Below are 72089 nucleotides of genomic sequence, written 5' to 3' on the forward strand. Positions count from 1 at the left end.
ATGAACATACTCTATGCTCGCTTTTTGATTACACCTACTAAGCTTAATCATATTTTTACCACCCAATCGAGTACAGGATCTATATAGATCCCTTTCATTATTATTATTTCCATTCCAGATGCAAACAACATTTCTCATTACGTCACATCTTCAATTGAGTTCTTCCAAAAAATAGATAAAGTTGAAAAGGCTGCCCCTACATTATACCCACTAGTTGAGAGGTAAGCATTTAGGGTGATCTTCCAGGCACAATAGTATTAAGATCTAGAATTAGTTATACAATTCTCTAAAACTCAGTATGTGTTTTTACTAATATGTGTGGATACACTTAAGAAATTTTAGGAACTGAATCCTTACCGATCCAAAGAGAATTCATCCTGAGGATCTTGTCAAGCCATGAATCAGCCAGGTGAAAGAAAATAGAATACCATATGAGATTATTATTTAGTATCAGTCCCCTTTGATATATAGATGATACTGACTGTATCCTTCACTTATCTTTTAGATTACTCCAAAACTGTGAAGAACATTTCACAGCAATGTGCTCTTGATGAATGGATTGATCCAAAACATGTTTAGCTCTTTTTATTTAAATTGATTAAAACATGAATGTGTACAGATACTCTACAATTCCAATTCATAATGATTTCTATTTAATGATTGATATACACTTATTGTTTCATACATTTTTGCCTCATTTTGATCTCTAACAATGGTGTGCAGGGGACAGGAGTGTTGAAGACACGCCCCTGAATGCTCACGCCAGAGAGAATGCAACCCACTAGGGAGGAAAGCCCCAAGTCGATCTTGTAAGGATAACACGTTTTAATCTCACACAAAAATTAGGGCAACAGCAAAGAACTCTGCTGCCAAGAAAGTTCTGCTGGAAAGGTGTACAAGCAGAGGTTTAAGAGGATACACATTGTCATCATGATGCAATACTATACAGTAAAAACCTGTGCAGCTGATTGGTCTATGCCTATACAGGATCCGCCTGCTCCATAAGGGATTCCAGGTCATTAGTTCCAGCCCAGACCGTTCGTCTTCCATCACGTGGGTGCTGCGGTGATCATCTTCTTCTCTTTGATGAAGGTCAAAGAACAAATTAACTAAACTCCTAACACAATTCTATTTCATCATTATACGGTGCACCTGACAGGCTTTAAGACTGGCACAAAGGAGGTTCTGGGGCACTCTGACCTCCACACACACATTTCACTCACTCCCCTTCATGACATTCAGCTCCAAGGTCTCCACCCTCATTTTGAACTATAACTTATCCCTCCCAGCATGTCGCAATACAAATCACATGATTGTAACTCACAAATGTACAATGTCCTTTCTCTTTGAACATTCAGGACTTGTTCCTTTAGGGTTGACGGGCGAAGGTCACCTGGTGCCATAGAATTCAGGAATGTTGGGGCTTAGTCAGTTATATGGGCTACAACTCATGGTCGTCTGGGGGTGGGCCAGGTCAGACTTTGGCCAGTGCGAGATAACATGCACACCAGGTGCCGGTTCATGATTGCGGCCTTGCAGGGCACTTTCATTTTGGGTAGAAAAACATATTTGCAACACTGTTAGAACAATGAATGAGCTTTATAGCAGTTGGAGGTGTTGGTTGTCCTCATGGGAGCTCAGGTATGGCTGCAAAGTTTTGTTGTCTCACAATTAGGGCCTAGTGCAAAAAATGCTGCATTTGCAGCGCAGGCCTTGTCTCCTAACTATGATTACTAGCATCTTCGCAAAATGCACTAACATCTACACAAAATGGCAGTCTTGTTCATGTCTTGGTCTACACTATGTGGGTTGATTATATTGGGGTGGGGTTCTACCAACGACCCCTCTCGCCCCACTGGGCCATCATAGTGCTTCGAATGCAGCTCGGCTTACACTAAAGTGATTAGGGTGGTCGGACGGGGTCGCCCCTTCCCAACAGTGTCCCCTACTTAAGGAAACTATACTATTTTTTGAGATGGCATCCGCCCGCAGACCTGTAATATGTGTGTCCGGAAACAACGGTGCCGGTAAGCACTGTTGTTTCCGCACCGGCAGGCTCAGAATGAGCCCTATGGTCTTAAACTGTCTATGTGAATACCACAAATCAATTCAATAAGGAAAAGGTGTGCACGCCATATTACTCTTTTTTTCACACCCTGAACTGATACAGAGGGACGACATCAGCAGGGAATGTATAGAGTGAGTAGTTAACGTAGAGGGCTCTATGAAACCTAGGTTGGAAGCCTATTGTGACCTCAAAACTGCTTATATCTTTGGCTAGGATCGTGATGACACAAGTTGCACTAAAATGAGTTCTCTTTATTGAAAGTTTGGTTTGGAATAATTTCGGTCTAGTCCGAACCTGCAACATTTTGAAAGTTTGTGTCCAAGTAATTGTTCTAACCAGAAGTCTCTGGCATATTTATATATTTTTTTGACTTAGATATTCGGTGTAATATGAGAACATGTCTTAATTCCATGTTGTTAGAGGCACAGTGAAGGTATGTGCATGAGGCCCTAATTCCTGTGCACAGTATGGATTGTTCTGTGATTGTTGAAATGTGAGAGGCAGTGTGCTTGTATGGTGGTTCCGTAATACTTTAGTACCTGAATGGTATTTGGTATTGTAGTGTCTTGTAAGCTTCTTTTCCTGTCGAGAAATAGTTTAGCTATATTAGGTTTGTTTCATGTGGCATCATTAGTGTAAGTGTGCCGCCTATAGGTATGCATATTTTTACATGAGATTTTTGGATATTGTCTGTATGATTACATTTTATTGGGTCGTAAGAAAATTATGAAATGTTGAGAGATTTCTTAAAAATGTTAAGAATATTTTAAAAAACTGTATTTGGCAACCATTGACACAGGGAGTATAACTATACTGACACGACTGGTCTTCTGAATAATAACTTTCGTATTGCTTACCATTCTGATTCATATTGATAAAGTTACTCTGAGAAAAATTAGATCAATGATTAATCAATTTCCTCAAAGAATATAAGGATATCACTTAAAAAGCAAGGCCCCATCTGGATCTGCCATTGTATAAATAGGCTATTCTCTAAAAAAGTTGTTGCATGTTAGTAATAGGGAGCTAGAAGAAAAATATGGATGTGCTGACACGTTGTGGGTCCCCAGACGGTAATCATAGATTTACTTCAAAATGTCCGTAGTTCAAGTTCTTTAAAAATGTTATGGCCTTTTTGGACCGTGCTTTAGGTTAGGCAAAATGTTGGACTGCCTTATTGTTCTCATTCTATTGGAGTCTACAAGCACCTCACAGCACCTGATTTACAATGTGATTTTCAATGGAATATTCCTATTGAAAAACAATATAAATCGTATCCATTGTGTCTTCAGGAGAGACTAATTAGAGCCCGATTTACAAAATAATTATTTAATGGAAAACCCCCATTGCAAAACGCTTGGAAAATCATGTACTAAGTATAATTTTGAAGGTATCTGAATTTGAGCTTTAAGCAGCCTTAACAAGCGTCCAAGGATTGGTTTATGTACAGAACCAAGAGTTACAAAAATTCAAATGATTTTTACTGTCTGACCGGTTTAGGTACAGGATTAAAAATATTGCAAACAACTTGTCAGCAATGTATTGATCCAAATGCATTTCTCAGTGAAACCTCTTTGTGATACCTGAAGTTATTACTGCTTCACAGTGAGAAATTCCACCTAGCCTGGAAGCCAATGATTAGAGACTTGACATCACTCATTGATGCAGAGAGCATCTGTTACTTCTGCAGGTGTTACTCAAGTGTGCTGTAGTAAGAACAAATGTATGCTGTACGAGCCAAGGGTTGCACCAATCATTATCTCATTTCTTTGAATTCAATAAGATTGAAAAACTGAGATGCTCAAAAGGCCTTTTGTGCATTTTTAAAGACAGGGCTATTTATATGTTATGTTTGTCCAAGGATAAAACAATTGTGTAATGTGGTATCTTAATTTCCTTTATGATGTCTCTGAAGACTGACGTCAGCATGTTTTTCATAATGTTTTACATATTAGATAATAGACAAAGGTAAGCATTACATTTTTTGAGACTCAATATTTTCATAATATACATACCGATTATTGAAAAACATCAGCAAAGAAAATAGTTAATGCTTAGCTTTCAAACTAACTTCATTTTCTTGGCAGCTGGTTTCTAAGGCCCTAGAAGCTTGTAAGTGCATAAACAAATATTTTGATTTAAGAAAATTAGGTTTAGCATTCCCTTTTTAATTGACCATAAAGAGGGCGGGGGCGCAGGTCAATGGAAGCCGCAGTGCTTAGCAGTATTTTCATAATTCTAAACCTATCATTACAAAAACGTGTTAAGGCATTAAGGCTGTCTCGCAGAGCGCTCCACTATGAGGATGCAAAGGTTTCAAAGACCCTCTAGTGAATAGGAATCCTTTGGCTTTGCTCTATAGGGTGGTTGGTCGGGGAAAACAAGCATTAAGAGGTTAACAACTAAGAAAACAGTAGCAAATGTAGAAAAAGAAATAGTTCTCCCCTCAGACCAATTGATTTGAAGGGCAGGGTCACTGAATGTAGCATTATTTCTGCTGGTCATGTTTCTTTCCTAGCCGAGCTCCAAAGTAAGCTGCCTGTGTAAGCAGGATTGAAATACACAACCCCCTTGTGACTGGAAGCAGTAAAGCATTCTCCACTTGTGGTTTGCTTCAAATGAGCCTGCATGGAATATGTGTTTGAAAACAGTGAAACTCTTTATTAATCAAGTGCTTCACTTGCAATGCCAGCATAACGTTTCATTTATGTCAGAACCCCCTTAAAAATGCCCTGGAGTCTTTTCCTGTACAGTGCCTGTGACATAAGGCACTAGGTTTTTAACACTGAAAATTGAATAATTGGGTATAAAAATGAGCACAACCTACATCATGTATGTAATAATTTAAGCCATTTGCAGTGGAGGGCATTTTACTATGCCAGCGCCTCCCTTTAAAATGTAAGATTATTTGCCCTTTATATATGGCTAAAATCACACCTTACCATGCGTTATAAGGATAATGCAAGCCGCCACGGAGTTCTGTGTACAAAGCAAGAAGAGGCTGATAAGGGAATTCCATTATAAGGTCCTGGAAGTGAAAGGTGACTTCCAATTTCCTTCTTTCCGCATGGCAGCGGAAATTCTATTTATTTTAATACATGGTGCAGATGCATGTTACTTTCCAACTTTTAATAGGCCTCTGCTAAAGTATGAACAACGAGGCAGAAACACAGGTTGGTAATGTGTTGCAAAATAAATCATGAAGCTGGATTTGTAATTTTAAACAAATGATAACTTGAAATTGAGTTATTGCTCTCCTACAAGTAATGTATTGCTCTCCTGCACCACAATTCTGCCCTACATACATATTGTGGGTATTGAGTGATAAAGTCGCCTGGGAAAATGTCCCCAGGGGGCGCCATTTCCCCAAATGTGCACTCCCACGAAAATCATGCACTTTCCACATATATTCTAGGACTGGAGTTAGAACAGTAAATAATACCCATCCTAAAATGTGTGGGGAAATGCTTTTAGGGAAGCAGGGAAAAAAATTGCCTGGCTGGCGACTTTTTCCAGAGGACATTTTCACATAGAACCATATAATGCCACGTATGTCTATTTATCATCTCATGGCAGTGAAGAGTCACAGGTAGTTTAGAAGAAAGGCATCTGAAGAGCTCATCATGCCTTTAATTATATGGTCTGGTGCTAGCTGGAATTCTTTGCATGCTCTGGCAGGGGCAATGTGATGTCACTTCTCAGGCATATATAATTAAGGGAGAATCTGTTTTGATTAAAAAAAATACACTAATATGCAGCTTTATAATATGTTCTAGACAAAGAGGTTAACAAGTTTAACAAAATTCTTTTTAAAAAAAGTGTGGTTTGAAGTAAGTGTTAACATGAAGATAGACTCTCGTTCTCTAGTTTCAATTGATAGTGCACAAAATAAACATGCTTCCATAAACAGTATCTTATCAACGAATGCATGTAAGGTCCTGGGGAGTTCAGGGGGTAGATGGGATGGGAGAGTTTGCCATAATGTCCCAGCATCCATGTCTGCGTGCACACATGGGAGACAAGACAAAGGCAATGGGAATGAGAGATCACATACCTCTAATGCACTCCAGTGTATACAATTGTAAAATTGGGGAATACCACCATGTGATGAGAGCAGCACAGCACCCCACTCCCGCCATTTGTCAACCGTAAGCATATGGAATAGCATGGAATGAATGCCCAGGCCATGGACAACTGTCAGAGACATTAATTAGATTAGATACAGGAATCCAATACATATATCCACTCATGCAGCATATGGACATACAAACTTGATGTTGCACATGGGCAATTTGCACCGTTTGACATGCCCATTACTCTGCATACACATTACTCCATCACATGACCACTTAGGGGCTACTTTTCAACAGGGAACACTGTGAGAAGCATGCATAAAAGACGTGTGTATTGTTTGTATGCATTTTTCTTACATCTTACTTAACACCCCAGTTCCTTGCAATTGTATGGACAAGAGGAGGAGAGAAACAAAATATTTGTTTCCACTGCCTTCTTCCTCTCTGCCATACAAAGACTCCAGCATTTGGACACACCTGTTATGTTATGTTAAGATTTCTTATATAGCGCACGGTCGTCTGAAAGCATAATGGGGCTGGAAAGGAATAACAGCAGAAACCGGGGAACGTAACCATCAACCATCAGCCACTTAAGTTAGAAGAGATGGGTTTTAAGGGCCTTCCTAAAGGCCAATTGGTTGGATTTTTTTTCAATGACATGGGCAGCTTGTTCCATAGCTGCGCCGCAGCAATAGAAAAGGCACGACCACTAACACGGGAGTGGCGAAAAGATGGCACAGAGAGCAGGCCAGCCAACTCAGACCTCAAAGAGCGCTTCAGGAGATAGCGTGAAAATGTAACACAGAGATATTTCACCCCCTGATCATGAAGAGCACGATGCACAATACAAATGCCTTGAACTCGATACATTGGGCAACTGGCAGCCAATGCAAACAGCGCAAAACCGGAGAAATATGGGCACCATGAGGTGACCCTGTCACCACCCGCACTGTAAAATTCTGAAGGCGTGTAGTCGGAGGACCAGGCCCTTAGGCTGTGCAAGATTAAGAAAATTGTAATAGTCCAACCAACTAGATACCATCGGAGCCACAACCAGTGGGCGCAGGGGAGGTGGTATCATATGGAGTAGTTTTTTCATGATTTTCAGGTGGAAGAACCCAGTCTGACAGACAGATGATATCTGAGCATCCATGGACAGGGTGGCAGTCATGATTACTCCTAGATTCTTAACCTTCATTGTGGGGACAGGACAAGAACCCAAAGAAGAAGGCCAAAAAGACGCAATCCAAAGTGAAGGATCAGGAAGAGAACACACCTCTGTTTTATCCCAATTCAACTTCAGCCAATTGAGGCCCATCAACTCCCCGACGGCAGTCAGACACTGATGAAGGCTCAGCGACACCCTGTCCTGATCAAGATTTAACCGGATCAGGATCTGGGTGTCGTCAGCATACGAATAGCTTCTGACGCTAAGGAGTTGAAGAGAATAGGAGACAAAGCGGAGCCTTGAGGGACACCGCAACTAAGGTGACAAGAATTAGAAGAAAAAGGAGAAAGCAGAAGAGATTGAGATCTATCAACCAGAAAAGAGGAGAACCATGCTAGTACTTGACCAGCGCAAATGCTGGTGATCCCTAAGAAGTCTGCCGGTATTTTGCACCAGCAAAAAGCAGGCAGATTGCATAGGGATCCATTATAAATGCTGACTGCCAAGCATATATCGCAGTCAGCGTTTCAGGAAATTTTAGGCATTAGACAAAAGGGTAGGACAAATGGGGCCTGCTTACATTTAAGGCTACACGTGACGGGTACCTGCTGCAGAAATATACAGGGATTTGAACATGGGCCCCTCTGTAGCAAACACATTTGCTGTATGTGTGTATGGTGCCCATATTGCGACTTGTGCCTGTAACACGAAAATTGCCTTTTCATTCATGGGGGTGGAGGAGGATGGGGTAGAGGAGGAGGAGGATGGTAATGACACAAGGGTGTGGGCAAGCCAACCTGGCCAACATGATCTCAAGGAGAGTGAAGCACCACAGGACACACTGCCACCACTAACTGACACAATTGAGCTCAGGCACTCAACCATTCGAACAGCGCTCATGCATGACCACAGTGACCAGGACACTTTCATCACTGTCACCACCATGATATGATATGATATATGACATGATATGGCATTTATAACGCGCCTATACACAAGTGTTTCAAGGCGTGACAAGGCAAGGGAGGGGGAACAGTGGGAAGACAAACAGCAATCCTACTAGGCCAGATGTCATTCAGATCACGTAAGTGCATGGGAGGGGAGGGGGAATGTGCAAGGAAGAGGGGGAGGGGAGAGTGCAGTACACGGGATAATAGACTAATAACATAGTAAGTATGGCCAGCTGGTGGCAAGTGCAAGGGTAAGTGCAGACATCCGGTCTGGTAGAGGGACTGAAGGGATAAGCGACAATCCAGAGTGTGGGGTTGCCGAGAAGGCAGTGCAGGAGTGTGACTGGCGGTGGAGGGGACCTGGGCCCGAGATCAGTTGGTGGCCAGGTAACCAGTGCAGTTTCAGCCAGGGTTTCTGCAGGGGATAGTAGGAGAAAAAGCGGAAGCAAAGAGAAAGTTTTTGAGGTGCTTGTGGGACCTGAGATGGTTCTCCTCAAGTTTCCGTAAGGCAGGGAGGCTGTTCCAGAGGGCAGCCTCACCCGAACAGAGAGACCTACCGCCAACTCATTGCTTGGAGAAGCAACTGACCCTGAGGGAGTTGGAGGCAGATGAGTGAAGAGCTCGAGAAGGAAGATATTTATGAAGAGAGAGTTGAAGGTATTGAGGACCCAGGCCCCAGAATGCCATGTGGACAATGCAGAGGGTTTTGAACTTAATCCTCGCAGCCACTGGGAGCCAGTGCAGGGATTTCAGTCTTGGAGAGATACAATCCCTGGGCTTGAGGCCAAGAACAAGTCTCACAGTCCTGTTCTGAATATGTTGCAGAGGGCGGAGAGTAGAGGCAGGCAGATTTAGAAAAAGGCTGTTGCAGTAGTCCAGCCTAGAGAGAACCAGAGCTCTGGAGACAGTGAGATTCTGGGGGAAGGAGAGGAAAGGAAGAATACCTCTGAGGAGGTGTAGCTGGTAGTGTGACTTCTTAGAGATGTCAGAGATGTGAGGAGAGAAGGAGAGTGTGGAGTCGTAGATAACCCATAGGTTTTTGGCTTCACAGGTGGGCGCAGGAAGAGGGCCCAGAGAGGCCAGCCAGAGAGAGACAGGAAAGGTGGGGGTGGATGTGCCGATGAGGAGAATCTCAGTCTTACTGGCATTAAGGCAGAGATCATTGGCAGCGCACCACTCCTGGATGGCGGACAGACAGTCAGAGATGAGAGAGGAAGAAGAGGTGGCTGAGGGTAGCCTGTAAATGAGCTGAGTCTCATCCGCATAGCACTGGAAGTGGACACTGTGACTGTAGCCCCATGTGACATCCCACTACTGAGGCCTGGGGACACCGTGGTGGTGGGGGAGGACATTGTCGCCCCCTCCTATGAAGCCATCTCTCTCAAGTGCGGGTAATGAGACTGCTACACATCTTCCAGGGGACTTCAGGTAACCTTACAACTGCAGTTCATGCATCCAGCATTTCGGGCTCACATCATGTTCCCATGGCACTTGTCTTTGTGTTTGCCAGTATCTTGGGAGACATCATCCAAAGACTGACATCCATGGAGAAAGCCCAGACATAGGTAAATGCCAGTGGGAAGGAAATGCTGGAGGCCCGTCTCTCATCCAACAGTCCCTGGAAGATGTGCACCATGAGCTGGTGGCTGCCAACAGGCCGAGGGAAGACCGGCTGGCGTAGGCACTGACAGAAAGGAGAAAGACCAAGGAGGATGCTCAGCTTGCCAGGAAGCAGGATGCTACGCTAGCATCAGAGGGCTACACTGGGGCCAGGGAGGTTGCTCAACTTGCCACGGAGAAGGCAGCTGCACTTTCAATTGCGGTATACACTGGGACCAGGGAGGATACTCATCTTTCTAGGGATTAGGACAATGCACTGACATCAGAGGGCTATGCTGGAGCCACAGAGAGTTCTCACATTGCCAGAGAGCAGTCAGCTGCACTGGCATCATGGGGCTATGCTGGGGCCAGTGAGGATGCTTGGCTTTCCAGGGAGCAGGCAGCTGCGCTGGCATCAGGGGGCTATGCTGGGGCCAGGGAGTATGCTTGGCTTGCGAGGGAGCAGGCAGCTCTGCTGGCAATTGCGGGCTACACTGGTGCCAGGGAGGATACTGATCTTGCTAGGGAGCAGGCCTGTACACTGGCATCAGAGGGCTATGCTGGGTACAAGGAGAGTGCTCAGGTTGATAGAGAGCCGGCAGCTGTGCTGATATTGGGGGGCTATGCTGGGGCCAGGGAGGATGCTCGGCTTGCCAGGGAGCAGGCAGCTACACTGGCAATTGGGGGCTATGCTGGCCTCATAATCAGGCACCATCCTGACCTTATGAGGCACTGACTGGACCCTCGGGATCAAGTCAGTGCCTCATAAGCAGCAGTGTGCCATTTGGCCCGCTGAATGGGTTTCCTCTGCCACCGGAAGATGGAGGCTAGCCTGCAGCATGCAGAGTCCCATACTGCCATTATGGACTTGCTAGCCCGCTAGGATCTCTCACTTGCCCTGATGCACGAGTATGTGGGCAGGGATTCAATCACCCCTTCATCCCACCCACGGCACAGCAGTTGCCTACAAGGCCCAACCCTACTCAATGCCTGCTTCATTGGCAGGTTCCCCCGCCATCTACTCCTACCAGACAGGGCCCACAGGCAAAGCAGACATGCCAAGGTTAGTGCCCTACACCCACGTTTGTTGCCCTCCCCTACATTCCCTTCCAAATTGTAACTGTATTTGTGTTGTTTATGATGCCTTTCTTTAGTTTCCTGTTGTATCCTGTCCCCCTTCCTGCATGGATGGTGTTAGGTCATGAGAGAATGTTCTGTGAGTGCATGGCATGTTTGTGCTTGAGTGAGTGTTCCACTCCAGGCAGTTGGAGTTATGCAGCCTCAGTGGTGGGAGCCAGTGAGCTTCCCTGAATTTCTGTTCTGCGCCTAAAGACGTAATGTCATGATGATACCTGATTGTCCTGTAACTGAACCTGCATTTTTTCATTTCCCGTGTTCCATTTTTCATTACTGCACACCTCATCCCTGGACCTTTCCTGGGAATCTGTTATTCTGGACTTTGTACTCATTTTTTAAGTGCCTTGGACTTTATGTTCAGGTTTCTTTTACAACGTGACAGAGGGTGCCTCTTGTACGCTCAATTGATGCATTGTAGCTCTGACAGCATTACAGAACATACCATTGCATTCCTTGCATGCCATGCACCTCACAGAGAGGACTCAGCACATTATTCTTCATGTAGCACATTTCCCCATGTCTGAACACGCACACACAGCACACTGCATGGAACCATACTTACCACAGCTTTACTGCATGACATTATTGCCAAAAATATATCGTTCATGGCATCACATTCTTGCCTTCATCATACTTCATAGAAAACACGAGGCACATCATGTAGTACACCTGCTCACAATCAAGCTCGTGGCACCACATTCTCGAGTTACATGGCAACTGGATGGCAAGTGCACAGCACATACAATAACACTTTCACCATCTGGCACAACACACACACATCCCATCACGTTATAGTTTCTTTCATGGCAAACATGTGCAACTTTTTTTTTTGTGGATGTTTTTAGAACACCTAATGTGGAACACACGGCACTGCATTATTGTGTCCTGTGCCTTTAGGGATATTAGGTATTATGAGCAAGAGCTTCCCCATTTTTTGAATAGGCCTCAGTTTCGTCTCCCGGGTGGTGCAGGCATTTGGCGGAGGTCCAGTGTTGAGGGAGCTGGATGACAGACAAACATGTGAAAGCACCCTTGCAAGGTGCAGCACGGTACTTGATCCTGTTGATTCTTTCCTTGTTTTGTTTTATTATAGAGTACTGTAATTAGTGCAGGGACCTGCCCGTAGCAGGGGAAAGGATGCGTTGTGTAGTAGTGCATGCGGATAGGAAAAGGAATTTCTCCAAGGGTGGAGATAGATGGCGCAGTGTTGTATGAGGATTTGGTGAAGAGATCTTCTCCGTTGGTAAAAAAGATGACATCATAAGTAGTGCAGTATTGTAGTGTAGTATTACATATGGATTATGGAAGGGGATCACTTCCGTTGAGAGGAAAGATGCTGTCATAAGTAAAGTAGCTGTGACATATTGATGTGAAGTAATTTTGTGATAATAGTTACCACACTGCGCTGAAGGAATTTTGTAAATGATAAGAAGTTATTGTGGTATTGAGAAGTGTATAATTTTGAGGTATATTATTGTGGATAGGGGTGTGATTTAAATTTTGTAGTAATTAAAGGAGTGGTATTTTGGTTGTGTTGAAGGTTTTATTGGGTGAGGTATTTGGCTTTGGTTGAATTGGTTGAGCTTTTGGGTGTATGTTTAGTTGGTGAAGTATGGGTGTTAGCGAGAATTCTCTGTTTAGGCTGAATTTCCTAACCTAGTGAGTCAGCCAGCAACTTTGCTGGATTTCTGGAGTTTGTTTTTTTCCATCCTGCCAAGAGTCAGACTCTTTTCCTCCCACTCTTGGACATGAATGTGTGTAATTCCTTTAAATGTCAATGGCCCTCATTACGACCCTGGCGGAAATCGAAAAACGATGGCGGAAATGCAATACCGCCATCGAATAGCGCTCGGTGCGATTATGACCCGTCACCGCAAAGTACGATGCCATTAGCGACACCGTAGTGAACGCCAACGCTAACTGCACCAAGTACGCGCGCGCGCCATGCCAAACCGTAAATACCACCATGGCGCAACGGTACGCGAATTCTGACCCTAGCGGACATGCACCTAACGCCATCAAGCACGGCGGAAAGTACCATTCCGCCATGGTGAGAAGTACGGCATCGCGAATCAACCGTAAACGGCCCCACTGAGTGCCTGTACACCGCTCCCTGGCCACATTGTACAACTCCCCGTAGGTGCAATGAAGTCACAATGCAACCAGTGAAATGTACAAGTCACCCATGCATGCCAACGAACAAAAGAATCTCAAGAGGGGCCAATGGGAGCTGCAGGGCACAGATGGCACGAATACAGAAGCTATTCCAATGGACATGACCTCAGTCTCCCACCAAGAAACGCACGCAAACACAGGCACCTGTGACCAGCAATATTCCGAAAATCACATCATTCCACCAATCCACCTGGCTGACCGGCATCTGTTACACAAAACCTAATCCCCCGCCCCTGAGCATGACATCATTCAAACAGTCATATTGGCAGCCCTTATCCCTGACCTCACTGGGCTTCGTAGGCAAACGCGCCCAGCACAGTACCACGCAACTATACTCCGAAGCTGGAACCCAATGCAGATCTCCTCACAATACATCGCTCCCCAAATAGGAATATGCCACATCACTTGCAAAGAAGAACGCTACACGGCCCATATCAGAATAGAAATTTAATGCACAACAAATTCACCAAGCCCATACAGCCATTAGGCCATGAACTCCAAAACACATTTCACCATTGTGGGCTGCATCCGCAATAAATGACCAGCTACTTCTTGTGTGACGCCCTGTTCCTTCATGGTACACAGGGCCACATTCTCGTACGAAAAGGCAACATGGAAGCGCCCAGAACCGCAGGGCCGACCCAATGGGGAGGCACTAGTCCAGCTGAAAGGCCGAAATGTTGCTCCGAGCCACTAGTACTGCGTAAGGGCATGTGGCCCATTGGCGATCGTCCCATAAGATTGTAATGCTGCTCCACTGATTAACACGAAGCAGCAGGTGTCGGGAGTAAAATCCATCTGCAGGAGTGGCATACAGATGGCAGTGGCAAAAGGGGAGGAGATACCTGTCAACCAAATGAAAAGAAAAAGAATAGAATGGCCATCAGAACTACATTTGAATTACTCACTTCAATGATCACACCAAATCCACAGCCATATGCATGCTAGCCCACTCCAAAGGATCATCACCACCCAAAAACCACTTGCGACTCATAACTATCTATATCGAGGTGAAAACACCATCACAAACGAGTGTACCTGTGCATGCGTCTGTTAAAACAGAATCCATCAGATGGGATTGGTAACGTGCATGGACACAAGTGTCTGAAGGCGCGTCGAGACAGGGAGGGCTCAACAAGGCCAGATAGACGATGGTCCCACTATGGCAGCCCTGCATCACATAGCGCAGGGGAGGCGGACAGATCCCAAGAAGCCCTGTACATGGCAAACTCTGTATCAAATCATCTGTCCATGCATCCATTCATCATTCCCTCATCCCGTAATGATAACGCCTGTTTCCATACTCACATAACATGTGAAAATTCCATTGAGTCTGTGTGTTATGCAGCCTGCATAATCCACTGTGCCCCAGCCCGTAATTCCAGTGTTGTGAAGTAACATGTATTTGGGAACGTCCGGCCTCATCGTCCACTTCGCTATTGCGCATCCCAAACTATTCATATCAATCATTGCATCCTCGCCATGGCCCCTGTCCCAAGGACATTGAACAATAGAACGTTATATTTGCAGTCAGACCTGTGGGCATCTCCTCGCCGCTAGCTGAAAACCGAAAGCGCCGCCCTTCGAATTCCTCATTTGCAACATCACGTCGAAAAGGCATCTGTGGCCGCTTGAAATCACAAATTAATCCATCTAGTGCGGCTGTGTGTGTAAATGGCAACTGCCTTCACTCACAAATGGGACGCCCCGCCCGTCGTTGAAACTCGGTACAGTGATGCATGAGGGTCCACCGTTACTCGAGTACTACGTTCCACTGACCCTTCACAAGTCTGTTCGCGACTGCTAAGATAGTATGTGAAACAATGGGACCATAGCCGAATGAACATATCAACCAATGTTACACTGCCATCGGGTACAAATACATGATTGTAATAGCAAGATGCCATTCCTCGAATTGCAGCGTTGTGTGCGGGACGTGCTCGCCCTGTAAGAGGATTCAATTCAACACTACAGCTAAGTCAACGCCTAGTCTATAATACTGAATGAAAACCCTTATTGATATATCTTTATGTCCAGTTCATGCGTTCTGGATGACTACCCCTATATAACACCCCTCTCTTGGAATCCCCCTGACCCCACTGAGCCAAGAAGTAGTTCTGTTTTGCAAGTTTAAAAGGTTTATTTGATAATTTAAACAAGAGATGTATATATCACACCTTATAATAAATTAATAATTGAATAGCACACTTAATCTGATATGATAAAGATCAACAACGGAGAATCTGGCACTAGCACACTTCTTATAATCACTAATGAGTTGACATGAAATGGATAAGGTAGCACACTGGTAAATAGGAAAAAAAGTATAATGTGGTAGAGGATGCTTTATGAAAGCTCAGGTGGATGCAATATTCAATGAATGCAGTACAGAAAATACTCAATATGATTTCAACCAAACAATGTAATCACTTTTCTCTGGCAATCCCCTCCCCCCCTTGATGCAAGGCAAGGAAATGGAAGGAAAACACACAGTTCTCAGAAATGCAATCAATGTAAATCAGTTCACCCCAGCAAGCTTACACTACAGAAAACAGATAGGAGTTTTGAAAACACAGGCAAAATGCTTTGATATGTGCTAGCAATGGATGAGAAATATGCTGGAAATGCTTTTAATTCCCTTTCAGAGGTTCAGGGTGAGTGGTATCTAGTTAATATTAGCTCAGGTTCACACTAGCAATGATGCAGGGATAGTTAGCAGGTTAAACGAATTTCTGGCAAATGGAAGGCAAGCAGCAGCAGTTTTTACATGTGAAGAAATTTGCAAATCGCGGCAATATTCGCGGATGCGCTGAGCGCTATTACAGAGGAACCACAAGGACTATCTCTATCGTTTTGGGGTCCTAGGAAAGCCTAGGATCTCATCTTCCAAATGAAAGTTACTGCAAGTCTCTAGCACAAACGGTTGCGGAGATATGAGCGATTTAGTGAAGGTCGTTTTTCAGATTTGAAATTTTAAAGTTCAAAAAGACAAGTGCAGCTTGCAACTAGAAAATGACAAGTGACAGCTATGCAAATGACAGGTGACAGTTTTGGATCTATCAGGCAGTTCTACTTAGGTTAAATAGATTGAATTATATTATTTTAACTAGGAGATTGGTTCTGCACAGTTTTCTAGGTACTCACACTATATTCTTGAGTGAAATGGGCCACGCCACGGATCTGGTCAGATTTTAGACTCTGGTCTGGTCTGGTCTGGCCTCTGCACTTCACAGTGATCTGGGTCAGCTCTCTCTGCTGGTCTGGGTCTCTCTGGGTACAGCACTGCTTTCTCTCTGGTCTGGTCTCTAGTTTGGCTTTCTGGAGGTTGATGAATTTGAAGTCTGGATCTCTGGATGTTGTATGGTCCGGCAGAGTGCGTTGCAGCAAATGGAATTGAAGGGGGCTATCTGTCCTGTCTGTCTGCTTTTATGTGTTTAGAATGTGGGTGTGTTCTAGCATCACTGACCCTACCTCTCTCTCAGCTTCTAATTGGTCAAACTTCCATTTATCATTTGATTGGGGAATGAACTGTGAGTCAGAGGGATGTCATTTTATGGCTTGCATATAGGACACTCCTCTGTCAGATTGCACACATTCTATATTTGATAATAAAAGACATATTTCACAGTTACACAGTTGCTTGAAATTACATATACATGGTGTGGCTGAATTTAGCCATGTCTCTGTCCAAATCTGCTGTTTCTAAGAGCTTGCATTCAGAAATGGCACATAATTGACTTTTTAACTGATTTTTCAATTTCTGACATTGACCCAACTTTACATACATGTGCGCAGGGAGTATGGACATTAACTGATGAAGTTTCAGATTTTTAACATGCATACATTTAGAGTAATATCCACTTTTCCGCTGACACCCCCCTGAACATGCCACCGGGTCGAAAAACCTCTTAAAATGTGGGCAGAAAAATCACAAGAATTATGGTGTCATTTATAAAATTTTCACATGTCCGCTCTATGAGTTATTCATCTTTTTAAAGTTATGTTCTGGCTCCAAAGGGGTGTGGTTTCCTCTCAGCACAAGGTAGAAATACTGGTTTATCCAGTTCTGCCAAGCCAGCTTGCTCTCACAGGCAGTGCTCCTCCCCTTTCCTCAGGAGGAAGCCACTTTTTACGACCATTTACGACTCCTGCCAATAAAACCTTTGCCTGAGCCAGGACAGGGCTTTGTTCACTTTCCTGCAGAGCACAGGTAATTCAATTATCAGATAGATGGCATATCCTTAGTGTGAGCAGCAAAAGGGCAGCTAGGCCTGGGAACACAGCTGTGACTCAAGTTTCACTCCTGATGGGGGTAGTTGCCAGGCAGAATTGGAATCTCTTTAAGCCAGTTTCAGATAAAATGTCACTTTTTGTTCCCCAGTTCCTGCATTCAAATAAAACTAAACATTTTTACATATGCAGCTAGAATGCTGATTCTAAGTGCAAAGCTATGACATTTCAACAGTTACAAAGGCATGTGACACCAAACATAGGTCACTCATTTAATCTAAACATTTTCGATTTTAGTGTCTTTAAATCCAGTGCAACTTAAACTGCTGACTCCATAGCAGTTTTGTTATAAGCACTGTTTTGGGCTCTTCATTTCCCAGATTTTGTAAGCACACAAAACCTCATTCTGCCAAATGTCTGCTGGTGTTCAGTGAATATTTTGCACATGTTGCAATGTTTAAAATAGACACTTTGGCTTGCCTTCAGAGGAACACAGGGTGGTTTTAAAACGCCGGCTTTTGGATAGTGGTGAGTACTGGTACTGCACCCATTTTTGGGATTGAAGAATGAATTCCCCACAATTCTAGGTTGCATTTGGCAATCAGCATTGCCATTCCCAATGGTTTCAGACTACTGTGCGGGTAGTCCAATGGTGGTTTTAGGCAGTGTCCTTCTGTGCCCATAACATCGGCGAAAATGGGTGGCAGCCTATTCTTCCTGCATTTCCCTGTGCATTTTCTGGGAAGCTCTGGCCATCATGATGTTTTCATGTCAGTACTGCAAGTTTTGAGGTAGGGCTCGGATGCATGGGTAAATACATCCCACAAGCCCCCCTCTTGCGATGGCCATTCTATTTCACGAATGGGACTCGCAAGATCTGGGATGTTTCCTCATCTTCTTCCAATAGATGGCACAGTTCAGCATCTTTTCCTCCATCCGGTCGGATCGATCGGTTCTCCTCGCCGGTCCTGATGGGAATATTGGGCGGTACCCCGAGCCCGTTGCGTCTCAGCTCCCGGTCTCCGGATCGTCCTCCTTGGCCCGTCTCAAGGTTTTCTTTCTCCTAGGACGACAAAGGAAGAGCGGCAATACCTATTCATAGACGTTTTTCCACCACCGTTGAGATAGTGGGGCAGCATATGCATTTCATCATCACGAAACATTACATTCTTATTTTGAAAAAAAAAAAACAGTATAACTAAGAGACAGTTTCATGCAAATCACAATGTTTTAGAGACTAGATGTGGTATGTTTTATGATCGGAACAGAATTAGTCTGAGACAGTACCCGCTAGGATTCCAGAGGATTCCTCCAGTTGTTGCAGAGTGTGCCTGGGATGGCAACATTTCAACTGGTTTATGTGGACCCACTTGTCTTCCCCCTCTGCCGAACCGCCTTTGGGGATGCGGATCTTGTAGGCCACAGGGGAGATCTTATCGACGATCTCAAAGGGTTTGCGCTGCTTGGCCTGGTTCCTTTGGAAGTTGTATAGATAGACCCGGTCTCCCACCTGATATTCCTTCCTGGAAGTTTTCAGGTCATAGTGGGTCTTCATGCTATCAGCTGATCTTTCTAGATTCCGCTGAGCATAAGCAAAAGCATGTTGGAGGTGTTTCCTTAAATTCTCCACATACTCATGAGTAGTGGAGGCATTTATCAGTGTCTGCTCTTGGGTCCTGTAGAGCAAATGCTGAGGAAGCACCATCTTGCGCCCAGTCATCAACTCAAATGGTGACATTTTGGTTGCAGATGAAGGGGTAGATCTGATAGCCATTAGGACCAGAGGTAATCGGATATCCCAACTTGGCCCAGAATCTGCCACAAACTTCTTTAATATGCTCACAATTGTCCGGTTATATCTCTCTACTGCCCCAGAAGAAGCTGGTCTATAAGCAATATGCAGCTTTCTCTTGACCCCCAGTATCTCCCACATCTTTGTCATTACTTCACTGGTGAAGTGGCTACCTCTGTCTGACTCAATCCTTTGAGGTAGACCAAAACGGGAAAAGATGTGGTTAATCATCAAGGCAGCTGCAGTTTCTGCCTTGCAATTTGGGGCTGGGAGACATTCCACCCACTTGGTAAACAAGCATGTCACAGTCAACATGTACTTATTCCCCCTAGCCGAGCGAATCACAGGGCCTACAAAGTCGATTTGTAAATCTGACCATGGGAGTGTCATTCCCCTCTTTTGTAAAGGTGCCCGGTGCGTGAGGGATGATGGCTGAAATTGTGCACACACAAGACACCCCTTCAAGTATTGGTCGAGGTCCTGCCCCATGTGTGGCCAGTATGCAACCTCTCTTAAGATTTCCAATGTTGTGTGAAACCCCCTATGACCGGCGGTGGCCGCATCATGGGCGTGACTTAACATCAGGCTTCGGAATGAGGTAGGAACCACCCACTGATCGTGGCCAGCTTTGGATTTCCTTACCAGCAAACCTTCTTGAATCCGGAACATTTTTGGACATTTCATCAACACTCTTAGGTCCTCTTTCCCAATGTAATCGGTATCCGTCAGGGGAAAGTTCTCAGGGTCCTCAAGGTGCTGGTAAAATTTACCAATAATTGGATCCCCCTTCTGAGCAGTAATCAAATCATCATCAGGGGTCTCCTTACTCCATTGTGCAATTGAAAGGTCGTTGTGAGCATTTGTCTGGGACCTAGTGATAGCAGTGACCTGGATTTCCCCCAACAGGGACTCAATCTCAATTAGATCCCCTTGGATGGCCCCGGTTTTGGCCAGCTGATCAGCTAAGTCATTTCCAGTTTTGTCTGGTCCCTCTACTTTGGAATGACCCTTGATCTTTTTCCAGTAGATGGTCATCCCATTCGATGTGACCAGATCATCAATGTTTTGGATCAACTTCCCATGTTTCAAGGGTTTGTTGTTAGCACATAACATGCCTCTGGTTTTCCAATTAACCAGGTGCTCCACGAACCCGTTCCGTACATAATCCGAATCTGTGATTATGACCAGTTCGTGGAGTTGATGCTGGACAGCAGTGAGGATGGCCTGATGCACAGCCATCAATTCTGCCACCTGACTACTTCGGGGACCAATTTTGTATCCAGCGGAGGGTTCTGGGGACTCATTCACCCATGCATTCCCTACGCCGGCCACCAGTTCTTTCTCCCCGTTGTTGTCAACATGGTAAGAGCATCCATCCACATACACAGTGGGCATTCCCTCACACTTGTCTTCTTCAAAGACTTTGTGTGGGGAATTAAGGTATGCCTCCATGTTGTCCTTGATTTTCAGACTTTCATCCTCGAGACAGTTTTCTCTGGCACAATCATGCAAGTCAGCCAGACCTTGCGCGAGGGGACTCTTCTTGTTTTGGCCATATCTGACCTCCACAGGAAAGCCTTGCATTGACAGAATCCAGGAAGTAATTCGGAAATTACTCACATTTCCGGCCCGGATTCTGTCACTTTGGAGATTATGCAGAGGCTGGTGTGGAGTCTCCACTATGATGTGTTCCCCATGGATAAACGGGCGGTAATTCTTCAATGCCCACACCGTTGCCAGCAGTGCCTTCTCACAATCGTTGAATTTTTCCTCCACAGAGGATAAAGTTTTGCTCGCATAGGAGATTACTTTATTGACCTTGTCATGCTTTTGGTATAATACTGCCGTCAAGCACGTATCAGAGAACCCCGTCTCCAGGAAGAACTCCTTGTTTCTGACAGGGTAAGCTAGGCAAGGCGCTTGTGAGAGGCTTCTTTTGAGTTGTTTTACCGCCTCGGCTTGTTCTGGACCCCATTCCCACTTGACCCCCCCCTTCAGGAGATGAATCAGGGGTCTGGTGATCTCTGCGTAGCCCTCAATGAACTTTCTGCTGTAATTAGTCAGTCCAAGGAGGCTCCTTAGTTCCCGCAGAGTTGTGGGGTCTTTCAGTTTCTGAAGTGCTTCCACTTTCTTTTCCTGGGGACAGAGACCCTGAGGAGTAATCTCATGCCCCAAGAAATTAACACGGGTTCTACACCACTGTGCTTTCTGAAAGGAAAGTTTTGCTCCGGCAGCCCTCAACTGTGTCAGAACATAACGGATCTCCGCTATGTGTTCCTCCACAGATGAACTTTTGATGAGGACATCATCTACATAAGCCAGGTTACCCCTTGCACCCAAGTGAGGCATGGCCTTGTGTAGAAAAATGTTGAATTCATTGCCGGAGTTGAGGTATCCGAAGGGAGTCCGGGTCCAGGTGTACTGCTGGCCCCCAAAGGTAAAAGCCAGCTTGTATTGGTCCTCCCTACTGACAGGCACAGTCCAGTATCCATTGGTCAGGTCTATTGCAGTGAATACCTGTGACCCCTGGATCTGGGCCAGCCCTTGGTCAATGTAGGGCAGAGGCCATCGGGAAGTATGGACCCGTTTGTTGAGTTCCCTGAGGTCGGCACAGAGTCTCCACTGGCCGTTTGGCTTCAATATTCCCAGCACCGGATTATTGAAGGTGCTGTGGACTGGACGGATTATTCCCCGGGACTCAAGGTTCTTAATTATTTCAGTAAGGGACTCCATTGATGCGAGAGGCAAGCGATATTGCTTCACAAACACAGGAGTCATGCCAGGGTCCGTGGGGATTGTTGTTGTGTGGATGTCAGTGCGACCACAGTCATATGAGTCTACCGCAAAGAGATCTTGGAAATCCAAGAAAACTTGTTTCAACTTTTGCTTTTGTTCCAGAGTCACACAGGCATCAGCTAGGTTGACTCTCTCTTCCACCATCTGCCTGAAGCCTGGAAAGACTTCTGGTTTGGCTATTTCAGCGGCCTCCTCCAGCTGGGTGGAGAAGTCCCTGGTCAGAGTGCTGATTTGGACCGGAGGCTTCAGGTGGGAAAGGCAGCCCTCATGTACCTGGAAAATCACCTCACCCCTCCTGAAGTCACACGTCACATCTTCCTTACCATAAGGGCAGGAAGTGTACACCAGGAAGTTCCCCCCATGCCGGGTAAAAATCCTGTCTGGTGTTGTATTGTCCTCACTGTTACTGTCAAAACAGTCCTTGGGGATTGGTCCTAACAGTTCAATTACTAGGTCGATGGAAAAATGTCGGTCATCAACCGCCATTCCAATAATGGTGCCTGCGGCTAGAGTAATACTCTTTAAGTCGCTGTTATCCACCTCTATTGGAATGGTGTCATGTTCTATGTTGACTAATGGTGTTGGGTTTACCCCCAACCCTTGCTGTTGGAGAGAAGCATTTAGATGTATGTAAGCATCAGGGTTTTTCAACTCTTGTCCCCTTTTAACTTTCACTTCCAGGGAGAATTGTCGGGTCCTTTCTGGGATGGTGACTTCCTCTTTAACCTGAATTTCAACTGCATAAGGTAGCAATTGAGCTGACCTAAATGCTTTTTCTGGATCATCAAAGCCCATGGGATTATCCGCTAATCGGGACCAAGCTTTGAAGTTTATTAGGTCCAAACTAATGGCAAAGCGATTGAGAATGTCACTGCCTAAGTAAAAGGCGGCAGTGACGTCTCGCACGACCCAACAATTATGGACTATGCTCTTGTTGCCAATGGAGATTTTGAGCATACACCTGCTTGGCAGGAGATGTTTTGAATTGGGTGCTTCCAGGTCCATTTCCCATTTGTCTATCAGTTTGAAGGTGGGAATGGCTGGATCTTTTGGAAGTTGGCGAAACATGGCTTCGCTGATGAAGCTCTTACCGTTGTTCACACACACTCGAGCGAGAACAGAGTCCTTCCCATCATTTAACTGAACAGGGATGAACAACTGCTCTCCAATTTGCTGAATATCAGCCAGGCTTTGAGCTGATTTCACATCTTTCTGGACTATAGGAGTGGGAGTTTCAGATTGTGGATTGGTATAGAATTTCAGAGTGTTTCCTTCCAGCGTGGAATACCACTTTAGACTGGAAGGAGGGTTGATTTTCAGAAACAGAGAGGACCCCCCATCACCAGTCTGTTGTCCTACTGCTATTACTGTCACATCTGGAATTTGGCTATTCTGGAAGTGAAATTCTACTTGGTCAGATTTTTGTTCAACCATGTGGCATGTGCCGTTTAAACTAACATGGTTGACACTCTGTTTTAATTTTATTGGTCGGCTAGTCTGGGTCCAGAGGACCTTGTTTACACAATCTATTAGGGGTGACAACCTTCTCAGGAGGTCATTCCCTAGTAAACAAGGGGTGCCCTCTGGGGTCACAACTATGACCGGGTGTTTCAACTTATGTCGCCCAATTTTAATGTCCAAGTCTGCAGTCCCCTCAACGGGAATTTCCTTCCCGTCAAAGTTCTGTAGTTGTCCCGGAAGAGAGGTGAGAGGAATTTGGTAATTCTCTCCCCTTCCTGCATTCAGTTCGTCAAAGGCCCTTCTGGACAGAAGGGTAGCTTGAGATCTAGTGTCCACCAGTGCCGAGATTGTACCCTGCCCCTGTACTTGTACCGGGGCATAATATCTTCCCTCCTTCTCCTCAAGGGGGCACAGATAATGTACATTTTTGGACAACTGGTGGGCTAACTTTCTGGTTTTGGACATCGCGAGAGAAGAATTTTGGGCAGAATTCTGTGGAGAGCCTTGGGAATCTGAAAGAAAAAGTTGGCAACTGGAGATCAGAGCCATTGTGGGTTCCCCTGATTCCGGTTCTGGGCTGCCCCCCCCTTTTTGGAGGCAGTCCCCAGGATGGGTTTGAACCAGGGGATTTTCTTGCTGTTGGTTCTGGGATGAGATGGTGGGTGGCGGTAGCTCAGTCTCCACATCTCCCCAGTCTGGATTTGCATCCCTAGGGACCCATTTTTCTTTGGGAGGAGTTCCCCCCTCTCTGAAGGAGAAGATCCTTTTCTCAGGATCCTCTGAGGATCCCTCTCCCTCAAATTGGAAGATCTGTACCTCCTCCTCAAACTGAGTCTGTTTGGGTCTTTTGTTTCTCCTACCCCCCCTCTGCTCCTTAGGAGGCAGACTTTCAGGGGCAAGAGATTTTGTTTCCGGTTCCTGGGTTTCCAGGGACTGTTTACAAGTGAGGAAGGAAGCTTCCTCCAAGGCTTTACATCCCCCTTCCCTTTGTGCCTCCTCCCTGGGAACCGGTGAGTTATCGGGGTGCTGCCCCCGTCATTGTTCTGGAGCACCAGGTCCAGAGTTGGGTGCGTTCTGCGCCGGCATGCTGATCTGAGGGTTCTGCTGCGCCCTCAGTATATGACCCATATCCCGCGCCATGTTTTGAACCTGGCGCTCTAACTGGGAAACCCGCTCAGGCTGATACGGGGCCCTGTTTTCTCCCCTGGGCTGATCCCGGGAAGGGTAGCTATCCCTCCTCTGGTAATACCCCGGGTTGGGAAGATTTGGGTACCCCTCCACCCTTGGCCTCCCCTCTCCCGGATTCAGTGGTCTGGGCTCAGGGAATTGGGGAAAGAAGGATGGATGGTTTTGGGGCTGAAAGTTGGGTGGATACCTGGGGAAAAAGTTCTGCCCAGGATTTGGAGAGTTTCTGCCCTCCGGTGGGAAGTTAGGAGGGAAGTTCCCTGGGTTAGGTGCTTGGCTGGATCCCCCCCCTTGGGCTGGAGGAGTCCACACATAACCCAGGATGGGTCTGTTTCCCTTGTAACGGGGACTTACATAATCAGGAGAGCGAGGGACCCCATTTGTGGGGCTGCCTCCCTGGCTCCCTGTCTGTGACTGGCCCGAGGACCTTCTGGGCCTAGCATTATTAGGTGCAGGTAGGTTTTTAGGCCCCCCCATCTCCAAATCTAAAACGGGGGTGACCTTTACCTCTGCCACCTTGGCAGCAGCAGGGGTGGTGTTGGCTTTGGGGTTTTTCTGGGCATTACTTTTGCTATCTATCGGTTTCTGCACCTCATAGATCCGGGTAGCCTGTTCAATGACCCAATCTAGGGATCTTTTCTCGTGAAAATCCCTCACGAGCTGGGTCATGATGTATTTGGGCAAGGCATGGAAAAACGTATTTATGAACTCTCTACTATCTGTGCGCACCCTTCTTGTGGTCTGTGCAAAAGCACGCTTTAACTCCTGCACAAATTCTTGTGGGGCCTGATCCTCCCCACATTGCAAATTGTAGGCTGCCTTGCGAGCCTCTTGAGGATTTCTGTGAACAGAAAAGTGTTTCAGGATGGCCGCCTTATATGTGGACCATCTTAAATGATTTTGATCCTCCAGCCCCGCAAAGAAACTGGAGTATTCCGGGGAGAATGTCCACTTTACATATTGAATACAGCTTTGGCTGTCCTTCAAATGGAAAGTCTCCATCATTTGTTCAAACAACTCTAAGTGCTCCCAAACAGAATACTTAGCGTTCTTATGGTAAGGCGTGATGACGCTCCTGATCGCCTTAATCTGCTTTAAGGGGTCCTTAAGCAAGGCCCTTTTTGCCTTATTGGCCTTTTTGGTTCGGGTAACCCTTGTCCATTCATCCTCGGACTCAGAGGCACTGCTCCCAGAGGTTCCCGTCTGATCTTCCAGGTTTTCCCGGATTCTGCGAGCCTGGGAATGGCTGGCAGAATGTGGCGACCTGGTCTCCTGTGTCCTGCGCAGTTCAGAGGAGTCTTCAGATTCCTCCTTGCTGCCAGGATTTGATGGGTACCCCCTCCACTGACCTAACTGGGCAGAGGTTTTCAGGATGCCCTTAATGGGCCTACTCTCCTGGGGTTCCCCATCGAACTGTACTGTACTTGGGTGCCCATACCCGGATGCCCACCCCTCCATTCCTGAGTGGTACTGGCCTATGAGCCCCATACTCTTAGCTGGATAGTAATCTGCCATCCCTGCAGCCCTGTGCTCATGTGCGCCAGGGGACATGGGGGTGGTAGAGTCCAGGGACTGGGGGAGATGAAGGCCCCTGGTGTTAGGGCTCCTGCGGTTATGGTCAGGAGTCTCTCTTTCCCAGCGGACCTCATCTCTATCCGCCCCTGCTCCCTGTTGCAATGCAAGAGCCTGCATTTGTGCTTTCAGTTCCTCTGTTAAGGCCTTACTCGACTCTATCAGTTTCTCCTGCATCGCTACCTGTTGCTGGAGCCTCTCATTGTGCTGGCAGAGAGCCTCATTTTCCCTCTGTGCTTCCTGGTTGGTCCTGGAGAACTGGGCCAGTCTTTGCTGCAGGAGGGTTACCTCCTGAGCTGTGTCCCTATTGGCCTGCTCCTTTCTTGCTAGAGCATCCTCCACCCTCCTGGTGTGCTCTAACAAGTTCTGGTGTTCTTTTTGGAGGTCACCCAGTCCCTGGTGGGCCAGGTGATTTTCTTCCATTTTCCTTTTTAAACGGCAGACTTCCTGGCCTAAGGCGTCTCTTTCCTGACTAAGAGCCTGCATTTGTGCTGCCAGGTCGTCCCTCTGCCTTTGAAAGGCACCAGCTTTCTGGCGTTCTTCATCAAACTCTGCCTGGGTATCCAGGTCTTTCAAGATCAGCTTGTTGCTCTCTACCTTCACTCTATCTAGATGACTTTGCAGGGTGGCTACCTGCTCCGTGCATGCCCTGTTAAAGTCTAATTGTTGCTCCAGCTTTTTCTGGCTCTGCAGTAAGGAGTCCAAACTGTCTTGGTGCTCCTTCTGCAGGGCCAGAAATCTAGTATCCTGTTCTACCTTTTCCTGTTGCAGCACATCCATATCCTTCTTTATTTTAATGATGTGCTGCCTACTATCATCTTCTGACTCCTGGCTCCTCTGCAGCCTCTGCTCAGAAGAGACCAGGTCAGATTGGGCCTTCTCTAACACCATCTGTTGCCTATTTGCCAGATTTTGGCTTTCAGCACATCTATCCTGCATGTCTCCCATATATAGGTACAGGTATGCTGCTATCCTGGCAATCTTATTGTGTTCCTCTTTGGCTTTAGGAGCCATATATAGTTCACTCAGGGCCACATGTAATGGACCCTGATCTCTCCATAAGTCTGACCCTGTTTCAGTGACCTGTCGCGTGATGGCCTGCAACCAGGCATCCTGGCCCTGTTCGGTCCATTCACCTCTCACAAATAGCTTATGCAAGAGGTGCTCTCTGGCTATTTTCATGTCTACTAAGGTCGTCATTCTAGAGATTGGTCTCTGTCCTGACTTACAGAAGTTAGTATTTTATTTTTGCAGAACAGAACTTTTCTTGGAGTGTCCCTTTTGAGGAATGCTTTACAGCGTAATGCAGCGTGGTGATCCGACTGGATGTATGTATCCCGTCAGTTAGCACACTGTATTAAGCTGCACAAGTGGTATTCTAACCCAAAAGTCCGGCTCAAGCCCCCAATTTGTAAGAGGATTCAATTCAACACTACAGCTAAGTCAACGCCTAGTCTATAATACTGAATGAAAACCCTTATTGATATATCTTTATGTCCAGTTCATGCGTTCTGGATGACTACCCCTATATAACACCCCTCTCTTGGAATCCCCCTGACCCCACTGAGCCAAGAAGTAGTTCTGTTTTGCAAGTTTAAAAGGTTTATTTGATAATTTAAACAAGAGATGTATATATCACACCTTATAATAAATTAATAATTGAATAGCACACTTAATCTGATATGATAAAGATCAACAACGGAGAATCTGGCACTAGCACACTTCTTATAATCACTAATGAGTTGACATGAAATGGATAAGGTAGCACACTGGTAAATAGGAACAAAAGTATAATGTGGTAGAGGATGCTTTATGAAAGCTCAGGTGGATGCAATATTCAATGAATGCAGTACAGAAAACACTCAATATGATTTCAACCAAACAATGTAATCACTTTTCTCTGGCAATCCCCTCCCCCCCTTGATGCAAGGCAAGGAAATGGAAGGAAAACACACAGTTCTCAGAAATGCAATCAATGTAAATCAGTTCACCCCAGCAAGCTTACACTACAGAAAACAGATAGGAGTTTTGAAAACACAGGCAAAATGCTTTGATATGTGCTAGCAATGGATGAGAAATATGCTGGAAATGCTTTTAATTCCCTTTCAGAGGTTCAGGGTGAGTGGTATCTAGTTAATATTAGCTCAGGTTCACACTAGCAATGATGCAGGGATAGTTAGCAGGTTAAACGAATTTCTGGCAAATGGAAGGCAAGCAGCAGCAGTTTTTACATGTGAAGAAATTTGCAAATCGCGGCAAAATTCGCGGATGCGCCGAGCGCTATTACAGAGGAACCACAAGGACTATCTCTATCGTTTTGGGGTCCTAGGAAAGCCTAGGATCTCATCTTCCAAATGAAAGTTACTGCAAGTCTCTAGCACAAACGGTTGCGGAGATATGAGCGATTTAGTGAAGGTCATTTTTCAGATTTGAAATTTTAAAGTTCAAAAAGACAAGTGCAGCTTGCAACTAGAAAATGACAAGTGACAGCTATGCAAATGACAGGTGACAGTTTTGGATCTATCAGGCAGTTCTACTTAGGTTAAATAGATTGAATTATATTATTTTAACTAGGAGATTGGTTCTGCACAGTTTTCTAGGTACTCACACTATATTCTTGAGTGAAATGGGCCACGCCACGGATCTGGTCAGATTTTAGACTCTGGTCTGGTCTGGTCTGGCCTCTGCACTTCACAGTGATCTGGGTCAGCTCTCTCTGCTGGTCTGGGTCTCTCTGGGTACAGCACTGCTTTCTCTCTGGTCTGGTCTCTAGTTTGGCTTTCTGGAGGTTGATGAATTTGAAGTCTGGATCTCTGGATGTTGTATGGTCCGGCAGAGTGCGTTGCAGCAAATGGAATTGAAGGGGGCTATCTGTCCTGTCTGTCTGCTTTTATGTGTTTAGAATGTGGGTGTGTTCTAGCATCACTGACCCTACCTCTCTCTCACCTTCTAATTGGTCAAACTTCCATTTATCATTTGATTGGGGAATGAACTGTGAGTCAGAGGGATGTCATTTTATGGCTTGCATATAGGACACTCCTCTGTCAGATTGCACACATTCTATATTTGATAATAAAAGACATATTTCACAGTTACACAGTTGCTTGAAATTACATATACATGGTGTGGCTGAATTTAGCCATGTCTCTGTCCAAATCTGCTGTTTCTAAGAGCTTGCATTCAGAAATGGCACATAATTGACTTTTTAACTGATTTTTCAATTTCTGACATTGACCCAACTTTACATACATGTGCGCAGGGAGTATGGACATTAACTGATGAAGTTTCAGATTTTTAACATGCATACATTTAGAGTAATATCCACTTTTCCGCTGACACCCCCCTGAACATGCCACCGGGTCGAAAAACCTCTTAAAATGTGGGCAGAAAAATCACAAGAATTATGGTGTCATTTATAAAATTTTCACATGTCCGCTCTATGAGTTATTCATCTTTTTAAAGTTATGTTCTGGCTCCAAAGGGGTGTGGTTTCCTCTCAGCACAAGGTAGAAATACTGGTTTATCCAGTTCTGCCAAGCCAGCTTGCTCTCACAGGCAGTGCTCCTCCCCTTTCCTCAGGAGGAAGCCACTTTTTACGACCATTTACGACTCCTGCCAATAAAACCTTTGCCTGAGCCAGGACAGGGCTTTGTTCACTTTCATGCAGAGCACAGGTAATTCAATTATCAGATAGATGGCATATCCTTAGTGTGAGCAGCAAAAGGGCAGCTAGGCCTGGGAACACAGCTGTGACTCAAGTTTCACTCCTGATGGGGGTAGTTGCCAGGCAGAATTGGAATCTCTTTAAGCCAGTTTCAGATAAAATGTCACTTTTTGTTCCCCAGTTCCTGCATTCAAATAAAACTAAACATTTTTACATATGCAGCTAGAATGCTGATTCTAAGTGCAAAGCTATGACATTTCAACAGTTACAAAGGCATGTGACACCAAACATAGGTCACTCATTTAATCTAAACATTTTCGATTTTAGTGTCTTTAAATCCAGTGCAACTTAAACTGCTGACTCCATAGCAGTTTTGTTATAAGCACTGTTTTGGGCTCTTCATTTCCCAGATTTTGTAAGCACACAAAACCTCATTCTGCCAAATGTCTGCTGGTGTTCATTGAATATTTTGCACATGTTGCAATGTTTAAAATAGACACTTTGGCTTGCCTTCAGAGGAACACAGGGTGGTTTTAAAACGCCGGCTTTTGGATAGTGGTGAGTACTGGTACTGCACCCATTTTTGGGATTGAAGAATGAATTCCCCACAATTCTAGGTTGCATTTGGCAATCAGCATTGCCATTCCCAATGGTTTCAGACTACTGTGCGGGTAGTCCAATGGTGGTTTTAGGCAGTGTCCTTCTGTGCCCATAACATCGGCGAAAATGGGTGGCAGCCTATTCTTCCTGCATTTCCCTGTGCATTTTCTGGGAAGCTCTGGCCATCATGATGTTTTCATGTCAGTACTGCACAGTTTTGAGGTAGGGCTCGGATGCATGGGTAAATACATCCCACAGCCCAAAGGGGAGAGCAGCTTGCACAGGTGGAATGAATCACCACAGGTGGAGGCCATACAGCCTGAAAACACATAAATAGCACACCCAGTCTCCTCCCACAACCACACCCACTCCGAAATGCTACCGGCAGGACTCGCGATGTTGGCCCTGGGGGACCTGATAGCACTGCAAGTACTCCAACTCCAAGAAGAAGACGAACACCAACTACAACCGGCCGCACAGAGGAGACGCAGGAGGAGGAGGAGGGCAAGGCAGGGCCAGCAAGGGCCGCCAGCACAGCCACTACCACCACGCAGGCAGCCCGCAATCCCACGCCTCCGAGCACATCCGTTCAACCTCACTGATGAGCAGATCCACACCCTCTACCGTTTGGACCGGGACACCATAGCCGCCATTGTGGACATGACACAGGCTGACCTTGTCAGCATGATAGATAGCCCAACCGCCATCCCACCCCTACTGAAGGTGGTGTCTGTACTACACTTCCTGGCCACAGGCACCTACCAGCACACAGTCGGACAGTTGCATGGCATCTCACAGCCACTGTTCTCACGGACACTATTGCAAGTACTCGATGCCCTCCTGAAGCACGCAGACGACTACATCTCTCTACCACGCTCGGAGCAGGAAATTACCAACACAAAAGTGGGATTCCATGCACTTGCCGGCATACCGGGTTGCATTGGTGCCATCGACTGCACCCATGTGGAATTGGTCGTCCCACATGCCATGGAGGCCCAGTACCGCAACCGAAAACAATTTCATTCACTGAATGTAAAAATGGTGTGTGACTCCAACAGGATCATTACACATTGTTGTGCCCGATTCCCTGGATCAACCCATGATTCTATGGTCTTGAGGAACTCAACAATACCACGCTACATGGAGCGACACGCAGGGAACAGATCCTGGCTACTCGGTGAGTCTCATTTCATGCATGCTGATGTGGGGTATGTGATCCAGCAATGACCTGGCAGGAAGGGGGGGGGGGGGGTGCGTACGTAGCAATGGCATTCCACATTATTCGTTTATCGTCCACATACAGGTGATGCCGGATATCCACTGAAGAGATGGCTCCTCACACCAGTCCGGAACCCACGGGACCAGCATGAGGAGGACTACAACCATGCCCACTCACGTACCCGTGTAGTCATTGAACAGGCATTCGGCCTACTGAAGACTCGTTTCCGGTGCCTCAGTAGGTCTGGCGGGGCACTCCTGTACCGCCATGTGAAGGTTGCAAAGATGGTGATGGCATGTGTCATGCTACACAACATGTGCGTACGTAGAAATGTGCCCATGCCCCCTGACACAGAACTGCAAGCACCTGAAGATGGTCATGATGAGGGTGGGGATGTGGCAGCACCTCAAGGAGTCTGCGAGGCACAGGAGGGCCGTGACATCCGTCAGCATCTCATAGATGCATGCTTCTAGCACTCATGCCTGGTGGCTGATACATGGACACGGGACTCGTGGCACTGTGTGTGTCTGGTACATGCACAATATGGACTGTATGCCTATGATGGCCTCATACACAAAGATCAATGTCCACACATCTCATTGGTTGATCGTGCATTGTTTATGGCATATGTGATATCATGTTGAACACCCTATCGACCCGCCACCCAAGTGAGCCCAACACCCCCCCTCCACCCTCCTACCTCCCCCCCGAACACCAGTGTCCAAAGATGCTCATTGTCAGTGGGCAGTCGCTATTGCAAGCCCCCTCTGCGGGTATCAGGGGCACCCCTGCCTGTGGAGCGCAGGTTCCTCCCAGATCTACGTTGGGGGCTGCCCTGGACGGAACTTGCAACGGATGATGTCTCTGCCTGCTCACGTCCATGCATGTCCCTAAGGGTTTGTGATAGCTCAGTGAGCACACGGCGCACTGCGGCAAGTTCGGCACATACGTCTTTGGACGTCGCATGCAGTTCCCCCCTCAGGCTCTCGGTGCTTCTCTCCATTTGGACTCTCAGGCTCTCGGTGCTACTCTCCATTTGGACTCTCAGGCTCTCGGTGCTACTCTCCATTTGGACTCTCAGGCTCTCGGTGCTACTCTCCATTTGTGCCCTTAGTGTCTCTGTACTTCTCTCCATTTCTGCCCTAAGTGTCTCAGTTGATGTTTCTATGTCTGCCTTAGTGCCCCCACATTCATCGGCATGGTCCTTGAGGAGCGTGGCCAGTTGCTGCTGTTGCACGATTAACTGGTCGAGGGACTGTTGCCTCTGCTGGGCCATGGCCATTTGCGGTGGTGTCACAGAGTGGCTGTTCACCTCATGTTGCCCTGCCACAGGGCTTGTGGGGGATGGCCAGTCGTCGTCTTGTGGGTGCCCCTGCGTGGTATCCTCATGGTGTACGGGATGGAACAGACAGGGGGATTGGGACAGGTCATGGATGGATCTGACTTCGACATCCCCGTCTTCTGTGTCGGACCATGCTGCCATTAATGGAGTGTCACCTATGGTGCTGCTGCCACCAGAGGCAGTGCCTTCTGTGGCATCCATTGGGGGGACCTGTGGTGGTGCTGTTGTGGGCATGCTGGCTGCTGGGGTGCCTGTTGGAGTTCCCTCCTCTGTGCTGCCACTTGATTTGTGCTGCTGCCGTGTCTTGATGCGTGCAGCTGAGGTGGAGGGTCTTTGGCCGTTGGTCTTGGCCCTCTTTGCAGGTGTGCTGGTAGGGGTGTCCTGAAGCTCGTCGTTTGGATCGGACCCTGTGGTGGAGTAAAGGAGGGCGAGCGTTATTAATGGGTCTGTGGGAATTGGAATTGCAATGTATCACATGCATTGGGGTGGTACCTGAGGGTGATTTGGGTCGGGGCCTTGGAGGTGCTTTCATTTGTGTGTGGAGTGAGGGTGCAGTTGTTTGGCAGCCTGCAGTTAGGGTGTGCCTGCTGCACGTGTAGAGGGTGTTTTTGGGGTGTTTAATTATTTATGTATTTATTGTGAGTTTTAAAGTGCGCTGTCAGGCCAATGTGTGTGGACGTTCTCCTGGACATGTGTTACTGTTGCGCTATGGTGATTCACATGATTGGACATTGTGGATTTGGCATGGTTTTATTTGGGCCACCTACCGGATTCTTCGGATGTCTGCACTCCTTTCTCCATCCCTCCGACTCCCTCTATACTCTCCATTCCAATGGTGGAGGCACAGATTTCTTCCCAGGGGGTCAACTTGATGGGTGATTCCGATCCTCCCCCGGTGGCTGTGGCAATGTTGCGGTTGGCAGAAAGTATGCTATGGACGCGTATCCGCAGGTCGTCCCATCGCTTTCTGCATTGCTGTGGGTTGCGGGGTGCGGTCCCCACCGCACTTACCCGCTGTGCCACCAGGGCCCATATGGCCTTCTTGTTCGCAAGTGCCGTCCTGGTCATTTGCATGGAGAAGACGGCAGCAGCATTCCCCTGGAGGGTCTCTGTGAGCACGGTGAGTGCCTCACGGGAGAAGTGGACCTGCCGCTTGCGGTCGCACGCTTTCTTCGCTACTTTTCCCATTTTTCTTGGTTACACTAGGGTGGATGACGGGTTGGGATGTGTCTCAGGGTAGTGTTTTTAGTGGTTGTGTGGATTTTGTGGTTTTATAGGTGTACGGCGTGATGTTTCCCGTTCCGGGACCATGTTTTTACTTCCGTTTCCGTATATTTACGGTCACCGTACTTTCCGGTTGGCGCTCAGTGCGGTGTCCGCTAAGATGGGTGGCGGTATTGCACCTAGGGCGCCGTACGGCGGCGGTGTGGGCCGTTTTGGGGTCATTTCCGCCATCGCAGACTTTGCACTTCCGCCATGGCGTGGTGCTCGTGCCCGATGGGTCGGAATGGGCCGCACTTTGCTCCATCGTGCAATGGCGGAAGCGCTATTTACGCTGTGGCGGTCCGGTCAGTCACTTTCCGCCAGGGTCGTAATGAGGGCCAATGTGTTCTATGGGCTATGGGGTCTTTTACTCCATAGGGTCTCATATGTTTTTCTATGTGTGTTACACCGCACCCTACGTGCCGTAACACTGGGGCGTCCTAGCGGACCTCCATCATAGACTCCATACCCGGGGACGGACTACTGTCTCCCCGGGCATGTAAAGTCACCATTGGCTTTACTAGACCTAAATTTACTAACAGAACTAGTACAAACCATCCTATTGTGGACGTACTAGTAGGGGTAATTCGTTTACTCCTGGGTCTGTTATGCGAGGGGGCACTGTCCCGTCCCCTCTCGTCGAGTTTTGGCTGGTGGCAGTGGAAACTACTTGTTATATTCGACCCCGAGTATAACCCTATGGGATTCTTCCCATCGTTGGAGATTAATACTTTTCCCGTTAATCTCTAACGTACCACCTACTTATCTTAAATAAGTCTATCGGATGGTATTTTCTGCCAGAACTCAATTTTTAAAATGCCGTCTGTGTTCGTCTCTGTGACTCCTAAACCAAAGGTTGAGCCCTTTGTTCCACTTTTGGCGGGCTTCTGTACAGAGACCCTCCAAAGTGGTGCCATTCTGTCTGGGTTACCACAGGGGTGTGGGAGGGGGTCTAGGCACCCTGGACCGAGTTGCCTTGCCAACTCCGGTCGCACTCTGGTGTGATTGGCCCAAGTGGTGAGCCTCCCCGCTCACCACTTAGTGTGTTTTGATTGACAGCTAGGCTGAATGAATGGGGGTTTTCTGCATAAAAGCAGGGCTTTTGGGACTGGATCTTCAGAAGTCGCCACAGGACCTAAGAATCCGACGAGGGTAAAGCTGAGCCGACCTGCAACGACGACACCTCCGGTGGAGCCCTGCTGAACCGACTCACCACTTCCCGATGACAGAGGAGATCTCCCTGCCGGAGAGGCTCTTCCCCTGACTGGTGGGAACAACCAGTCACCTTTGCTTTTTCTTCGCTCCAGGACGCAGTGGTCGAATTGCCCGTGCAGAGCACCCCGGCAACCGGATAGCCACTACCCCTGTACCGCGACCAAAAGGTGGTGCCTTGTGACGGAGCACTCTGCGGCTGGTCTCTTCCCTGGTGGTGCACCGGACTTCACTTTTCTTCGACGACAAGATCATCTCTACTCTTGGCAAAGACCTGACGTGCATCCACCACCAGGAACAACTGCCCCCGCCGGAGCTGTCTCTCCACAAACAAGGTACCATGTCCGCCTGGCTTCCCTTTCTGCCGGATAGTGTGAGGTGTCTTAATCCTCGCCTTTCCATTGGGTCGCCTCCAAGCTTTCTTTAACTTACTGTTCTGAACTGGTCCAATCTTTCCATAACAATTTGCGATAAAGACTTGAAGCGCATTTCCTCTGAGACACTTTTGGACATATCGCCTTGCCTCTCTCCGAGTGGGCCTGGCCTCTGAACTTTGTGATCCGCAGTAACCTGCCTTACTTGCATTGCATTTGTCCGTAAAGTATTGGTACCAAGTTGATTTCATAACCTGCCTTATTTTTTCTCTCCCGTCCTAACGAATACTAGAGTGCCATCTAGGGTAATGCATACACCTCTGTCTGCAAATAAGTGATGCTGGTGAACCTAGACTTGTCGAAATATTGTTAGGGGGATTGATCTATTTCTTCGTATAGTAAATTGTGATTGAAGTTATTTTGCCGAATTAGTGCCAGAGTGTTTTCCATAGATGTGTCGTTATAAATAAATACCTTTATATGTTTACACCGAAGCCTTGTTCCGTGTCTACTTGTTCTACTGTGTAGATTGTCCTATTTTGTATACTCCACATACTGCCTAACTCTTCTTGAGGGAAGTCTGACTTCTCAGCCACAGCTACCAGGTGAATCTGTGTGGCACAGACTGCTACCAAGTGGGTTTGCTGCCAAACACCTGTAGTCCTAAATCTTTTGCAGAGGGAACTGCACAGGTTTCCGCCTAACAATGGGCAATTGGATTATGATGGAATGTGTGTGTATGTGGAGTGTGAAAGTGTATGTGTTGTGTGGATTTGAAGAAGAGAGGAGTGAAGGATGTGATGTGTGTTGAAGAAGTCTGGGTAGGGGGAGAAAGAGAAAAAACTGGTTGACAATTTGCATTGTGAAACTGGGTTTTAAATTGGCTGTTTTAAATGAATATTTGATTTTCACTTCATTTGACATTGACAAAGGGGAAACACACAGAGGGAAGAGGAATCAGGCACACTGTCTAAAGGGGATAGTGGGAGGACACACATTGGCACAATGATGACTCCATTGGAGCACATGTGCGGGAAACTTCCTCAGCACCCGGACAACATATTGATATACCATTTTGAGTGGGTACGAGACACAGTGGGGCAACTTTTCACACCATGGCCTGGCGAGGGGACATCCTAGCGAACTAGTACACCTATCTCACATTGAAACATAAGAGGCAGAAGTTGAAGATCAGACAATACATTTTGAAGTTGTTGAAATTATATGAGGAAGAGGAAGGAGCACCAAGTGATAAGAGGTGAAAAGCAAAGTAGAGCATTTGCACCCCTGTCCAGGCAGACACTGCCACCACAGTACGCACAGCGGCTTCCAAAGTGCCATAAACCCCACCACTGACAGTGTCCTTTCCTCTAAAGCCTTCCACAGGTTACAACAATCCCTGATATATCCTGACAGGCAAGGAGAGGAAGTAAAAAGGACAACAACACATGGCAGAAGTATGTCAAAAGACACTGCTAGTACTACATTGATTACAGAGATAGGGAAGAGTGTGCAGAGACAGATCGATGAGGTGTTGAAGGAGGCAGAGGAGGAGCTTGTGTGCGCAGCAAGGGAGCAGGAAGACGGGAGGTGATGTATCTCAATGCCTCCGATCAATGGAGATCAGGACAGATAATGTTAAATTAGACAGCAAACTTGTTCTCATTAAAAAAATGTCACCACATGGGCAACATGAAGAGTTTGTTTGCCACCCCACCGGGTAAACACGCTATAGACTTGTGGCAGAGGGCAGGGTATGAGGGGGTGACAATAAAAAGTGATGCTCATGATTTTCATGATGGTGTGCCATTCAAAAATTGCAGGAAGAGCCTATAGAAGGCACTGAGGGGGTTCTACCCAGACTTGATCACCATGAATTCACTTCTGGGCTGCACAATGGGCCTAGATGAGGACCCCCACACAACATTCAGGAGATTAAGAAGTGACATTTAGAGATGTGACAATCATGGGATACTAACATATCTGTTTTCAACCACATAATACTGAGAGGTCTCCCAGCAGATATCCAGGCAGAATTAGGAAAGGTGGTGGGAATAGAGAATAAGGAGTGGTCAGAGATACAGGAAAGTATAGTACATACCTGCAAGCTAAGCAGGACAAGGAGAAAAGTAAAGAGGAGTATACTCAAAAGGAGGAGGCAGAATTGGTGCAGAATAAATTGTCTAGAATATGTTTGGAAGGAACTGTCTTAACTAGGGGATTTGTGCAGCAAGTGGGCATGCCCAATCCTATCAGGAATTGCAGACTCGGAAAAGGAACCACAGGTGGCAGTGAGCATAGGCAGCTCATTTTTGGTTGATGTAGCGGCTACCAAATCTTACATTAGAGAAGGAAGATTCCCTTTGGTGGACAGGATAATGGACACACAGGGATTCTCTGGGGCTGCTGTGACCTACCCCTTACCATTGGCAATAAGGAAATAGTTGTGCCGTATTGTAATCCAAAGATACACCTATCAACATATTGGGCAGAGACATCATGAGCAAATTGAACATTACCATTTTGGTTACTGACAAAGGCATAGTGTGTTCCACTCCTGGGTGTACTACAACAGAGCATGCTGTAGGGGGGACATGGTATCACAAGTATGACACTGACACAATGGGTACACTTTGTAAAACCTTTATTGAAATTGTTGGGGTTGGAGAAACTCCTGTTTTTCCCTAAAACTGAGATAAAAGAAGTCTCGACCATCAAAGAATAAATAATGCAGTCCAAGTGGAGACTGTCAAATCAAAACGGCATATGCTAACAAAACCTAATGCTTGCCCTATCTCTTGTACAAAAAAGTGTAAAAAGGAGAAATGTATACAAAAGGAAAAATAAGTCTTCAAATGAATAAATGTGGTTGGACCAGCTCTCCTCCCCACATTAGACCTCACAGAGTAAGGCTGTCCCTGTAGGCAGTATGACACATTCTGGCTCGGCTTCCAACACAATAAACAGTGCCAAAATGTGAATCAAGGCCTTTCTGGCCTTCCACATTTAAGTCTTTTTCCCGACTTCCAAAATAATGTTTCAACCAAAATATTCAAAAGGTCCCCCTCTGTCTGGTTCAGACCTTTCACCACACTGTTCTCATAGTTCCCCCTCTACCGGGCTCAGACATCTAACAATAGAATTCAACACAAGCTTGCAGGGGGGTTCCCTTCCCCAAGCATATTTCACTTCGGGTCTCCCTCAGCCAGGCTCAGACCACTTTTGGATAACGTTCAACACAAACTTGCAAGGGGGGGGCTCCCTTTCCCTAGCTTATTTCACTTCAGGTCTCCCTTGCTTGGGCTCAGACCACTTTCAAAGGTTGAAGGTTTTGAATGTGCATGGCTGTCTTTACAGACCACTGCAGGACTACTTCGACTCCAATTTTACAATTCAACTTTCACTTTTCCCCTTCTCTAGGAGTTAAAATTCTTTATTTCACTTTTGCTGTTCACTCGCCTTATCGCTTCAAACAGTTCACTTTTCCATGAGACTTTTGAGTGGGCTAATTCCTTTCACCAGACCACTCCATTACTTAGTATCGCTGTCTTTCGCAGCTGTCTTTTACTTCAAAGTTCATTCACAGGTCTGCCTTTCCTCAGGTCTCATACACATGTGTGCAGCCTTCACTTGTGATTATAATGTTGCTACTTCAAACTGTAACACACACTGGTCTTTCAGGTCACTCGCTAACTCACCGGCTGTGTGCATCTGTTCTTGGTTTTGCTATTCTCAATTTATGATTTAACATTAGTATCACAGGCTTGGCCTCGTCTCCCCAACTCTGCTATTCACCCGGGAAGGCTGGTGGCATCCTTGAATCCCAATGCAGTCTTCACTTGTGGTATCTGGCCTTCTCCACGTGTCTTTCATGGCCTGACAGAAGCAACAACCTCCAGTAGGGAACTCTTGGGGTTTTCGACCCGCTGCTCTTGTACCTTGGTCTGTCGCTCTGCTCCTGTAGGTTTGCCTTCGTCCTGGGAAACCTGCTCGTACTCGTGTTACTCCTTGCTCAGAGTGTGTCTTTGGGTTCTGCCTTTTATTTGTCTGAGGAGAGCTAATTGGCATAAGGTGTATGTACTTAGAATCGAGTGTCTGACTTTGCCTGACCCGATTAAAGGGACATGTCCAGTACGATGTATGAAAGCTAATGTTGTTACTCTCAGTCACCCTCTTTCTCTGCCAGTGTTTGTATAAAAAGGGGGGGGGGCGTTGGGATCTCATAGCATCCTAAATCATAGGATGGGTTGGATTAACAAAATAGGGGGGTATACCGCATCTCACCATCGGCTGCCTCACCCCTTTCGCAGAAGAACCCCCACCCAGGTGATCCCCCTGCACTGGTCCACCCCCAGGAACTGGATCCAAAAGTGATGCTGTGTCCTGGCCACCTGGATGACAAGTCCCTGAGGACTAGTGGGTGAGACACCTTTTGGTCTCTCACAATGCACAGTGCTTCAAACGCTCTGCACCTAAAGCACACAATATATCTCCGGTTATTCTTCATTGGGGAACAGGTGTGGTTAGGATGGGTACCTAGGTAGGATAGGATACAAAACGTTTTGATTACCCACAGAATTTTTGTTCGGACCAGCAGCACACAAGAATTAGCACCAGGAATGCTATTCACCATACAACTAGATGTGGTAATAATACAAAAGGACATGGTGATATCACAGGCGCAGATGAGGATGATATTAAATGGTGCACTGTTTTGTGTATTGATCCCACCCACCGCTTGACTGGCTTGACTGATGAACAACTTTTTGACGACGACAAAGAAATAGGGGAGATGGTGTTTGAGATTAGCATACCATGCCACTTGCATGTACACCTTAGCGAGGTTCCCCAATTGACACTGCGCATGAGAGCGATGCTGGCACACTTGCAGGGGGACTTGTAGAAGGTGTCTGCAGATATTTGAACTAGCGGGCCCCAAGGCGTATGTTTTTTTAAGGGGATAAGGGCAGTTTACATCAAACTGAAGGAAGGGGCTATGCTGCTATATTTGCCCTGGGTCAAGCAGTTCCCCCTATCCAGGGAGGCAGCCGAAGGGTTATTTGACACCATTGAAGCATTATGGAAACAGGCCATAATACAGCGCTCAGACTTGCTCAGACTCGCTGTGAAACACAGCTGTGTAACCTGTAAAAAAAGATAAATGGGGTCTTGGAGGATGGTGCAGGATCGGCGCACACTTAATAACATTATGTCACCAATGGATCTATTTGAAGACATCTCAAGGGACACAAGCAACGCCCACCTGCAGGAGAAGAAGGGGAGGAGCACAAAAGGGGAGTGCCTGTCATTCAAGTATTTCTTTTAGATCTTCCTTTTTCAGCTTCAGGAGATCAGACTACCTTCCTGGGTGGTTGCAGCAAAAAGGGAGGGTAATGTTGAAAAATGTTATATATTGCTTTGATTTTCTTTCTTTTTTTCTCTCCTCTTTCTTTCGTAACATCTCCTCCTTTCAATTGACTGGACTGGGGTTTTTGTGTACATCACGGGGGGTTATTGTGCACTGTACATAACATGACAAGAGCTAAGGGGGACGTTTCATACTCTGATCTGTTTTTAGGTCAGGGGGCTGGCTTCAAACCGATTCTGGTAATATGTGCTACAACCAAATAGCAGCACTTGGGAGAGAGACAGGTAACGGAACATATTATGTGTGGTCCCTGATTCCGCATGCAACGGGCACACCCAGAACATTTATTTGAAGAGAGTTGCAGGTGCAAAAGGCACAGTGTTTACTTCATATGGCATTGTGTGAAGTTATAGGCCTTTTTCAGGGATGGGCAGTAAATATTCAGCCGGTGGAGTAAGCAGAGATAGTACATGATGACAACTATTTCAAGATACAAAAGATGGCAGTGGGACATGGTGTTCTGGTCACATGGCCAAGCCCTGCCATTAAGTTGTTCTGCCCACCTCCTGTTTCTGCTCCTTCCAAGCCTCTACTTAAGGACTGTAGGCCAGCTCCAGGCAGACAACATTGAGTAGGTTGCGGCTCATATGAGCAGGCCCTACCACTCAGTTGCTCCACCCAACTCCAGTTTTCGCACCTGCCAAGCCCCTACTTAAGGGCTATAGGCCAGCTCCATGCAGACTGCATTGAGTAGGTTGCTCCACCCACCACCAGTATTTGCACCTTCAAAGACTCTGCTTAAGGACTGTAGGCCAGTTGCTGGCAGACAGCATTGAGTAGGCTGATGGTCAGGTGACCAGGCTCTGTTATGCAGTTTCTGCACTGACTTCTAGTTTCTGCACCCCCCTGACTCACTCTGTCTTGAGCAAGACCTCCTTACATTCCAGAAACTCCTCTAGACCTTCCTCTTCTCTTTCTCTCTCCTGATTCCCTCCTTCTTTCTCTTCCCCAACTTGCTCAGTTCGCTGACTGGTCGCCTGGTGCAGCTCCAGAGCCTCCCAGGTCCCAGACTCTATTTTCAGTCCTGCACTTGCCTCCAGGCCTCTGCACTCTGCTTGGCACTACTGCACTCAAAATATGTTCAGTGAGAGGGGCACCCACTCTGCACTTAACCCAGGCCCCTTCTGGACTGGGTGCACTTGCCCCCCTCCCCCTCCTTTGCACTTCCTGTCTGCTCACTTGCACGTCCTTGAATGTACTAGGCATAGCAAGTTTGTCTGATCTGTCCTCCCTCTGTCTCCCCTGCCTAGCATGGTTGTGCCTGAAATACTCGAGCATAGCTGCATTAGTGATGACCAACCACCAATCAATCTGAAATGTCACCAGGCCTAGTAAAGTACTTTATTGTTCTGTATCTCCCTTTCTCTCTCCTCCCCTTCTCTCCGCACTCTTTGTCATGCACTTGCACTATCTGACAAGTCATTAGGCACAGTACAGTAGTTTATTGCTTGTATGCTCTTCTCCCCCCCCTTCTCTCATTCATCCATATCATGCACTTGCACTAGTAGAAATGCCTCTGGACTAGTATGCTAGTTATTTTTGTTAGATCATTCGGAATCTTCAAGGCCAAAGAATGACGACTGTATTCCGTTGTTCCCTTCCCTCCTTGAAGGGCTTTGACGCACTTCACTTGTGTATACGCGCTTTACACATTAACAATTAAAATTACCTCCAGTTTTCCTGCCTTTGAGCCTCTACTTAAGGACTGAAGGCCAGCTCCAGGCAAACAGCATTGAGTAGGCTGTTGGTCAGGTGACCAGGCCCTGCCGGTCAGTTAATCCACCCACCACCTATTTAATCAGTCTTCCTTAGGTGTCCACATTACCGGCATCCTCAGCAAAGGACGTTTGGAGACAAGGACCTCACCTGTTTATGCCTGTTCGAGTCTGATAGGGCCATGGGCCTAACCCGCTATGCTACATTTCACCTACAAAATTAATTACTACTAATGCTAATCTCCAAAATATATCACCATGTGTCTCCTCCCTCCGCAGCCCATCACCACTCTCACTAGGGTATGAATGGCAAAGTGACCTGGGCAGCCCCAGAAAGCTACCCTACCGAACTTCATCAATATTGGCCTTGGCACCATCCATACACACACAGACCACTTACAAATGCTCTCTCATGTTGATCAATGCTCGCTCAGCAGTGACTCACGCTGCAACGATTGCTGTCCTCATCTCATACAACAACCTTGATGTCCTGTTTATCACTGACACATTGTTTACCCCATCCTCTCTACATGTTTTTGACATCCTCCTACCCCAAAGCTACTACATCCAACATCCCAACCGGCGAGGAAGGGCAGTAGGCAGAGTGGCAATCATCCACAAGATCAATTGGCCATGCTCCATAATCCCACCTCCCAGAACAAGCATATTTGAATCATTCACCTGCCGGTTCCCTCTATCGCACAAGGAATCCATCACCTTCCACCTCTTTTGTTGCAGACATCTCATAAACTTACTCTCCTCTCTCAAATTAGCAAATTCAAATAATTTCTTTCTTGGTGATTTTAACGTCCCAGAATCACAGGCTAAAACCCACAGTCGAAGCACGCTTTCTACACTGACCACTTCTGTGGAACCTAAGCAAATTGTGCTCTCTCCAACACACAACAGAGGCAGCACCCTAGACTTAGTCTTCACATCATGCCCCTGCATCACCTGTGCAGACTCTATTCTACTTAGCTGGTCTGACCACGCTGCCATCCCATTATCAGTCACCCACTCGACTATGGCTGACACAGGTCAGGCTAAATGCACCCTCTCTCAATGCTGCTCATTCAAAACCTCCATAGTGAATGAGCTAGAAGCAAACTTTGCAGGCTTCCCCACCACAGGGACTGCCTTGGGCCTCCTGGAAACATTCAGCAACACTGCTATGAAACTGGTGGACACTCATGCCTCCCTAAATTCCAGCCGGTCTAAGACCAAACCATCCGCTCCATGGTACAACCCTGAACTAGCCTCCAACAAATCCTCAATCAGAACCCTAGAGAATTGGTGGCACAAAAACCATGACTGGGGAGACCTCACAAAAGTCAAATATCCTTGCGCAAACTGTAGTATTCTGATTACCAATGCCAAAGCTGCTTACTACTCCACCAACAAGGTGGCAACCTCTAACAGGAGTGAAACCCTCTGTAAAGTAGTAAAGCATTGTACCAAACCCTCACCCAAACCAGAGGTACCAGAAACTAAAGAAAAATGTGTCGGAATCAACACATTTGTTGTTGAAAAAATTGACAAAATCCGAGAGACCATTGAATCAACTTTTCTCAGCAATAGCATCCCCTGCACCCTGGCAAACACACTGCCCCTTGGGACCGAATTCTCTCGTCTCTCTCCCCCAGATCTTCTAAAATGATTGCCTCACTCAAACCTACTTCTTACTCTGATGATATAATTCCAGTGAACGTCAGGTCCTTTGGGTATTGTATCATGCAGTGGATGGGAAGCAGAGTAACTCTTACACCAAATAACAGAACACACTCAAGAAGATGGCAAGTTCGCCTGTTTTATTATCAATTATCTAAAACAGGGAGTTACAACGGACAACAACTAATGTCACACAAGCATTCTCTAAGCATTTCATAAGAGATCACACTTATATATTAACAATTTGTCATGCGTGGCAAATAAGAAAAACTTATGGGATGTTGTGATAGGCTAAAGGGGAACATCGAAGTATATTTTCTGTATGGGGTCGGATTGTGATTGGACATCTACTATCATGTGGTCGTCTCATGCCCACCCCTAGTACAAGTCATCTTCAACAAATATTGGCTACATGGCGTATTATTGGCTCTCAAGCTATAAGGCCCTTCGTTGTATGGCCATCTACAATTGGTTGGCATGCTCGTGCCAGTCTGGAACATTTGGATCACTAATAGCACGTAAACTCATACCCCAGGTGTTAGGATGTGGACTTGACTGTACCTCCCCACACAATTAGCCCATCATCTCTCCTCATCCATGCCTTCTGCCATGAAGATTGTCTTTGAACTTGGCCTTGCAAAATAACCTTGCCTCTGAGAATATCGGGGAGCGTGAGCACACGCTATCGTAGTTCTGGAACTGCATGCCCAACTCTATTTCCATCCTTGGCTCACGTGACAGGAGAACCAATTCAGCCCATCTCTAAGCATTTAATTGTCTTAAATGAATAAAACTTGACACTCATGGTGTTCTTTCTTTGAACTTTAACAAGGGATAATAATAATAATAATAATAATAATAATAATAATAATAATAATAATAATAATAATAATAATAATAATAATAATAATAATAATAATAATATGATGATGATGATTCAGTGTCTCGCATTCACGGCCTTCAAGAATATATAACCAGTCTTGGCTTCTTCAGCCTTGACACCAGGCAATACAGCCCTTTCAGCATCTTCCAAGATCCCAGCTAATTCTTTGCTACGATACAGCTTTGGCTCTTCTCTTTGCTAGGATCAAAATCATTCCTTAATAGGCTGAGGCTCTCTGAGATGTCAAAGTACCTTTGGGTTTTTCTAGAATGGCAAACCGAGCATGCTCCACGAAGAGAGTCATAGAGCAACCCATCACAATACTTGTAAACTTCTCAATTGCGAATGCAGAGGCTGACAATGACTGTTCACAAGGAAAGTGTCCTTTCATGACTGGGTCTAGGATCCCACTGAAATATGCTAAAGGCTTGTACCCGAATGTAGTCTTTTGTGTAAGTACTGCTGTCTTCACTGTCCCATTTGTGTGCGAGAATAGATACAATTCCTCAGCATAATTGGGAATTCCCAAAACAGGGGCTGTACAAATTGCTTTTTTCAATGCTACAAACCCTTCCTCCATTTCCTCAGTCCATTATATCATTACTTTGTTCACCTGTGCTTTCTTTAAAAAGCCTGCAAGAGAGGTCTCATAAATGGACTGTAGTCAAACATGAAAGCGCTACCATAAATACATAGCCCCAAACACTGTTGCATCATTTTTACTGTATTTGGCTTTGCGGTTTTCATAATCGCCTCAGCTCTTTCAGGTGTTACCTTTTTTCCCTCATGTGAAATTGTCCTATGTAAAACACTTCTTCTTCACAATGTTGCAGTTTCTTCATGTCTACCTTATATTCTTTGTCTGCTAAGATAGTCATCAACTGTTACACTCACCTGGTATCCACGGGGGTGCCACACGATACTGGATGGAGGTCTAAGCGCTATCCTGGACCCCTATCTGCTTTGTTATGTGCCAGACGTTGGGTAACGCCTATAATAGGAGAATGGAGGGTTAAGATACTGGTTCTGTGATGGGTGGACTCCCATCTCCCTCTGGTCCAAATCCCCTCCCTTGGGGTTATTTCTCACCTTAGGTTTTTGTGCGTTGAACTCTCCGTCCTGCGTCTCTGTGCAGGGGCACGTGGTTGGTGTGGCCGTTCCATGGACCTAGTTGCTTCACTGGTCCGTGTGCCCTTATGTCGGGTCCAGACCGGCTGTGACTCCGACTCTGCTTGCTGTCTTCCAGGTGAGTTATAATGTCTTTTCCGTTTTTATTCTGTCTCTTTCTTTCCCTCTGTTTTCTCTGTCTTCTCGGCATCTTGCTCCACTAGGCTGTTCCCTAACAATGTCTCTTTTTGTTTTCACAAGGATAGTTGCGATCTCGGAGTTGCCACGCCAATGGCAAAGACCACAGTGAGTTATTGATGTGCGGAGTGCTGCGCTGTATATTGGTGTTAATTGCTAACCTGTATTCTCTTCCCTTCTTTGTACAGGTTGCGGTGATGTTCCGGAGTGATGAGTGATCGAAGCGCTGCTTGCCCAGGTAAGTGCTTTGTTAATGCTGACCTTGTTCCTTCTCACTTGCAGGTTGCAGTGAAACCCGGAGATGGGCGAGGTAAGCGAAGCACAGGATGGATTCAAGACTGATTGTTTCATAGGTAAGTGTTCTTGCTCGCTAATGCTGTTCTTGTTCTTCTAGGTTATTAATGGAATCCAGATCTAGGGCTTCAGGATCGGGCCGGCAGAGAAGCAGATGATCAGGAGCTGGACACGGTGAGCGTTACGCTGCAGGAGTGCAGAATAACACAAAGCGTGTTCTGCTGTTTGGGTGTGGTTTAAATAGCCCAGGTAAAGTAGTTCCAGGCCAAATAGTTCCAGGCCCAGCCACACCCAAAACACTAGACCGCATGGCTTGGTTCTAAAGAACTGAGCTGTGTAATAGGCCTCCATGTTGGATTAAGGTTCATAACTGGTATTGCTTTATTCCTGATAATGAACCTGGCTCCAAAGGCACCAGGACTGACTCCATGTATGTGTCTGATGGAGTTTTAAGGCCCTTGGGGCCAGTGTGAAGGACTTTAGCCCCACTGCTGCCAGGTGGCTGTTATACCTGAGGGGGTCAGGGGCATGGATCGTGACAGCACTCCCCTTTAAGGCCCCTCTTAAGGTGTTCCCTATGTCTGGCCCTGGTTTGGTCAGATGGTTCCAATGAAATTGTCTTACAAGGCGTGGTGCATGGATGTGCTCGCTGGGCTCCCAGGTCCTGTGCTGAGGGCCGTATCCTTTCCAGTCCACTAAGTAATATAGCTTGGACCTGGTGAGCTTAGAATCTAGGATGTCCTTGACTTCAAATTCGGGTTCTCCGTTAACCAGTACCGGATTTGGTGGTGTTTTGACCCGAGTTCCAGGCTGAACAGGTTTTAAGAGTGACACGTGGAATACGGGATGGATCTGCATATTTGGTGCTAAAGCTAGTTTTACTGCCACATGACTTATAATATCCTTGATGGTATAGGGCTCTAGTTATCTGGGATGAAATGTTCGAGTTCCTCTTATGGGCACGTGCCGAGATGCCAGCCAGACTTCATCTCCGACTTGGTAGTCTGGAGATTTTCTTCGGTGTTGATCAGAGGATCTTTTCTGTCTTTCTTTGGCTTGGATCAAGTGTTCTGCTGCTTTTTTAAGGCTTGAGTGATGGTCCTATGTAAAGTCTTCCCCGCGGGCATTTCCAAGGCCATGGGGGTATCTAATTAGGAAGTACGTGGGTGCCTTCCATATAGGGTATAGAATGGACTCTGTCCGGTACTGGTGTGTAGCGAGTTGTTGTAGGCACATTCGGCTATCCACAGCACATCTTCCAGCTTTCTTACACTTGATGTAACATGCACAATAGGTATTGCTCTAGTGTCTGATTTGTCCGCTCCATTTGGCAAACAGTTTGGGGATTTCGACTAGTGGACATACGAATATCGATTTGGGCAATTGCACAACTTTTCCTCCAGAAGTTAGACACAAACTGACTCCATCAGTCAGAAATCTGGACGGAGGGGAAACCATATAATCGTACGATTTGCTCTAAAAACACTTTTGCCAGACTGGATGTGTTTGGTAGACCCTTAAGAGGAATGAAATGGGCCATTTTAGAGAATAGGTCAACAACCACTAGGATAGTGTTGAACCCTTGACAGGGAGGTAGATCTGTGATGAAATTGAGGGAGAGTGTGTGCCAAGGTGCAGGAGGAATTGCCAGGGGTTGAAGAAGGCCCGCAGGTCTTTGTTTCTGGGATTTGTTCTGTGCACAAATGCCACATGACAGGATAAACGGCGTAATGTCCTTTCGCCAGGTCGGCCACCAATAATTTCTTTTCACCTTGGCTAGGGTCTTGGCAATTCCTGCATGTCCTTCTATCAGGGGGACGTGATAACCAGAAATTACTTTTTTCTTGCAGTCCCTTTTTCGGTAGATATAAACGCCCTCTGAAATACGGGAGTTGGCTCTTTGTTGTGTAATGTTCACCTTGAGTGATCCAGTCTTGTAGAGCCTCAGTGTTCATTACGAGCCGAATTTCCTTTTGGAGTTCGTCAAGAGATAACGTTGTTGAAAGTCCGAGTAGTTTGTCACCTGGAATAATGGCCACCAGGTCTGGGGTTGAATATGCGTTCTCATCAATATCCATGTGGGATAGGGCATCGGCTTTTCCGTTCTGGACTCCAGGTCGGTACGTGATTATGTAATCATATTCTGCGAAGAATAAAGCCCATTGGAGTTCACGGGATGATTGAGCCTTTGCCGTCTTATTGTAGGTTGCGATGGTCGGTGATTACTGTGATGGTATGTATGTCCTAGGAGGTATTGTCGCCAAGCCTTAAAGGCTGCCTTGATCGCTAGGAGTTCCTTGTCTGTTATTGCATAGTTAAGTTCAGGTGTAGTAAATTTTCGCCCCATCGCCATGCTGGAGACATCTGTTTCCACTACATATGGGAGATCTGGGTGGGGGTGTTGTAGCACCGGGGCTTAGTTAAATATTTTCTTGAGTTCCTGGAAGCCCTTCTCCACCTCTTCTGTCCATTGGAAAAGTTTGTTGTTTTTTCATAATAAAGAAGTGATCGGGTGCACAATCTGGGAGAAATCTGGGATGAATCGGCGATAAAAGTTTGCAAAGCCAAACATATTTTGGACACCTTTGACTGAAGACGGTGATGGACAGCTAAGGATGACATCTACTTTGTGCATATCCATCCGGACGCCTCTGGGAGTGAGGACAAAACCAAGGAACTCGACTTCGGTGACATGGAAGGAGCATTTTTCAAGTTTGGCGTATAGCTGGTGCTGTTGGAGTTTTGCAGGGACGGAGCGAACGTGCCTGACATGGTCCTGTTTAGAAGAGGAGTACACCAAGATGACGTCGATGTAAACTAGGGCACATACATCGATCAATTCCCTTAGTATATCGTTCATGGAGTACTGGAGTGCGGCGGGAGCGTCGCAGAGCCCAAAGGACATCACCTGATATCCGTACAGCCCATACTTAGTACGAAAGGCGGTCTTCCATTCGTCTCCTTTATTTACACGCACCAGATGGTATGCCCCCCCTGAGGTCCAATTTGTTGTAAATTGGGCATCCTTGACTTGGTCCAGCAGTTCTGCGGCGAACTCCGGAGATGGGCGAGGTAAGCGAAGCACAGGATGGATTCAAGACTGATTGTTTCATAGGTAAGTGTTCTTGCTCGCTAATGCTGTTCTTGTTCTTCTAGGTTATTAATACGTTAAGGAGAAGCACCGGAGAAGCAGATGAGCAGGAGCTGGACACTGTGAGCATTACGCTACAGGAGTGCAGAATAATGCAAAGCGTGTTCTGCTGTTTGGGTGTGGTTTAAATAGCCCAGGTAAAGTAATTCCAGGCCAAGTAGTTCCAGGCCCAGCCACACCCAAAATATTAGACCGCATGGCTTGGTTCTAAAGAACTGAGCTGTGTAATAGGCCTCCATGTTGGATTAAGGTCCAAAACTGGTATTGCTTTATTCCTAATAATGAACCTGGCGCCAAAGGTGCCAGGACTGATTCGATGTATGTTTCTGATGGAGTTTTAAGGCCCTTGGGGCAATTGTGAAGGGCTTTAGCCCTACTGCTGCAAGGAGCTCTTATACCTGAGGGGGTCAGGGGCATGGATCATGACATCAACTGAATTATTTCTTGTCTGCACTCATCTTCTGTAGCACTACAAATTAAAATGTCATCTACATATTGCATCACTGTACTCTTAAGATCAATGTTGCTTAAGTCCATCTGAAGGACTCTGTTAAAGATTAATGGAGACTCACAGTACCCCTGGGGCAAACAAGTGTGTTTTAGACGAGTTTGCAAAATGTATAGGAACGCATTCTTCAAATCGATCACAAGGCAATATCGAGCTTCCACTGGGATACTGCATAGCATCGTCGCCGGGTTAGGAACTAAAGGAAACTCTGCATCTACAATTTGGTTATTTGGTCTCATGTCTTGTATAAATCTCCACAACCCTCCCTTTGATTTTTTGATAGGATATACTCCGGTATCACACAGTGATTCTGATGGCACCAGAATACCTTGTTTCATCAGTGCTGAAATGGTCTTAAATATACACCCATCAGTTTCTCGAGACATGGGGTACTGTCTTGCTCGAGGTAAAATCGTCTCTGCCTTTAGCTTTATTTTAACTTCTCCTTTTCCCTTTACCAATCCTACATCATAAGGGTCTGTAGTCCAGAGGACACTGGGCACCGTTTCCAAGTCCTCCTCAAAAAATGCTGGACGCTTCCACATTATTGCCATTCACTGCAGGATTTCTCTCTTCTCTATTCTTATCCAGTATGTGATACTCATAAAGAACACTACTTCATCATCTGTTTGGTCTTCTCTAAACATGTCATCATCTGTAATGTCAGTCAATCTGTACCCTTCTTTGAGACCTATTACTGTCCTCCATGGGCTACCCTCATCATTTGTTCCTTCGAGCATCGCCATTTCCGTTCGTACTCTGACTGCTTCTAGCTCTTTAGGGATTGTCTGTCACCCCTCTTCGTCCATAGATATCTGTGGTCTAAACAAGAACTCATCAGGTATTCTCACCGTTTTACCCACTAAGCCAGGTAGCCATGTCTGTAGAATGCTCACGCCATAAAGGAAAATCTCTGACTCTACCGGAACGCCTTGCAGAGCCACTTGCTCTGTGAACGCCACATTTAAGTAGTGTATTACTGGGGTGGAACACACTATCCCTTTGGTCAGTAAATGAATTTGTCATGTTAAGTTTTGTCATCAAATCTCTTCCCAAAATGTTAACTAGTGTCTGTTGTGAATATAACAAAGGAACCGACATGTCACATTCTCCCATAGAGACAGGTAATTCATGAGTAAAACAAACTCGACTTGTAGCTCCAGAGAACCCTGTAGCATTCATGGCTATTCCTGACATCAAATATTTTTCCTCTTGTGTACATGAACGAAAAAGATGTACCTCTTATCGCCACATCAACTCTTGGTTCTTCTTGGGGGTCTGGTGTCACAGATAGTACTGAATGCATCAAGTCACCCTGTGAGCTGTCCTATTGTGGGTAGAGGCAAATCCCTGTTCCTGTAAAAGGATTTCCTCCTACCACAGTGGCCCCTCCAATTCTAGGTGTCAGTAATAGTCCTGTGTTTGCATACTGCTGCGTCTGCATGGGGGCATGTTGTGACTGCCCTTGTGGTGTATTCATTTGCGCTTGCTGTGGTTGCTGTACCTGCTGTACTTGCAGTGCTTGTGTCTGATACAATCTTGGCAAAACCCTTCCCTAGTTTGTGTGCTATATGGTGGAGGATAAGTTGTCCCCCCTCTTAAAAATTGGCCATTACGCCCATTCCTTTGGCTCCCACATATGTGTGCAATGTGTCCTGTCATTCCCACAAGTCCAACATACTGGGGGTGCTTGTTTGACAAGTTCCCCTTAGTTGAATCCTCCCTGTAATTTTGATTCTCATTCTGTGCATTCTGAAACCCACCTTGGTTATTTTGGAATCCATCCCTTCCTCCTCTATAGCCGATACCTCTGCCTCGTGGCATGAACCCATATCCTCCATGGTCCATCGGGCACTGATTATTCACCTGTGATGAACCCAGTAAGTCCTGCATTCCCGGTCCTTCTCCGCTTGTCAATGCTGCCACTTCTATGGCACATTTTGACAGTTTCTTCTGAACCAACTTGGCTTCCTAAATTTTCCTATTCTCATCCTTCTTCTTATTTTTCTCTTGCAACAATCGACATTGAGGCACCATTGTCAGTTGGATTTCAGCCCATGGTGTTGCTTCCATTCCCACCTGCTTCCTCATCTGCCTCTGTACTGGCTCAGGCAACCCGTGGCAAAAATGTGGCAGTTTATTTCCCACAACCGATGCGTAAGTTGCCAATGCTCTTGAATATCCTAAATGTAATAAATAGCGTCTTCATCTTCCTTTATCTTACATGTCATAATTTCACCCATATCTGATGTGTCAGGATACAGCACCGTGACAGCCCTCCAAACATCTACTTTACAATTACTAAATGGTGCTCCACCATGTGCTGTGTTTTGTGATGTCACATTTGAATACCCTGCTTACCTCCAAATGTCATTAGCTCTTTCCCCAGGAAGAGCTGCCGAGAGACCCTTAATGTCCCTTATTGCCAGCATATTTCCTCCTGTCATTTTCGCTGGCTCGTATGTCCATTTCCCAGTGCCTGAAGTCAGGCTTGGGAGCTTTCATCTTAAATTGTCCTTATTCATCTGCGGCCATGGAATATACTGTGGTCTTACTTGCCTTTTTCCAATAAGAGAAACTGCGTAAATCCAAAACCGCAGTCGGCTCCCATCGTCCATCTATCCGTGGCAGGGGCAATTGTTCCTGTCCGTCTCCTTACTGGTAACGACCTTAACCTGCTTACATATGGTGGTTACTCTCCCTTCTCACTGCAGGGCGGTCCTTGGGGTCTGGCGTTCTATCCTTTGGTTGCTCTAGATCCCACCATCTTACTTCTTTGTCTGTCTGCAGACTTCCCTTGGGGGCACATGCGCTCCCTCCCTCTTCCTCAAGGAAGGATTCTCTTTCCTTGCCTGACATGCCTAGTCCCCAACTACTGTGGCTGACATCCTCTTCACCCTTATCTAAGTTCAGTCTGCTTAAGGACAAGGCTTTATGTTTGAGACTACATGGATTTTCTTCTTCACATCGTGATTGAAATGCTATGAAGGGGAAACCCCTTTCTCCTACTTCCATATTTTCTACCTTCCTTTAATTCTTGATAGGCTTTATCGATTCTGTCTCTGATACTTCCTATATCAAAGTTTTCTTCTTTTAACACTACTCTAGATGCCCCTGATATTTCTCCCTTTGTTGGAAGGAACTCTTCTATTCTGTCCCAATCGTATTGCCAGGGCTTGGCCCTACTGGTTCTTTACAGATGAGACTAATATCAAAGTCCTGCTGTCTCCTTCTTGTTCTAATTCTTCATCTAGCTCCCTTCATTTTCTTGCCTCTCGTCTAATTCTCTCCTCCTCTTGTCTTCGTTTTTCTCTCCTCACTCCGGCTCTCCTTTCTTCCTCATCTCTTCCCCTCTGTACTCTTTTGTCCCTTCATTTCTGTGCTTCTTCCACCTCTCAATTCCTTTCTCTTTTATCCCTATATTTTATTGGGTTGTGATTGGACATCTACTGTCAGGTGGACAACTCATGTCCACCCCTAGTGCAGGACATCTTCAACAAATATTAGGTATATGGCGTATTATTGGCTCTCAAACTATAAGGCCTTTTCGTTGTATGGCCCTCTACAATTGGTTGGCATGCTTGTACCAGTCTGGAGCATTCGGCTCACTAGCAGTACATAAGCTCATGCCTCAGGTGTCAGGAGGTGGACTTGACTGTACCTCCCCACCCAATTAGCCCTCCATCTCTCATCACCCACGACATGAAGATTGTCTTTGAACTTGGCCCTGCAGAGTCGCCTTGCCTCTGAAAATATCGGGTGAGCACATGCTATCGTAGTTCTGGAACTGCATGACCAACTCCATTTGCATCCTTGGCTCACATGACAGGTGACCACAATTTGACCCATCTCACAGCATTTAATTGTCTTAAATTAATAGAAATTGTCACTCATGGTGTTCTTTCTTTGTACCTTAACAAGAGATGATTCAACATCTCACACTCACTGCCTTCAAGAATAGACAACAAGTATTGGCTGCTTCAGCCTTGACACCAGGCCAGACAGCTCTTTCAGCATCTTCCAAGATCCCTGCTAATTTTTTGCTGTGACACAGCTTCGGCCCTTCTCTCCATGGGTTTCAACTTACTAAAGTTGTGACACTGATGTCCAGCTTCTATATAATGGCAGCTCTGCCTGCAGTCTATTCACTACGTATAGCCAGCTTCTATGATCACTTAGTCTACTTCCGTTACTGCATCTGTACAGTTATTGAATGACTTGCATTTTCTGCAGTGCTTTACACACGATGTGTAATATTCTTTTGGTGTCAGTAGTGGAAGTGTATGGAAAGAAGCAGTAGAACTATGTTCCCTGATGGCCTGTCCCTGCATCCCCCACACACCATCAACACTCTCTTGCCATGCACAATCCAAAACCCCCAAACAAACACGCCTGCTGTTAGGGGAACAAAGTGCACCCATTCCAGAACGGTTTATTTTCAACAGAAAAGTATAGGAACAGTAAAAAAAAAAAATTAAAAAGCATAGGAGCACTGCTCCCAACCGCTCCTGCTCACTTTGACCAATGTTTGGCGTATGAAAGTTTACTCAGTTCTTTACTTCGACATTAGTTTCTATATTCTTTAGTCAGTCTTCTCCGTGCGTCACGTTAGTTTCTCATGAAGTCACCAGCTTCTTTTCTTGTTCTTTCATATTTCTTCAGGGACTTCCTCCATGAGATTGTCATCTCTTCGGGAATACATCTGATAGAGATTTCTTCGTGGGTATCTTCTTTCGAATATTCACGGCGGAATGGTCACAATCGCTGGTGTCAAGCATGGCACAATTTCAGGCTTACAATATATAAGTGGGAGAGGGGTGGGACTTCCTGCAGAGGCATTTGGCTGCTCCTCTACACCAGCCTTCATAATTATACAATTGATGGGGCAGTGCTCAAAGCTCTACTCTGCATTATCACTGCCTCCCTCACAGACAGATCATTCCCGGACACCTTTAAGACTGGTCTCATATGAACTCTTTTGAAAAAAAAACTCTAGATCCGGATGGCCTAGTCAACTACCCGCCCATTACAAACCTCCCGTTTATTGACAAAATCTTGGAAAATGTAGTTGCTACACATCTACTCTCAAGAAAGAAACAACTCCACCACCTAAATGACTATCAGTCAGGGTTATGGCAACGATATAGCATGGAGACAGCCACCATCCAGATGGTGAATGATGCTCTCAAAATCATTAATAAGTGTGTATCATGCCTCCCCATCCTCCTTGACCTCTCAGCCGCATTCGACACCATCAACCACCACAACCTTCTCTCCCTCTTTGCTGACAGAATGGGATTCTCTGGCACTGTCCCAAATTGGCTTACCTCCTACCTCTCAAACATACACCAGACTGTCCTTCATGTCTCCATTCTCTCACCATTCCTTTTCACTATTTACATGGAGCCTCTGGGCACTCTCCTTTAAGATCCCAATATAGTCATCCATCAATACAGATTTGATACTCAGTTGTACATGAGAGTAAATAGCACACAGGACATCATTCGTCACCACGATTACCAAGCCATCATGCAGTCCTAGATGTCGACTGCCTACCTCAAACTAAACACATCGAAGACTGAATTCATCCTCTTTGGTCCACCAGCTAAAAAAACAGCTTGTGCAACAATGGCTCTATTATATACACCTAGAATGATTTGATCCACAACTCTCAGACTCAGCAAAATCCTTAGGCTTCACCATTGACAGTAATTTGTCCTTCCAGAAACACATAGCCAAGAATGCCCAAATAGCGGGCTCAGAATCTCTACCCTTCAAATAATCAAACCCATCATTCTGCTGCAGGACTTCCAGACCGTAGTGCAGCCCTGTGGTCTTTCACATTGATGGGGGAAATGCTCCACAGAGAGGGCTCCCAGCTGCTCACTTGGCTCCCATAAAGACAGTCCACCATGCTGCAGCATGTCTTATTAAGGGAGCACAGAAATGTGACTGAATTACCCCATCCAATGTGAACTACACTGGCTTCCACTCGAAGCCAGGATACTGTTCAAAGTTTCATGTATAATCTACAATGCAGTCACGAGTAGCAAACCTGTGTACTTGGCGGCTAAGCTCCACATATCTGGTGGCACACGCTCCTTGTGCAACAAAACAACCAACCGGTTTGAAACACAACTTGTCTGCAAAGAAAGTATTTGCAAACAGTTCTTCTCTCGTCATGCAAACACCATATGGTACTCAATCCCTGTGTCGGCAAGGAATGCCCCCACAATTCAATAATTTTGCAAATCTGTCAGAACATGGCTTTTTCAACAACACCTGACCAAGGACTAATTCCAGTGGATGCAAATGCCAATGCACAGACCTCACACTACTGTGCTACTGATAAAAGATGCCACCCCACAGGCTGGCTACCCACACTCTGTACAGCCCTCTGCTGCTCTCAAGCTAGGACTGCGCATTAAATTAAATAAATAAAAAATAAATAAAAATAGTGCTGCACTACAAAAGGGAGGGACCACAAAGTGGAGGTTATATTTACAACACACCACATGCATACATGCCTGAACAAGTCAGACCACTCCCTACCTTGGTGTAGGATGAGGCCAAAAATGCACAAAGAAGGTCCAGTTTTCTTCAGGGATGAATGGGTGGAGGAGATCATGAGCTGCAGGGGAAATACACCAGCCTTGTGTTTGCCCTACTCAGGAGAATATTGTACATCTGCAACCTAGGTGTACTACTGAAGGACTATCGTATGCTAGGCATGGATACTCGGACCCTAAGCAACTTGCAAATAACTTTTGGAATTATAACTCTGCTGGTACTAGAATGGTAAAAGAAGAGGTCTCTGCAATGTGAGGTCCCTGCAATGTGAGTAAAAGAAAGAGATGGAAAGATAATAATTAAACTTCTCAGAGATCATCAGAATTGTCGCAGAGATTCCGACCAAGTTCAGATTGTTTTCTTCACTGCAACATTTTTGCATCTCTATTAGCACCGGGTTTTCAGGCAGCTTCAAACAAAAAACGGCCCTAAATAACAGACTGGGAGCTATTGCAGCTAGCTAATGCAATGGAAAGGGGTTTAAAATCTATACAGGAGGAGCTCAGGGTGATGAGATTAATGACACTGCAAAACAGGTCCTAGACCTGTTGATAGCTATGGAAGGAGGGGGCTGTGCAAAGATTGGCACAAGTTGCTGCACCCTTACACCAACTAACAATGAACTGAATGGTAGTTGGACCGCAGCTAAAACTACTTTACACAAGTTACACACAAAGATAGAAGCTTCTAGCAGGGTCATCAAAGAAGATTGGAATGACACAATTTTGTTTCATGGCTGCCCACATGGTTGGCACAGATCCTGAAGATATTGGTCCCTGTCTCGTAGTGGTCCTCATCATTCTCTGGACCCCCCAAGTATTGTTGGGTTGTTGTATGTGGACTGGGGGAAATGTGGGAACACAGTAGGGAGGAGATTAGGGAAAAAGAGGGGAAGGATGTTCTCTCTCCAAGTGAGGGGAACAGGAAATGGGGTGGTGAATGAAGATGGCAATGGGGGTTGGAAGAAATGATGAGTAGTTGGGGTGGGAATCATTCCTGATTTGCCAGAAGTACAATTTTCAGAACCACATGATCCTAAGAACTATGATATACACTGGGTCAGTTACTTTGGGGAAAGGGGCTGTATTATACCTCTCGAGCTCCAAGAGGCATGTGCAGAGGAAGGTTATAGCTTGAAGGATGCCCAAAAGATATGGATGAAGAAAAGGGAGGAGAAACGGGGGTAAGGGGAGGAGCTGTTTGCTGTTTGCTGATGTAACAAAAGGGGAGATTGTTCAGATGAACGTGCACCCCCCACAATCTAAGTGCAAGTATCATCTAAGAAAGATCATCTAACCAGGCATCAGGACCTCAGCAGTGATGTTATGGGCATGTGTCATGAGGACAGTAGCAGTGTTGATAACTTTAGGTTAGCAGCTAATATGTGGCACAAGATAGCACACAGTAGTATATTTTTCTTTAAACAAAAGACAGAACATATTTTCGTTTTTACATAACATAGGCAATTGTTTCATTGTAGCTCTGCCAGCATTGCGGCACATAACATTGTATTACTTGCATGCATTACACCTCACAGAGAGGACTGAGCACATTATTCTTCATGTAGCACATTGCCTGGCACCATATATACCACACCATGCCTGCACAACATGATTGGTGTAAATACATGGTGCATTGTGCTGCATTCCTGCATGCATCACACTTGAAAGAAAACATACGCCACAGTATGTAGTACACCTGCCCACAATAAAGCTTATGGCACCACACTCTCAAGTTACACGGCAACTGGATAGAAGGTGCATTGCACGTACATAACACTTTCACCATCTTCACAGTGCACACACACAGTCCATCATGTTATTTTTTCTTTCATGGCAAACCTGTGCACCTCTAGTTTTTTTAAATTTTTTAGAACACCTAATGTGAAACAGACGGCACTGCATTACTGTGACCTGTGTCTGCAGTTATATTAGGTATTACGAGCAAGAGCTTCTCCGTTTTTTGAGTAGGCCTTAGCTAAAGGTATTGAAATACTACTATAATGTATTAAGCCATAGTTGTTAGTTGGGAGCTCTTGATTGACTTTCGTCCTGTCCTGCAAACCGGCTGAGTGCTCAAGGGCAGGTCGGGAGTGGTATGAGATAGTTGCCAGCTTATTGTTGCAAGGGACGCGTTTCTCAAGAGACAAATGCCCAGTCCCAGCCAGCAAATGCTGCTTTATCAGCTCGGGAAAGAATACATCATGTTTGTGAAAGCCACAGTGGAGGGCAGGATTAGCTCTCAGGCAGCCAGTGTGTGAAATTTGCTGATTAATATGGAGGAATGTGCAGAAAGTATGGTCCAGGAGTGGTGCTCAGCAGTGGACATGTCACGGTTTTCTAGATGGCCATTCATTGCAGGGAGGGTACTAGAAGATAGTGTACCATTATGGGCAACATGTATCGAGATAGGGAGCTACATAGTGAGCAGGTGCAGACAGTGGGAATGGGGAATGAATAGAGGAGCTGTGTGTCATGCTGGTTTTTTGCTCATTGGTCCATCTCGGTGGGGTGCTCTGGCCCCAATTGCCTGAGGTCGCAGGTCCAATTAGAATGAAGCTCTTTATCAAACTGATTTCCTGAGATGGGATTGGTGCATCTTTTCACTGACCGGGGGGGGGGGGGGGGGGGAGGGTAGATCATGTGTGGTGGGTGGTGTTGCTTTTTTGTGATGAAATGCTAACTGCCAACAGTTTTTGAGCAATGTATAGGGTTGTTTAGGGGACTGGTGATGACCAGCAGTTGATAATGTTAGGATGATGTTTTTGTTAAATTTCCTTTGCAATGTGCTAATGCTCTGTTTGTAGCTACAAAATGTGCAGCCAGCAAGGGGTGTGTTGAAGTTGGCTATGTTCAGTCATCTTCCCAGCCGTGATGTACTAATACATTTTGTGTTTTTTCTTGCAAGTGGTTCACTCCTTTTTGAGTTCTGTGGAATGCTTTTTCCTACTTTTGGACCTGTATTGGGGCACCCCTAACTCAACATGGTGGAGTGCAAATGTGCAGAGGAGAAGGTGACGTACAAGTGTGTACAGGCCTTTTGCCCTAGACTTTTGAACTCCGCTCTGCAAATTGAGTAAACACTGCCTGCCATGTACTCATGACAGGCATCATTTACAAGGGATCCTTATGAGGTCTGGATGTTTTTTGCTGGTACATTAAAGCTGGTCCACTCCATAGGGACCACAACATTTCAACCAGCATGGATTGTCATTCCGTCACAAATGCTGGGATTATTTGTATGGCAGAGAAGAAGGGAGTGGATGAAATGCAAGTTGTGTTCTGCCTTTCCCTCTGCCAATCAAGTGCAGCAACATGGGGCGTGACATAAGCTAGCCGCACAAAAGCCTTATGCAAGGCTTTTACGTATGTGAGTGCACATTGGGCCTTAGCCTACTCCCTGAGCTGGGAGTAGGCAGGTGTTGTGAGGGGGAGTCAGTGGTTTGCCAGCTGTTGTCATACACTGACGGGCGTATTGGTCATCGCAGGGTAGCATGTGCTACAGGGGGATATACCATGACCATATGTTTTGATACAGTGCATTGGGCCAGAATCATGAAGTCATGTGTGGACCCTGGAAATCGGGCACAGATTTGTGTGAAGCTCAATCCTGCATCACAGATCCTCTGCACATTGATTGAATGCTGCAGATTGAATGCTGCGCCGATTGAATGCTGCATGTGTCTGTTCTGTTGATGTATCATGCTCTTGAGCTCTGGGTGATGGTATGACGGCTCATGCATGTAGGGTTCCAAACACATTGGGGCCAATGGCATAAAATCTGACCTTGAGGTGGTTGAGCTTTAGGGTCTTTGGGAAGGCATTGTGGTACTGCATCTATCATCATGGCAGATGTGACCTGTGAGAGGATGCACAGGAAGCAGGGCTGAAGATGCCATGGTGAAAACTACCTGTGGCAGAGAAATGGAGCACTATGAGGAGCTTCAACAGGTGGGGAATAGTGCCTGGCTCTAACTCTTAGGCAGTAGTTTATGCTACAAAACCCTGGCCCCAAACACTCTCTTTAGGTAGTTCGTTCAGGCTCTCCTACCCCTCCTCCTCTCCTGGTGCTTCTGCTAAGGGCTGGTTCACCTGTGCATTCACCTTAAATGCATTATTTGTCTCGACAATGGCACTTCTCAGTCCATGGTGCTTTGGAGACTTGCTTCCAAGACGAGCGGGTTGCCACTGAGCTATACCACTTGTGACCCGTGTAGGGATGATTGTTGCCTGCTGTGTGCATTAGATGTTTTTGGTAAATGTTTCTGAGTGAAAAGCAGTGCCGCATTTCAGTAGCATTGCCATTAACGTAAAGCCATGTGGTAATTTGTTTGCGTAAAAACATGGCATGATTTACTTGCGTAAAATATGCCATGGTTTTACGCTTTACACACACGGGTGTTACGCCTGTGTTTTTCGGCCATAAAGTAGGAGGGTATTTGGGTCCATGACTAGCATTTGACAGAGTGTAAACTCATGGCGTAAGAGTGATTTAGACCAGGATTTTACATATCACTTTCATCGAAAATGAGTGGCATATTGTAAATAAGGTTATGGGGTGCGATTAATTTACCATACATTTTGTTTGCTAAGTGGTATACGACTCATATTCTCGCATCAACCCATTTAATGTCGTCCCATGAGATTCCGAAAGAATCATAAAATTGAGACAGTGAGGACCTGCTCCACAAGCAATTAGCAACATCTATTGTAAAACAAATTCCACTCTTCAATGCTTTCTGTAATGTTATTTTTTGTGTTCATAAATCAGAGGCCAGGACAGAGTTTATAACACATATATTTTTTAAAGGCTTATGGGTTCCGAAAATAGACGCCTATTCAGTATGAGTGAGGGCTTGCTGTTTCTTTAACCTGCATTGCGGAGAAGTTATTCCCCTAGTGTTATGAATGGTTTGTTGTATTTCACAAAAAACAGACTTCACACCAGGAACATTGAAAGAGCGTTATCAGTCTTGTTTTGCTTGTTCAGGTGCGCACTGTGAATAAGCCACGGAGGCCCAGACACTGCTCTAATGGAGTGATGACAATGACCTCGAAACAATGGGACGTGGCAGCTCCGGGAAACGGCTCACTGGACGGCGAGGTGCCGCGCGGAATGCGATTTTACAAGGGTACGGATTGGAACACATCTTCCGTCTTTGACACATCCCCGTCCAACCGCCGCATAGTTTGGCTAAATAAATAAGCAGGTGTGCAGGCGCAGTGATGTCAGCTCATCACTGTAGTGGAGATTGCAGACTTACTGGTGATTTGTCACAGCTCCAGCTCACTAGCTTACAGTGGTGGCCATTTGTGAAATGGCGTCCTATTTGCAAAACACACAGACCATAAATCACGCATGGAGTAAGGGAAGAGCACGTGAAATCGATGACTCTTCGTGTAGGCAATGAAGTAAACTGAAACTTGTTTTAATTGGGTGATTTTTTAGCTGATGGGTTTTTGATAGCGCCTTTTTTTAACCAACTATAAGGGTGAGTTTCAGTGTGGAGTTGGTTATGTATTACTGACTGGATGTACAGGCCAGTTTACAGCGCTACTTGAAATACCATTAAAAAAAAGGTGTCGGTTCTCCATGTATGTGTAAGTAGGTGAGCTATGTATTGCGGATTTCAAAATGACCAACTATATTTTGTGTTTGCAAAATGTTGTGCATGTCAAACAGGTACAAATCAAATTAATCGAGTTTGCTGATTTTTAAGCAGGATCAATCACTAAGTATGTATTTTTGAAAATAATAAAATTACGCTGCTGCATAGATGTAACCTTTATGGACACATTTAGATAGACATCGTGAAAGAAAGATGTTCTCTTCCAATGGGGGTTTGGTCCTCCCTTATAGTGTTGCCTGAGACAACAGCCACAATCATGTGTTGTGATTTTGGTGGTAACATTCCACACCCTCCAACACCACCCCAGCCGCCTAATATTCAGAGGAGCAAGTGAGAGATTGAGGTGAGTGAGGCCCAGAATTAGATGTGTGAAAAAAAACATAAAAAAAAATATTAAAAAAACATCAGTTTATCGATCCAACACCACATCAAAGTGAGAAAAGTGGAACGGCGCACCACACATTTACAATATGGCACAAAAATCATTAAAAACTAATATGGACACCTGCAAATCCACTGTCATTTATAGATTATAATGCCCTATAAAGCTCTGTAGATATCTTTTTGACTACAGTTTCTCGTATTTAACATGTTTCTGTTCTTGATCATTGAGAATATTCCTCAGGGAAAATGTGGTAGACAATGTAGGATTCAATCATTATATAGCCATGTGTTCTTTGTTTGAATATGGCAGGCTGCTAAAAGATCTGGCCAAATGCCGCGCCCAACTTGAGCGTGAACATCTAAGCTTCTTCACGTACTCTTCTTAGCCATCTCCCTTCTGCACTAATCACATGTGGCACAATCCGTTGCTCGATGATATTGTTATCCAAGTGTTCTATAAACCAAACAGATTTCTCCTGGACTGTCTTCCCTTTATGCTAAACACATATTGCGAACCCAGTTGAGAGAGGTTATCATTGTCCCAATCATCCTTGGATGTGAAACCTTTCTTCTGTGTCTGAGTTCATCCATCTCTTTTTTGGACGTGTTAAGCCAGTCCGGATATTCACATTGAGGTATTTTTCAAGAGTAGGATTTGTCATTTCACATCCTTAGTTCCATAACTCAGACACAGAAGAAATGTTTAGAATTGAAAATGCTTGTCTTTAAACAACACCTCCATCACAAACCACTTCACTGGTGTTACTTCTGAACACCCGACAAGTGAGGTTAAGGAGGCTATTATACATCAGGGACATAATCAGGGACTTCACAGAACACTGGGAATCAGGATCATCATCATACATGCAAGTGTGTCCCTGAATTGAGGTAGTTCTGCATATGCAGTGATATTCAAATACTGAAGGCCCAGGCCAGCATCGAGGGTGTGCAGGTTAGGGTGTTAGGCTACCAGAGAGGAGGGTCTCAGAAAACATTTCCTAGCAGCTTGGAACATGCTGCCTACTATCTGGGTTCTTCATTATGCATTGAGCGTTGTTGGATGATGCACGAATGGGGAGTAGCCTACAGCATTTTCTGAGGCATCTCCCCAAGTGCATTTTGGTGTTACTGAAAGTAAGGGGCATTGCTAGTACTTTCATTCTGTTTATGGAGTGTGGGGCATTGTTATTTTAGTTTTCTCCTTCCATTCCTTACAGAAAATAATCAAAACAAATTTAAAAAAAGTGAAACAACAAAAAAGAATACATGATAATCTGTGTTCAGTGTTGCTTTGCGTAATGTGTGGAGTATTTTCATCCACGCCAATGCGCCACACTGCACCCCGTTGCCAATGGGGAAAGAAAACTGCCAAAAATGGAGGCAATAACCCCTGTGCGCACTAAATCTGCAAAATTGCACACAGTTCATAAAACACCAAAAGAGCTGTTTGCCCTGCAACATACACAGGCAAAGTAGTGTAAAAGCAGGAACCACTGCTGTCATCTGTCATGTGTCACCTGAAACAGGGCCACAGAAGGGCCTAATCCGAAAATGCCCTTAAAAATTCAGTCATTTTCCCAGAGAATTATGGAAAGGAAAGTGTGCTGAAATCATGTATTCTCCAGGCAGTCAGAGAAATCCAGGCCTCCTTGCCTGACAGCTGCTTAAATAAACTAGCTGTCAAACCCATTTAAAGGTGTTTCTTGTTCTGGAAGAAATTGCAAAATCCACCATTTCAAGCATGTTTGTGAAGGGATAATTATTTTAAAAATGTTTAAATCCTTTATAAACTGTGCTTATATTTTATATTTGAAATGAAAAGACTTTAATGTCAAAGAGCCCAGTCTGGGGCCAATCCACTATGTAATTCTGATCTGACAGCCTGGCCTGGGAAATCTGACATCTCCGCTTGACACTATCTTGAGAACAGGAAGGCTAATGGCCGTTAATGGTTCCCGCATAATGCCAGCCAACAACACAATGGGGCTGCATTAGACATTCATCTGCTGGCTGACCAAAGAACAAAAGACAGGCTGAGCATTGACCTCTTCAAGGAGGGGCAGGATGTGGAGGAGGTTTCTCAGTGAATTTCAAAGGACTGGACAGCTGCTGCCTAGAAAGGGGAGGTTACACAGGAGGACTTTGCTGTGAAATCCTTATTTTGAGGCAAAATTTAAAACTCTTTAACTGAACAACCTAAAGAGGGATACATCTGAAACTTGGTAGACATTAAATTAATTTCAGCCTTGTGATTTGAAGGCATTGAGGAAACTCATACCATTTAAGGAACCAAAGTTATGAAAAATGTCTGATTGTGGCAAAACTATTAATTGTACAACTTACAATTGTATGTACACGATCCACCGATGAACGCCCAGAGATGTATCAAATTAGAATTGATTAATCCAAAGTGTTATAGGTAAAATTGATACAAATACATAGAATGACCAATACAGCTCTCACAAAGATGGGAAGTGAATAGAATGTAGACAATCAAATATAAAGTATATGTGTCCAATTTTATGAGGGTACATAATGGTAGAAATGTACATTTGTGCAAAAGTATGTTTTGGGTAAAAATCCAGGTGGGAGTTCCTAAATCCTGTCATAAGATGATAGCTCTGTTCAGGCTGCCAACCAAAACAAAGCACATGCCTGTAGCCACTCACAACCATGGGGGTGTGTTTTGAAGTTCTGCCCATGCCATAAACTTTGTAATGGATAAATATAGTTGTCTCACTACACATAAGGACACACTGCTTCCACACAGACGGCTTCCAGAACACACTGCTTCCAGAACCCATCCAGATGTCCGCGCAGCACCTTATTGCAGATCTTTCTTCTTGTAGCTGACTCCAGAATTCTTTGAAAGATCCAGATTTCTTTTCAGAATCCAGACTCTAGCATTGGTAAATTATTGCTAGCCTGACCCAATTTCAAACATCCCAAACTTGAAGGGATTTAATTCTGATTCAGCTTGGCTTGCTACCATTAAGGCTTGCCCGCTGAAAACTTGCATCCTGCTATCTACCGTGTCCAGTAACCAGAAGGGGCCCTTCCAAATCCAGTCTGAGGTGCAGTCCAAATTGACCAGAACCGCCTTGCTGAGCCAATCCCGCTAGAGGTGCCCTGCTGCCGGTAGTCCAGATCTAATTCATTGACCAGAGCTGACGGTCCAATTTAATAACTTCTTTTGTAAGTATTAACAGGAAGAACAGTGACCCAGAGAATATCTGCATTGTATTATCCCTATCTCAACCCATCCCATCTTTAATTCAGAACTCCAGTATTGTTAGAATCCTTCTTGCGCTGATTGTCTCACCTGTGTTCCAAAAGCATAACGCCCTAGTGATTCTGAATAACTAAAGTAAATCCCAGGAAGAAGTAGAGTATCCACAACGAGACGGGTTACGCAGGTCACGTGACTGTAAAAGATCCATATGTGGCATTCTCTTTTTCATAGTCATAATATAGTGCAATCAAACCCATCTGTCATTTTCAAAAGTGCATTTCTGTTTTCATTTTTGCACCTATTTTGCAAAAACACATCTCACTAAAACCTCTATGACTCCTTCAGTTTTTTTTTTCCCACCACTAAAAACCGAATCGCGGAACAGTGTATTTGACCGTTTTTTCTTCAATATCGCATGGTAAAAGTTTGCTGCGAATTTGCAAAATTCACGGGTTTACACGTGTCATTTCCCCATTTCAAAGTGATTTTTCCATTCCATCCTGATCTGAAGTGTGTATTGTTGTTTATATTATAGCTCATGTATGTTAGGACCTGATTAGTGTTGCTTTCTTTAGAACTTGTCTCCATTTAAGCATTTTTGCACCTGTTGCAGTATTTCACAAAGCCATTTTTCATTTGACAGTTTAAAAGTGTCATTTGCCAAAACAGTTTTCCTCTCTTGTTTAGGGAGGGAAGATTGCCTATAACTCTAGACATTGTACTTCATTCCTGAATACCGGCTGGTTACTCACATTGGTGTAGGACTGCTCATTTGTAGTTAAACAAACCTTTGCAGAGGGAACATTACCATAAACCCTATCTGTGTGCAAACCAAACTGTTCCTTTTCCCTGTGTTTTCTATTTTGCCACCTTATAAGTGAATTCAACTGCTTTGCTTATTTCTGAATTATATTGTCACCCTTTGGGTGATTGCTGCCCCATATATATATTTATAGTAAACCTACGTGTGATTTGAATATTAAAATAAATAAATAAAGGTACCAGCCTGATTCCTGGTTCAGTGTGACCTGGGGGGTAGTTTGAGGCGGGTGTGATATGAATGGTATATCATTCAGAATATTGAACTTATAGACAAAAATAAATTAAGGGTTTCATTTGTGCACTACATGCTAGGCGAGACTTGGATGTGTGCCTGAATGAAATCCCTTACAAATGCTTTGGGTGTTGAAAAGTAAAGATTAAAGTGAGAGTGGAAGTTTAAAGAGTCATCGCTCTACTTTGTGAAATAGGAAGCCTTTTTGAAAGGAATGGATCACATGACACTCTCTCAATCCTCTTTTAGGAAAGGTGGCCCACCCGTCATTTGTGTAGGGAGAGCCCCTGTACATAAGGACAGTTATCGTATGAAGACAACAGACATGCCTAGGTGTTGAGGATGAGAGACTACTTGAAGATGTGGGTCTTGAGTTATTTTCTGAATTGTAGGAGTGTGGGGGCGTGTCTGATGCTGACAGGGAGGAGCTTACGTAGTCTTGGGGCATGGGCAGAGAAGGCTTGTTTTTTGATGTGTTTCAAGTATCCTGCATTCTGCTGGTGCACTGTCCACTGGAGATTATGAGTTTCTCTGTGATGTAGCTCAGTGACTTGAGGGCGACTGCATTATAGATGATGCAGCAAGACTTGAAGGTGATTCATGCATGCAGTGGGAGGCATTAAAGGTCAATAAGGATCGGGTTGATGTGATTGTATCTGCGTAGAGACCCTTGATGATGCATGCAGCCATGTGTCGTACACTTCTCAAGGGCACAAGGGAGGACAACGGGATGCCTTAGAGGAGGGAATTGTCCTCATCCAGGTGTGAAAGAGCTAGTGCTTGAACAGTGGATCTAAAGCTGTCTGGAGGGAGGAAGGGCTTGATTTACGTAGGAGGGAGAGATAATACTAAGCTGTCTGAGTTTTCTTAGCTATGCGTGTCTTGAAGTAGAGTTGTATTTCAATATGGAACCTGAGGGATTTAGCGCAGGAGGTGAGCTCAGGAGTGAAGTCCTCAGGGTTTGTGCTTGATAGCCAGGTCTGTATGTCTGGGCATTCAGTGTTGTTGGTGAGGAGTAGGAATTTGGTTTTGGAGGGGTTGAGCTTCAAGTATGCAATGGGCATCCAAGAATGGATCAGCGAGAGGCAGTTTTTGAGCCCTGTGGATGTCATTTTTAAAAAAAAAACTTTATTTCATATTTTCAACAAGAAAGAAACATATAAAGTACAAAGCAAATGTTACTTTGATGTTGTTGATCTTGAGGTATAGCTGTGTGTTGCTGGAGTTTTGGTGGATCTGAATGATGTGGCTAGAAGGGATCCCAGCAGCTCCATGTATAGATTGAAGATCACTGGGGATAGGATGGTACCCTGCAGGACTCCACATGTGACAGATAGCATTGGCGATCTAGAGGAGTCCATCTGAACAAACTGCTTGTGATTGGCGAGGTAGGACCAGGTTGCAGATCCCCATGCGCCAATGTAGGGTGTTTATTAACGCCTGGTGGTCTACTGTTTTGAAAGTGGCCGAGAGGTCGAGTAGAAACTGGAGGCGGGGAGTGGCCATTGTCAATGATGTTGTGGGCGTCGTTGACCACCTGTATGGTACGTCTCCATGCTGCAATGCTGCATCTGGGTCTGTACCCGGATTGGTAGGTTTGGAGGAGATTGTTTGTGTCGATGTGTTGCTGCAGTTGCGTGGCTACTGTTTTCTCAATGATCTTACCTAGGAAGGGAAGATGGGTAATCGGGCGATAGTTACCTAGGTTGTCGAGATCCAGAGTGGATTTATTTAGAGGAAACATCAACATTTCTCTTCAGCTCCTTATTTCTGGGTATTCCCAAATAACTCACTGAGATTGGCAGACACATATTCATTGTTTCACTGCTGCTACTATGGCTGCTGTTAGTGCGGAAGTGAAACACCTTCTCGTTCTGATTTTATTGTACACAGTTGTGCCAGGTGCTGCTGAGTGTTATCTGTGCAGCTGTGTATGATGGTCTTTTTCCTGTTTATTAAGTCCCTTCATATGACCCTGCATTAATGATGTACATATATTGGCCCCTTACCTTCACACAGCACACACTTTCGTTGACACAAAATCCATACATGAGCTATATGCTGTGTACTCTCTGTAGGTTCCATTGGCTGTTAGGTGGGGTAGGAGTATAACGAAGGGTGCTCTGTAAGGCACAGATGTGCCATTGGTAATAAGGTTTGCTGTGATGGTCTGTTGGTGCTACTTTTTCTTGATGGCATAATGAAATGACGCTTCGGTTTCATAGAGCTGTCACAAATTGTGTGTATCCAGAAAATGTGTGTTGCAGTATTTATACACTCTGAATTTGCAAGGTTGTTGAGTTGGTAGGTGCACTTTCAGAGTTTGATTGTTCGTTCATTCCTCCATCTTTTCATTGGTCACTGCTGGTGTTGTTGTTGAACTCAGTATCAGTGTTCGGAAAGACAAGAGGAATGTACTCAGCAAAATTGCCTTCATCATCAACCTGACCATAGCTACCATTATCATCATCAAAATCAGAGGCCAACAGATTGGAAGGGTGGGGGATGTAATGGGTGGGAAAGGCTGAGAAAAATTCTACTCCTGTAGCATGGATGATTGACCATGGTCCTGATGCACCTGGCCTCTGAAGAGAGATGCAAATATACCAATGGTCCGCCAAAGCATGTAATAAATAATTACCCCAGGTAGTCCAAAAAGGAGCACACACCATGCAAGACGTAAAGCTGTTTATGTCAACTGGGTGAGCACAAATCAAACAGAACAGTGGACCAGAAATGATTGATGAGAGCTGACAATTAGCATACAGTCAACATAATTTTTATACGCGTATAAAATGTTTACAATGTAAGAAAATGTTGCATTTTAAGATTCATGTTTTTGCTGTTCCCACGAACACTACTGGTTAGGATATGTCATTACCCTATAGCTAAACATACGTTAGTGAAACATTATTGGAGCAAACATATCAGCCCTCAGTTAATTAATTTCCTCGCTATGTGGTGCCTCATCACTTTCCCACTCCTCCCGCAAAAAGTTTGTAATTAGTAAGAACATTTGTGCTGAACTCCGGATATTTATTAGCCTACCATTGGTCAGCACCACAGCGGATAGAGCACAAGACACACTGAACTAATGTGAAGCGAGGCATTCACACAGCTCCTGCAGGATAGCGACCTTCATAAACATTATAGTGTACTCTTTGAGGGCTGGTTACTTCTCTGGGATTTCAGAACTTACTGTATGATTGGTTCTTTGAGGCATGTGGCTCCAATCCACATTCCCGTTCCCATGCCTGCTGACTAAAGGGCAATTAAGACAGTCGTGGTGCTGTGTGTGTGAATTGGGCCAACTTCCCCAGTTCCCGTTTGGCAACTGTGGGACTGGTTTGCTGGCCTTGATCACGTCACCTCAATGCTGTCTCAGCGACTCTGGTCACTGTAGACAAGCAGCTTGGGTTTCTCTTCCCGCTACCTACAAGTGTCCTAATGTCATTGTTATACACAAGGTATCCTGGGTGAATGCAGTGGGAGCGCGAGAGAGAGAGAGAGATAACTACAGCTACCAGATTCCCCTCGTTTGCACCCCCTAGGAGGCGTCCCCGCCCACCCCATTTTGTTCCCTCAGTTGGTAAGTGTGCCCCCCTGTATGGCGCTGAATCAGCACCTTCATTACACAAATATAAATCCTCCTCAAACACATTTTCTTCTGCTGCATATTCAGCTGGGAGGTCATTTACTGGCACCTCAACATATCACTGTAGTGTCTGAACCTGTAGCCTAGTCTGTTGCAACTTCGCAGTATGGCTCCAATTTGTGCCAGAGTCTGACCTTAGGGAAGGGCGGGTTTTGGGTGTCTGCTGTGAATTGGTTGATACAGTCAAGCCAATAATGATGTTCTAAGAAATAGCCACCATGACCAGTGTTTGAAAGAATGGTATACTCCAGGCAGTGGTGAATGTGGACCTTGTGGCTGCTGTCTTGTGCAATACTATTGTAGAGGAGGTACCAAGCACGATTCGTACTCAGTGGGGCTCTGTCCAGTACCTATCAGACTGACAGCGCCTATTGAAGTACCAACACCTAAGAAAATCTGGATAGTAAGGTACCCATTGAGAAAACCATACCGACAAGTGAGACAGAATGACGATTGTCAGAATGCAATCCCTGAAGGAACTAAAAAGATACTGAAGGAGGACGAATGGTGACATCACAAGAACCCGGACTGACTCACATATAGAAGATATGACAACCAGTGAATGATAAAAAGAGATGAAACACCATGGATAAGTGACATCCTGAGTCTAAAGTGAAATAATTGATGTCAAATGTCAGAAACCTATGCCATGAACGTGATGAAGATATTCAGTTAGTTTAAATGTGTACATATGCAAGGAACCGCAAGAAGCAAGAATTTGTGAGGCTTGCTT

This window comes from Ambystoma mexicanum, chromosome 6q (genome assembly GCF_040938575.1).
Source record: "Ambystoma mexicanum isolate Mex_15411 chromosome 6q, UKY_AmexF1_1, whole genome shotgun sequence".
Lineage (NCBI taxonomy): Eukaryota > Metazoa > Chordata > Amphibia > Caudata > Ambystomatidae > Ambystoma > Ambystoma mexicanum.